Source organism: Labrus bergylta, chromosome 23, assembly GCF_963930695.1.
Source record: "Labrus bergylta chromosome 23, fLabBer1.1, whole genome shotgun sequence".
NCBI lineage: Eukaryota > Metazoa > Chordata > Actinopteri > Labriformes > Labridae > Labrus > Labrus bergylta.
Genome location: NC_089217.1, coordinates 7,033,399 through 7,105,487, shown reverse-complemented (window position 1 = coordinate 7,105,487; position 72,089 = coordinate 7,033,399). Strand labels below are relative to the sequence as shown.

At 40.2% G+C, this 72,089-nt stretch overlaps 3 protein-coding genes across 9 annotated transcripts in view; all 3 read left to right on the top strand.

Moving 5' to 3' along the window:
• Positions 1-8,153, top strand: part of wnt5b (wingless-type MMTV integration site family, member 5b) — a 74,697-nt gene extending 66,544 nt beyond the window's left edge. For all 5 annotated transcript variants that reach the window (XM_065951123.1, XM_020652724.3, XM_065951122.1 and 2 more), the window contains 3 exons: positions 169-461; positions 6,025-6,183; positions 6,277-8,153. In XM_065951123.1, the coding sequence (XP_065807195.1) occupies positions 169-461; positions 6,025-6,183; positions 6,277-6,576 (752 nt within the window). In that variant the 3' untranslated portion in view covers positions 6,577-8,153. The remainder of the gene's footprint in view (positions 1-168; positions 462-6,024; positions 6,184-6,276) is intronic.
• Positions 8,154-15,502: 7,349 nt separating this feature from the next.
• On the top strand, positions 15,503-43,545 carry adipor2 (adiponectin receptor 2). Its single transcript, XM_020653008.3, has 9 exons — positions 15,503-15,658; positions 28,251-28,319; positions 28,527-28,802; positions 37,559-37,732; positions 38,767-38,938; positions 39,641-39,827; positions 39,922-40,109; positions 40,836-41,029; positions 41,566-43,545. The coding sequence occupies exons 3-9, from the start codon at positions 28,716-28,718 to the stop codon at positions 41,692-41,694; spliced, it is 1,131 nt and encodes a 376-aa protein (XP_020508664.1). The 5' UTR covers positions 15,503-15,658; positions 28,251-28,319; positions 28,527-28,715; the 3' UTR covers positions 41,695-43,545.
• A 2,912-nt stretch (positions 43,546-46,457) lies between these two features.
• Positions 46,458-58,506, top strand: tspan11 (tetraspanin 11). 3 transcript variants are annotated; one of them, XM_065951078.1, is made up of 9 exons: positions 46,464-46,619; positions 46,913-46,961; positions 49,104-49,211; positions 50,504-50,695; positions 51,876-51,950; positions 52,932-53,036; positions 53,498-53,656; positions 54,177-54,263; positions 55,166-55,298. In XM_065951078.1, the coding sequence occupies exons 3-9, from the start codon at positions 49,125-49,127 to the stop codon at positions 55,241-55,243; spliced, it is 783 nt and encodes a 260-aa protein (XP_065807150.1). In that variant the 5' UTR covers positions 46,464-46,619; positions 46,913-46,961; positions 49,104-49,124; the 3' UTR covers positions 55,244-55,298. The 3 variants fall into 3 exon arrangements, with proteins under 3 accessions (XP_020509155.1, XP_065807149.1, XP_065807150.1); XM_020653499.3 differs by lacking the exons at positions 46,913-46,961; positions 55,166-55,298 and adding an exon at positions 56,688-58,506 and having other exon boundaries at positions 46,458-46,619; XM_065951077.1 differs by lacking the exon at positions 46,913-46,961 and having other exon boundaries at positions 46,458-46,619; positions 55,166-55,291.
• The last annotated feature ends 13,583 nt before the right edge of the window (positions 58,507-72,089 follow it).

Below are 72,089 nucleotides of genomic sequence, written 5' to 3'. Positions count from 1 at the left end.
ATGTTTCCTGTCAGTGAACACACATTTACTGCAGCCATTAATAAAATAAAAAAAAATACAATAATGACATAAAGCGTGTGCAGCAGTGCTCTATTCATGTTTAACTTTGCTGATTACCTGTTACAAGTTTGACCTGAAATAATCAAATGAAATCCCTCTCTCCTTCAGGCTCCAGGGAAACCGCCTTTACGTACTCCATCAGCGCCGCCGGGGTGGTCAACGCCATCAGCAGGGCGTGCCGCGAAGGAGAGCTCTCCACCTGCGGCTGCAGTCGGTCCGCTCGACCCCGCGACCTGCCGCGTGATTGGCTGTGGGGAGGCTGCGGTGACAACGTGCACTACGGCTACCGGTTCGCCCGAGAGTTTGTGGACGCCAGAGAGAGGGAGAAGAATTACCCGCGAGGCTCTGCTGAGCACGCTCGCACTCTGATGAACCTTCAGAACAACGAAGCAGGGAGACAGGTACAGTACACACAGACTGTGGTCTTAAACTTAGCCTTTAGAGTTAGAGTAATAAGAGTCAGTGTGTGTGTGTGTGTCTCCAGTCTTCTTAATATCTCAATGTGTGTGTATTTGTGCAAGCACTGCGTTTTCTATTTGAGGCGAGGTGGCCCCTGATTGCCCGGTCTGGCACTATTTGTGAGCGTGCGTGTAAGTTATTTATTGGGAGGTTCCAAATGGCATAACTGCTAACGCCCTTGGAGTCTGGCTAGGTTGCTAGGTCAGTGCACATTCCAGTGTTGTAACCCACACACACACACACATACACACACGCACATTGAAGGTCAAACACACATACACAATAGACAGTTGCATGCTTCACTAATTGATGAGATATCAGAATAAAAACAATGGATGGATGAATTATAGATGCATGGATCCAGTGTTCGAGGGTTTCTGAGATTTTTGGCCCTTCCTGTTTGCCATGAAGTCATTTTTAAGGTTACAAACATGAAATCTGAGCCAAAAGTGTGCAGAAATATTTTTTAATAGAACTGCACTTAAGAGTGCTTTGATAGACCTGCAGGTACAATGACACACAGAAGTAACCTGACACATGTACACACTGACACACATTACACACACGTGAGGTCATACACACATATAATTGAATGAATAATATGATTATATGACGAAATGCCCAAATGAGAACTTGCAAAATTGAGAGGGAAAAATACTGTTGGATACATTAATTACAGATTAATGATCGATATGTTGGTGTGCTGTTTGCTTTTTGTCCCTCTGCGGATGCCATACAGCCACAATAAGGAGCAGCCAGCTTGATAGTTGAGCTGAAGTTGTATGGAAATGCTATGTTCAAAATGCATTTCAAAGAAACTTTAAACTGGGCTGTATGTTATTTTACACACGCTCATATACACACTGACACACACACACACACACATGCATACACACCTTGCTTGTAAAAGGTCCATTTGCCCGTGCTGGTACACACTTGATTAGAAGAGTGTGTTTATCTTCAGAGGGGCTTTGTTCAAGCTGTTTGCGAGACAGAGACGCTGTGTGTGTGTGTCTGTGTGTGGATGTGTGTGTGTGTGTGTGTGTGTGTGTGTGTCCGTTTGATTTGTGTGAGAGACAGTGAGCCTGGTTCTGTGCATGTGTATCAGGGCTCAAAGGTCAGGGTCTGGAGAGGTTGTGTTTCTGCTGAGGGTCCCATTGGGGCTGTAGGAGAGAGTGTGAGAGAGGCAGATCTACAGCTTTTTTATTAACACACACACACACACACACACACACACACACACACACACACACACACACACACACACACACACACACACACACACACTGTCTTTCTGTAACTCACACTCTCTTTTGAATGACTTTTCCACCTCTCTCCTGTTTGATCCCGGCTTTTCTTTGTCGCCTGTCCATCCGAACGGAAGAGAGGAGAGGAGGGAGATGAAAAGGAGGAGAGCGAACTGGAGGAAGACGGTTCCTCTCGTCCTCTTTATCCCTTCTCCTCGCTTTCTCTCGCGGACACGCCGCTTCGTCCTAAGCAGGATTTGTCTCGCTTGGTTGCACGAGGCAAACCGCAGGGCTTTTGTGGAGGTGACAGGGGCGTGCCGCTCGCTGTTTGTGTGTGTGTGTGTGTGTGTGTGTGTGTGTGTGTGTGTGTGTGCTCAGCTTCATTTGACTTGTGTGTGAGGCAGATAATGTGGTCGTCTGTGTGTACAAGCGTCTGGAGACAGAGACGCAGGGTGAGGGATGGACCTCCGTCACAGTCCCGCAACTCTGAAAGACCTCCTCACACACACACACACACACACACACACACACACACACACACACACACACACACACACACACACACACACACACACACACACACACACAAACTTTTACACAAGAGTACACAGCCACCCAGGTTCAATGTCTCTGCCGAACACAAATCAAACGAGGCAGGGCTCATCACACAGACACCAACACATTCCCTCTTTAAAGACAGTAACAGGCCCCCTCTGCTCTGAACCGAGGGCAACTTTCACATTCATCACCGAGCGCTTTGTTAGTAAAAGCCAGAATCACCCATCTTCTTATATTACATGTAAATAGTGGTAGTTCTATTTGTTTTTATCGTGTTGTTGTTATTTCCACTCTTGAGTCCAATTCTGCAAGCATGAGGCTGTAGTCGTGTCCATTATCTGAGGATTTAAGCAATTTGCCTTAAAACCACAGCTCAGATACCTGCACAAAAAATGTTTCAGCTAAAAAAAAAAGGAAGAAACGTATGGTTAGAAAATAGAGCAGGGATATGCAGTAGATTTACAAGGGAAGACAAAAATAGTTTAGACAGTAAAGATGCAGTTTGAAATGATCGTCAAAGTTAGTTTCTCGACATCTGTAGGATCCACAGCTAAAAAACTGAAGCTGCTCTACCGGCCAAAAGTTAAACTAGGGTTGTATAAAGTAGGCAAACATCATATGAACTTTAAACAAGGGATATGTTAAAGTGTCAACACCAAGTTTTTAATTTTACCAGCAAGAACATCGAGCAGGAAAATGTGTCCCTTCACCTGGCTCTCTTTGGAAGGGACAAAGGGTGGGCTATTTTCTCTGTTTCTGCCTCATTCTACGACAAACCTCAATCAGACACACACACACACACACACACACACACACACACACACACACACACACACACACACACACACACACACACACACACACGGCTCCTAACCCCTAACCCTGACTGAGCAGCAGCTATTGTGCCTGACACAGAGACCGTGTCTCTGCCACGGATGACTAACCATGTGTGTATGTGTATGAGTGTGTAGTTTATTTGTGTGGGTTGTCACACACAGACCCACCAAATAGCTCGGTATGATGCTTGATGCACACACACACACACACACACACACACACACACACACACACACACACACACACACACACACACACACACACACACACACACACACATACCATTTGCAACACAATATAATGACAGGACTTTTTCACTCAAAATGTTCCCACATATTTTGACTCCCTCTTATACTTCAGCATGTTTGGGCCCATAATTAAAAACTGGTTGCGTGTCTTATGATCTGATAACCATGTTTCTTAACCTCCAATAAACCCCACAGTGGGTGATCTGTGTAAACACAGAGGCTCGTAAAACCACAAGGAGTCATAAAATTTAGCATTTCCTGCTGGTGTTGTCAAATGAAACTAATCCTTTAACTCCCATTAGTTCGTCGTCCGCTCTGAACAATTCAGAGTTGCAGAAAAATAATTGTTAAGAGTTTGACTTTTTTTGTCCTTTTAGTTTCAAACTTTTGTGAAATCAAGAAATGATTCTGAAACAAACCGCTCATAAAAAAAAAAGGCTTCTACCTTCACAAGATGTCATTGTCCCTGCTCTCCGTGTCTGTCGGAGGGGGTCACGGGGGTCGAGACACAGGATTGGAGGGTGCCGAGTGCTATGCCTGCTGGGTAGTAAAGGAGAGGATTGGGGAGCAGGAGGTGGGAGGTGGGGGGTCAGGGTTGTGTTTGGGATGCAGGGGTTAACAGAGGTGAGAAGGTAATTGAGATCAGGCCCGAGAGGAGACGGAGCGGTGGGTTTTTATTTATGTGAGGGGAACTTAGGAATCAGGGATAACTGACTCAGCGAGTACAGCGTGTTAATGTGAGGGAGTTTGTCTCAGTGGCTTTACAAACATATCACAATGCCCGATCAGTGACGTGAAATATAGTGTTCTTCATGTGTTTGTAGCTGAATGGGTGAAGTGCTCCCCCTAAAGGTCACCTCTGCAAGGACAATAAATCTTCTATCAACTGTTCTAATTTATCAAGCATACCCTTGTGATAAATAAGATGATGAAGTTTTGGACCAAGCCAGACATCCTGCAAACTCAAACTGCTCAGAAACATTGAAAATGTGTGAAGAGGCAGGGTCAGTTTGTCTTAATCAGCTTTTTGGGTATACTATCTTTAATGTTTTATCAGCTTTTGGACTGGAACAAGAAGTTCAGTTTTGAAACGATGGCAGGATTTCTCAGAGAAGTATTTTTTTGAATTCATGATTTAAAAAAAAAAACACCCATGCTCTCACCTACAATGCCTTAAATGGTGGCTCTTTTTCATTAAAACAAATCAAGATATGCTTGGAATATGGATTTATGCTGTGAAATCTATGAAAGGACACTTTTACTATTCCTACTGATTTTACAGCCTAAATAACCTGACGTCTTATTTAAACATATTCTTCAACATTAGTTCTTTTCTTTCTATATAGGAGATCTGTGGGAAACTGGATGTACAATATCTATAGCCATTTCCTCTGTTTATTAGAAACCCTTCCATTCTTAGTCTGTTTGTTTTAGTTTGGTGGAGTAGTACTAACAGCCGTGTCGTCATAAAAGAGCAAATGACTTTTCTTTGTTTTTCTTTGCTTTGTATTTTACCCTTTTGTTGGTCTATTTTACCGCATGTTTTAACTGGAGGGGGTCTTGCACCCGCACACATGGGTGACAGATAAAGTATAGAACTGGCACATGTGGATTGCTAGCCTACATGTGATGTCTCCTTCAGCAGTTATTCATTTGTTCTCGTTTTTTGTATCCGCAGTCTGAAAGAATTATGCTGAGTGTGACCGTTTCAATGCTAATCATTTGACGTGTTTTAATTCAGTTAAAGTGAAGCAGATCACATCAATACCACCAGTTTAAGGACACACTGCTTGGCGTGTTTTTTATCAATTAGAAAGAGACTTCATGAAAACAGTGCATCTAACTAAAGCTAGGGATAGCAGTTTCTAACTTGTAGCCTCGCAGTCTGCTTTGCTTGTTCTCTGTTGGCTTGTCAGTTTCTGTTGAAAATACTTTTTATGTGCCATAAAGTGTAAAAGTTCACTCATGTTGTAGTACAGATGTCAAAATAAGTCTGATTGTGTTACACACATTTGTGACCGAGTGTTTTATTGAATGTTTTAACATTTTGAAGCAGCATGAAGTGAAAGTATTAAAAATGTATGGATGTAAGAATTTCATCATCTGAATAACACTTTGTTTACCTAAAGGCAGTTTGCCTTTCACAATGACTCTTCAATACCTCCTGATACATTTAGTTGATGTGAGATGCGGTTACACATGTCTACCACGAGATGGCAGCAGAGTATTAATATAGTAGAGTTACAGCAAGAATTTGAAGTTTCTCACTGTAGAGTACTGCAGGGGTCTTGAATTGACAGCCTAGAGCTTAGATCCAATAAGCAAAACTATTTAATTAACTTGTTTTTTGTTTAACTAAAGTCTTATACTGAACATGATCATTTTTGAAGATGGAAAAAAATGATTTTTATTTAAAAATTGAGCGAGAACTAAAATGTCTCTTTATTATTATTTATTTGAAATTATACTGAAAGTGAAAAAGTAAGGGGAATTTATTGATAAAAACTGTGTTTCTCCCTCCAATGTTAGGAAAGCAATGAAAACCAGATAGTGAAATCCACCACATGTTTTTAAAACGTGGCTCTTTGCTCTCTCTCTCTCTCTCTCTCTTCCAGGCGGTGTACAACCTCGCAAATGTGGCGTGTAAGTGTCATGGTGTTTCAGGTTCCTGCAGTCTAAAGACCTGTTGGCTTCAGCTGGCTGACTTCAGACGTGTTGGAGAGTTCCTGAAGGAGAAGTATGACAGTGCGGCGGCCATGCGCATAGGACGCAAGGTATTATAGTCGTAGCATAGTGTCATAAACAGTGAGCACAATTATCTGAAATAATCCTGAATCTCACACTAAACAAACTCGCTCCACTTTCAGGGCAAGCTGGAGCAGTTGGACAAGCGCTTCAACACCCCGACCCCGGAGGACCTGGTGTACATCGACACCAGCCCGGACTACTGCCTCCGCAACGAGACCACCGGCTCGCTGGGCACGCTGGGTCGCCTCTGCAATAAAACTTCGGAGGGCATGGACGGCTGCGAGCTGATGTGCTGCGGCAGAGGATACGACCAGTTCAAGACCTACAAGCACGAGCGCTGCCACTGCAAGTTCCACTGGTGCTGCTACGTCAAGTGCAAGCGCTGCACAACGCTGGTGGACCAGTTTGTGTGTAAATAGCACGCTGACGGATGATGGACGGATGTAAGAGGATGAGAAAGACAGATTTGATGGATGATGGAGGAAGGAGCATTTTCAGCGGTTTGTTCAGGATAAGTTAAGACACATCAGCTTCATTTTCAGGCAGGTTTTCTTTTCTCCTCCATTGTTATTCAAATCTCCCGGCTTTTACTGATGAACGAGTCGATGGAAAACAATGAAGAGTGTCTATTCGCCCGTGCGTTTTGGACACCTCTGGGTCCAGATTCTCATCACTTCCTTTATTATAGCCTGATCAAAACCCTGAACGATGGATGGGATGGGAAAAAAAGAAAGGACAAAAAGATTGGACTTGGAAAAAAAGGAACAAATGGATCCTGAAAAAAGGACACATGCAATTAGTGTGAAAAAAAGATATGAGAGATGAAATAAATATATGAATAAATAATAAATAAACACACAGTGCTGATTGTAATTTAAAGAGACTCGAACAAACTGAAAGGCTCAGTTTGGACCCTTCAAAGTCATGTGCTGGGGGGGGGGGGGGGGGGGGAATCCTCACAAATCATCACAGTCCTTTTTGGAGATTGAAGCCATTCGAGCTCCAAGCGCTGAACTTTTGACCGCTTGACCCTGCAAGAGGAATCCTCGCATGTGTCAATAGTGCTGACGCTGCTCAAACATCGCGCAGAGACCACCAGAAATGCAGACTGGAACAGACGGATGAGCGCGAGCCGGGTGGGGAGGGGGGGGGAGATAGAAGAGAGAGGGAATCAAGATAAAAGGGAAACTGTAAAACAACCAAAATGAGACTGTGATTTTAAAATAAAATGCCAATTTCACAAATTACTGGAAAACTCAAGCATGGGGAAATTACAGCTGTGTAGAAATGTTAAAAAAAAAAAAAAAAAAATCCAGGATAAAACACTTAATCACTTAATGTTGGTGTGGGAATGGGCCAATACCCTACAGAACACTCTCTCCATTTGTCTCAGTGTAATTGCTCCTGTGATTTACAGCACCTGGGAGATGACAAGTGCGTCTGTTCCGCTTAATGAAGCTCGCCATTTTCAGGCCATCTTGACATTGTGCTGGCCGTTCAAACAAGCAGATCACATCAGTGGTCCAACTCCACGACCTTCATGTGACAGTGAAGTGAGCGAAGCCTGCATTAGTGAGATTAATGTGCCGTATCTGCCTTAATGAAGCCGCTCTGCAAGACACTGAGAGTGGACCTGCTCTTCTCATGTTACGCAACTTGTTAAGTCAACTCAAAGCCAGCATCTCAACATCTTATTAAACTGTCTTACCATGAATTTAGCAACTTGTATGCTCTTGGTTGAGGAATATCTCAAAGTGTATAATGTAGCACGACAAACATGAAGAGAACTGAGCATGCTGCGGTGAAGTCAGTATGAGAGTGTGGAGGGGGAAAAAAAGAACAGAAAGGACTGCAATTCATTTTGTGCTACTTTAAAAAAGGAAAAGTAGATCAAGAACAGAAGGTATATTTTATTATTGTTTTCATTCTCCTGTTTTTCTATGTTTTATACATGACTATTATTGTGTATTCTTTGATAAACTAGTCTACAACAACCGAGCTTTGTCCTGTTCTTGCTGCAGTGCTTTTGGAAAACCTGGACCAGGTCTTTGTCTTATAAAGAAGGTTTTGGAAAACGATGCTGCATTTGATGAAAAAGAAGTTTAATCGAATACGAGAAACTGAAGGAGAGCAGTCACAATCGCCGAAACAATCCCTTAAGTGCTTTATGAGTTAAGATATTTAGTCATAAATCAGAAGAAAAAAAACATGATAATAGTCATGTTGTTATTGTGACCATGCCTCAGACTTAACAAATCACCTGATACTAACACTGACCCACAGAAACTTCTACAAACAACAATTTCTTTATAGTTATTACCGGTTACATCAAAGAATGTTTCTGTTTTGATTAAGAGACAATCCAATGTAAATGCAAAATGGATTTGAGCTTGTAAAGTGCTTTTCTAGTCTTCTGACTACTCAAAGTTACCTTACACCGCAGGTCACACACTGATACCAGTGGTTTCTATGAAAGGTAACCTTCAGAGGTAACCAATCCATTTATACAACTTTGGGTGTCTTGCCCAAGTACACATCGGACATGTTGCTGCAGGAGCCTCCGACCTTCTGGTTGAGAGACGACCGAAAATTCTTCACCCCTTTACAGATGCTTGTAATTGAGGAAAAAAAATCAAATTTTGAGACACAATAGTTTGTGCACTGGTTTGTTAAAACTATTTGGCTTGTGTTGATTTTGGACAGAGCGGAACATTAATCTCCTTGTTTATGTTGTCCTGCCCACGTGAGGGGAGGATCTCACCCTTCTCTAATTAAAAGCCAAACGTAAAAAACTGTTTTGGCAACTTTCAGGTAAACACTTTTGTCTGTTACTGTACATGCCCGGTGGCAGCAGTGGCATCTATAAAATAACTTAGAGGAATGATCAGTATTCTTGCTGGTGGTCTGGCTTCCTCTTGGAGGTCACAGAGAGGCCCCAGTATTATTTTTCAGTCTGTTACATTACTAGCTAGAACTCCTCACAGGAGCTTCAAGAATATACAATGTATTTAATATAACAATAATATCCAAAGACTTAGCATTCATCCTGACATTTACATATAAATCCCCATCATTGCAGCACAGTTTATAACTTTATGCATTATAATAATTACAACAGTATCCAATTTGATTCATCTTGATCATAAAAGTATGAATGCACTAACAGGAGCGGATGATAAGAATGTTTTTCATGCTTAACAGAGCATTTTATACAGTTGAAGTATTGTTTTCTCACACAGAAAGTTATAATTACATAGCCTATATTAATGTTGTAAAGTGTGGTATTCATTCATCATTGTCATTTCCTCTTGTTGTCTTAAATCCTGTGTGCTCCCATGGACCAGCAGCTTTTAGCTCCTTCAGTTTGCATGTAAAACTACATCACCCACACTGGACTCTCTTGTGGGTTTCCCCCAATGGCACCAGCAGTCCAACGTCAGTTCTATAAAAAGATTCAGCAGCTTAACATCCTTTAACAACTTTTAGCACTTAAATGTTAAGCGGACAGTCACAGCCAAGCCCGTCGCTTCAGCGCCCTAACTAACAATCCTATTACTTTCAGCTCCTCAAAGCTAATTCAATTAGAACACTGACCAGAGCAGCAAGAACAGAATACAGCATGTACTGTGTATGTGTGTTTGTAAATCTTCCTCACCTGCTGATGCACGTCTGTGTGTCAGCGTCTCAAACTTTATTTCTCATCTGTGACGGCCCCTGCCTAGTGTGTATGTATGTGTTTCTGGACTGTATGTGCTCATGGACATATGCTTTCTTCAAGGTGCCAAGAAAGTGTCGTCATATCCTGCTGGATCTGGAGCACCAGGGCCCATTGCTCCACCCAGGATCCCAAGCCTCTCGCTCTCTCTCTCCCTCCCTCAGACAGACCGTCGCGTGCACATTTGTTGCTTTAGTTCTTTATGTCAGTGCACTCTTTAAAACCTCACACACACAAACAAACACACACACACACCACTGACTGATGACACAAATCAAACACACGTCAAAACTCTAATAATTGATCATTTATTTTCCTCATTTGCTCATAGATAATTATTTTATTTTGGTAACTTCTGAAGCCGGGTCTATGACACATTAAAAACGAAAACTGCTAATCATTCCTTTGAAGGTTATGTTTTTATTCCACACTGAAGGTTCATGAGTGTGTTACAGTGTGTGTGTGTGTGTATGTGTGTATTGCTGACAATTAGACAGCAATGCACAGTGTAACTGGTGGTTTCTTTAATCCTTATCACCTGACGTCCATCTGCTACTGTGATGCTCAAAAATTGGCTGAAAAAAAAAAAAAAAAGTCCAGGCTTTTTTCTTTTGTAAGCTAAACCTGCTTTTATGAAAATGTTTTGACTTTGTTTATCCTCAAAACAAGTTAACAAGTCAGTTTAATGCACTTTTTTCCAGTCCATGTTGTAGAAAAAGTGTAGATTTACTGTTTCAGAAGAAGCATTGGCTCTGATATTAGTGTTCTTTGCTGCCTGCACGTCAGTCTGTCTGCAGCTCTTGTGCCTTTAAGTCAATCTTGTACATTTTTCATCACTCCCAGGAACAAAAGCAATACCATTCAAGAATATTTCATTTTATTTATTTCTCTTTTTTTCTTAAAAGACTTAAAAAGACAAATTTAGAGGTTCTCTTTTCTTTTTCTTCATTTCACTCATGTCCCCGCAGGTGTTTGCCGACGTGGAGCTGTCCTGAAAGTTACACTTCATTATACGCTTTTCTCTTATCTTCCTCTCTACAGCTTTGACTCTGCACCTCCGTGGAGACGCCGCACATGTAGCTTCCAGGCTTTTTTAAAGGCCAAAAAGTATCCGTGAACATGCTTCTGCAGGTAAAGTCCCCTGGAACATCAGTACAGTGTTTTTAAAATATAGCTATAATGACACCTGAGCTGAGCCTCTGGTTTTTACCTGCAGGAACTTCAAGTGTTTGACTGTCAGCTGCCTAATTATGAAGTTAAACCTGCTGAGAGAGGCATACCTCCTCATTTTGCTGTCAGAATGCAATGTATCTTCTTTTTTTTTCATGTGTGTGATGTGTTTGGCACGGAGAAGGAAGATAATTCCTCCACAGCCTGTCCTCTTCATGTGTTGGTGCAGGACAGGAGGAATTGGAAGCTCTGGTTGTTGCTCCTTCTGTGTCCACTGGGGAAAAGAGCCAAGGCTGGAGGGCATTCTGGATGGAAAAACAGGCAACACTGAAGAAGAAAAAAAATATCTGCAAATAAATGAAGCCAAGATCTTTAGTTATTCAGAGAATGTTGTTACCCAATAAAGTTCGGTCTTAGTGTAAAAATCTGCAAAAAATAAATAAATAAAAATCTACTATAAAACAAACAGTATTTGTGTACTCTGCCTTAGACAAAGAAAGCTACTTTTGATCATTCTGCTAGCTGTAGCTTTAACTGCACACACAGCCAGAAGCAATGGGACAATGCACATGGTTTGATTATCCAGCAGCCGTTAAGACATCCGTAGGCGAACTCTCTGATCTGAATTAGCATAGGGGAAGCAAACATCCCTTTTTTCTCTGTCTCATACAAACACACACACAGCATACAGATGTACATTCATATTTTGACACTGTTTTCGAACGTTCTTTAAGTCTCTTTTTTGAGTCAAAAACAAACATTCAACCCCTGATGTGTTATCCCATTGATCCATGTGTTTCTACAAGCGAGATTTTTAAACAATGTACATTTTAAAGGGTGCAGTGCATTGACTTACACACAATGAATAGCATAATGTACAAGGTGCTCTGCCCTACTGATCACTAAATACACCTGTGATCCAGGTTTCCATGACCTGTGATTGAGGGAATGAGGTGTGCTGGGTGTGAAACATCTTGTAATCTTCTTTCTGTCACGCACCCTGTGTGTGCATGCATGTGTGTGTGGTTGTGCAGTGCGTGTGTGTGGTTGTGTATTCGATTGGGGGTGTTTGCGACCATATGTGAGGCCAGTTGTATTTATACTTTTATAGAAAACAAATACATTTGTAATATACAGTGTTTTTATTAGCTATTTTAATTCTGTGACCAAAAAGTGGCCGCAGTGGAAAGAACAAAACCTATTTACTTAGTTTAATGTAAGGTGTGGTTCACCTGTTGTGACATGTGGATGCCCAGCAACACACAATCTCTTCAACACACAACACAACACACAAACTAATGGAAATATGCTTTTAATTCGGACAAGAATATGTAAATTGATAATGACTTGAAATTACTTTTTTATTATTTTTTATTTCATATTTTATGGACTTTGTAATCAATTAAAAAACTTTTTTTAACTTTACTCATTTGGTGTATCTCTTTAGTAAGACGAGAATCAACGGTTAACAGGGTTGATTTGATCTTTAGCCAAGTCTTAAATAATCTCCACAGATCTTAAGAAGCCAAGTATGTTCTGTTGCTCCAGTTGGTACAGAGGCAAAAGATTATCTTTAAGGACATGTCGGCTAATTCAGGAGGGGCCCTCACAAAAGTTTTCACATGCTCTCAGACAGAGCAACAAAAGGAATATTAAGAGGCCGGATTAGAAATGAGAGCATGGTGCAATCAGAAATCAAGGTTATGCAAACAAACGGCCACCTGCAGTGCATGAGGCCACTGCTGTGATTTCACAGGAGGGCTGTCAACCATACATCTCTGATGAAATCAGGTCATCTGCTTAAACATGGAATGAGACCAAAAACACAGCCTCAGAGTCACTACACTTCCTAAATTAAAATAAAGATGAGAAAGCACATTTTATATCTGACAAATAAGAATGACAAAACATTGCTAAGCTGTTTCCTATGGCTACACTTTTATTTAGCGTGGGCTTTTTTTTCTAGTTAAAAAAATAAATCACATTATGTCCCTGTGAGTTCGCACAAAAGTCTAGAAACATATCATTTAAATTGAGAACTGAGATGTTGGACTTTGTCTTCTGACAGACGGGCAGAGGGAGACGAACTCTATGTCAGCAAACCGGTTCTCATGATTAGATGGGGGGGGGACTCGGCCCTAGAACAAAAAACTGAAACATCTCAGTAAAAGAAGACTTATATCAAGTACACCTTTAAGTTCAAAAGTTAGGCGAGCTGTTTCATGGAAAACTGAAAATACAGTTAACAGCTTTGTTTTGAAAATATGACTAATCCAACTTCCAGCCTCATCTTTGTGATAACATATCTAGTTTAGTTCAACTTAGTTCAAGATATCTCTTCATAAACTGGAGTACAGTTAAGCCAAACACTACACTTTTATTGTGAGAAATAAATATCACTCGTATCACTGGTATCAATCATGAAAGATATGGTTAGATGAACCATTTATCGTGGCGAACACACAATAGGTCAAAGTACAGAGGGATGTCATTCACATTAGCACAGCAATTGCATCAAGGTTTCAACATTTTTAGAGTCTTTCATGGTATTTCTCAGGTCCCTCTCTTGAAAACAAACAAAAAAAAAGGCTTCTGTTGAAAAAGTGGTTGAACTTGTTAACTTGGAAGTTTGTGAAACTCATCAGCCAGACCAGCATTAAAAAACTGCATGAACTGCAGTACTGTGTGTACTGTAACATACCCGCTGCCAGAGCCTTGCATCACAACAAATCCATTTGAACAGTCATGCAATCAGAGTCAGACACAATTGCAGCACAGCAGGGTGTATGTGTGTGTGTGTTTGTGTGAGCTGGTGATCCAATTGTGGGGTGGATCTCATTGTGAATTGTCATTTTCTGTTACCAACCTGCATGCTTCCAGCTCATAGTGGTGCTGTTCTGTCACACACCATCTGCATCTGTTTTAATTGTACTGGAGAGTTACTCCACGTGACTAAGATTAATGACCTGCCTGAACATTACACTATAAACCCTTTTCACACATATATTATATATACTGAGTTTATTCTTTTTTGGAAGGCATTGCATTTCTAAGTTAAAGTCTATAACCATGAGGAAACAAAGACATCAAGTGGGCTAATCAATCATCAGAAAATTAACATTTTTGTGTCTTTATTTTGTAATTCCCCCCCTGCCATTTTAGGATCAATCAAACTTTATTTATATAGCACCTTTCAGACAAATTAAATTGCAGTTCAAAGTGCTTAACAAGAGTGCAGAAAAGTTATTGACGAAAAGTAGTTTATAAAATCATTGATAAAAAGACAATACAGTAATGTTAAGATTTGAATTGATATAAAACACTATATAAAAGCCAGACTGAATAAATGAGTTTTAAGACTGCGTTTAAAAATCTTGATATTCTGGGCTCCTCAGAATAAAGATAAGATAAAGAACTGATCAATCTTAAAAAATACTCAATGGACTAATTGACAAGGAAAATAGTTGCAGCATAAAAATGTGTGTAGTGTTTATTATTTAAAGTGTTCTCCTAGTTTGTAAAGCATAGGACATGACGTAGGCTACTTGATCTTTAAATCTTTGAATGACCAAGCAGTTAAAAGTTGCTCAACTTCCACATGGCAGCGACCTGCTAAACACGTTTCTGTGTGGAAAAAAACACCCTGGCTATGCAACTAAGATTGGCAAAGCTCCTGTCATATTCACAACACATGAAATGCACTTGTTGCAGATCTGAAATGTTTCTTAAATCGCAACATTTATTACCATTTCGTTTGATTTTTGTTTTTAAGAATTTACAAAAGTACTCAAAAAACTACAACAACGTTGCTGAATCTCCAGAAACTGTATTCCAATTCCGGATCATCAGTGATTAGTCAACTTGAAAATTAACATTTTTAGCATGTAGGCTAGTAAACTATTAGTTTAAAGACAAAATTGTGTCTTTATTTTGTAATTCCCCCTCCTGCCATTTTAAGATAAATAACTGATCAATCTTAAAAAATACTCAATGGAGTCAATGACAAGGAAAATAGTTGCAGAATAAAAATGTGTGTAATGTTTATTATGTAGTGTTCTCCTAGTTTGTAGAGCATAAACTAGGCTACTTGATCTTTAAATGACCAAGAAGTTAAAAGTTGCTCAACTTCCACATGGCAGCGACCTGCTAAACACGTTTCTGTGTGGAAAAAAACACCTAACAGATTGGCAAAACTCCTTTCATATTCACAACACATTGAAATGTACTTGTTGCAGATCTGAAATGTTGCTTAAATCGCAACATTTATTACCATTTTTTTTTTTTTTTTAGAATTTCACAAAAGTACTTTGAAAACAAAAACTACAACAACGTCGCTGAATCCCGAGAAAACTGTACTACCAATTCCAGATCGTCAGCGATTGGTCGTTGTGTTCTTCATTGCGCATTCTGATTGGTTATAAGGCGCTCATGCGAGCTACGTCACGCACTTGCCTTGCCTCCACCTCCAGCGTCGCCTGGTTCCAGTCCAGTCTGGCGAAGCGACAGTCACAAAAACGGTCAGAGAACAAGGAGGGGAGCTGAGCTACGACTACAACTCTGTGTGAACAGTGTGACACCGCCAAGAGGACCGTTTTCTCTTCACACACTTAGACCAGGTGAGTTAACAAACCTACACTGGACACTGTTAAATGTTATTTTTGTTGTTTTGTCTTGTTTGAGACTGTTGAATTCAGCCACGACTTTTCTTCTCCTCTCTTGCCTGCTAGCATTTTGCTATCCAGCTAATTCTGGCTGTCAAAACAACAGGCAGAAGCGTAATCTGCTAGCCAGCCAGAAAAGGGACAGGGTAGCTCTCTCTTTACGAGGTTTTATCACCAATATGAAGACAGCGTTTGGCGTGTTTAAAGGCAGGTATGTTGAAGTGAAAAGCTGTCAAAATATAAGCATGCTCTGTTAAAGAGTTATGTTGCTTTTTTCCCCCCCGATGTAGCTCCTGGTAGTAGCGGAGTAGCCAGCTCGCTAGCGCGGTGTAAACAAACCCATCGTCACAGTCTATTTGGGGAGGGGGGGGAGCTGCAGTGTGTCTTCTGATTATTTTTTTTGACAACAAAGCTTGCCTCGAATATAAATTGAAACATCTGAATTGTCAAAAAAAAAAAAGAGGCTCATTTGTGTGTCTTTTTGTTGAAAGTGAAGGAATTGTCGCTGTCAACAAAAAAGGTAGTGAGGCTGGAGTTTGAGGTTTCTTTGTCTTGCCAGTGTTGTTTTGACTCCTCTGTTCACTATGAGGTTTCTGAGTTTGGAGCTTTGTTTTGTCGGTCTCCATTTGAGCTATTATTTTTCTCCTTTCAGTCAATATTTTTATGTGAATAATAAGTTAGATTAGTCAAGGGAAGAGGGAGTTTCTTTCTTCTTCCCCCCCCAAAAAAAAAACAGCTTCTTTCAAAGGCTTTATTTTATCACTTCACTCTGCTGCTTGGTTATTATTTTCTTTACACATGAATGCTTTGTGATGACTTTTCAGATCAAGACAATCCTGCGCCGAGAACTCTTATGGATCATGCAGTTATTATTTCATAAACAAATTGATTTCACAGTTGTGTTAATGCACGTCTGTGGGGACTTTATGCTTCTTATCCATTCAGCCATATTCATTATTATGTAGAGAACAGGTACAATACGTACAAGCTTATGCCATTATTATAATTCAGCCTTTTGTCAAATGTATTTGATGCTTTTCAGAAAAGCGAAGACTGCCCAGTTAGAATTAATTGGCTCTCCACATTGCTTTTAAGCCATACTGAATACACATAAAGCATTGCATGTACGCTCATCCCATTTCTGTGTTATTCTTATTCTTCAGTTTGCCAGAAGGCATGAGGTCATTTCATAAATATTTTATGGGCCGGGTAGCTGATAGCCTATTTGTCTTGAACCCAAACTTCATGTACAAAAACACTCCCAGCTGTCCCCTAGCTTGATATTAGTCCATGGATATTTCATGGAGCAGTGTCCTAGCTAGTGTTTATGTTGAACCCCAGTTTGCGTTTTTATCAGTGCAGTTTGATCCTTTAGTGTCATTATTTCCAGCTAAAGTTGAGCTTGAATGCAACTTAACATCACTGGAATACAAATTAAAACACCAATCTTTGCTCTTACACTCAAGATGCCTTTACATGTCTGTGTTTTTTGTTGTTGTTGTAAATCCCACATTCTGTAGGGATGCAAAGCAGATAGTTGCATCATGTATACAGACAACATCTTCTACAGAAAATCCAGTTCTGCACAAAGCACAGTAGCAACTATGCAGAAGTTCATTTATCTGACGTTCATCTTACGAGGAAATTTGTGGTCATTTCCTGTTCCAAGATATTAATTTTCAGTTATACAAAGAATGAATTCAGAACATCCATCACTTAAGCTGATGTGTGCACAGAGTCTCATCCTGTTAGGCATCACTATTCAGCAAGACGTCATATATTTTTTACTGGAAGTACAACTGTAGAGATTTTAATGTGTAATGAAGTCATTTTTTGACAGCGTGCCAGGCTGGAGAGCAGCTAAACATAGCTTCTAAGAATAGTAGCGATCTTGTCAGTGCAAAATGGATTGATCATAAGAAGAGAGTAGCTACCTCTCTCTCTCTTTAATATTTTCCTCAACTTGTGTCTGTGATTTCTTACCTTCCCTCACTAGCCTAAAAAAACAGGTTTGTGGTGTGCAAAACAAAGACAACAAAGTGTTCCTTTCTTTTAAATGCGATTGTCCTATTGAACATGTAGACACATAACAACACTAGCAATACGCCCAGCAAAGATGCTCCTAAAAGTCAATAGTTAATTACTTTGTCTATAGGAACACTATGCTTCGAACATCCCATACACTGAGCTTTAAACAGTATCAACAGGGTGAATCTGTTGATCTGTGCCTTACTGGGCGTTTGCTAGCTCCTCTAGGTTTTGCATATTGTTTGTATTTGTGTTTTTGTAGTAAATTATTTAGTGTCCTTCAAACACAATATGTGTACATTAGATTTTATTTCTGTCAAGATTAGGTACATCCCAATAGTACATATCTTGGCTAAGAAAACCCGACCAATAGGACTCAAAAAGATGTTGAAATAATAGAAAATCCATCTTTTTTTAAAGCACCAAACTAACAAACTTGTGTGAAAGGCTAAAATAAACATACATTTATGCAATTTGACCATCACACTGTTCCATTCAGCAGCAACAGAAGGGCACATGTCTTAATATAGTAAGACGTTTTAGGTTTCTGTTTCATCAGAACATTTAGGGGTCTATTTTTATCTACATGTGACCCACCTTTGGATTACCACCCAGGGCTTGAAAACCACGGCCTCTGGTTGATTCACCAGAGGAGCCAACAGCGCATTGACCTTGTTGTGGTCTGTGTCTGCTCTGCTTTCTGTTCAAACAAAAAAAAATGTCTTTAAATAAAGCCAGTAATGTGGACCAAATTACACAGTTTAAGTCCTTTTACTTAAACAACATTTCAAGAGAGAATGTGAAATGATCAGGAAGAGTTACTTTAGAAAGAAACAGACCCAGCAGATTGATTTTTCAGCCTTCACCGCCCACAAACTGTGAAGAGTTGAAAACTTGGTAGAACTAGTTGGCAGTGCCAGCCTGTTAAATGAATGTTTTATGTGGATTTTTCTGCTTTTGCACATTGATCTGATGGCATCGTCGTGTCTGTGTGGAAAGTTGGATAGTGGGAGTGAAATCAGGTCATCTTTTCATTTGTTTATTTACACTTAAGCGCCTTCTTTTCTCAATGAATTCCCTTTACTTTATCAGAAATACTCCTTTAAATAATACAGTTTTTTTTAAGGCTACAAAGGGCTATTCGTTTTGAGTTATTGATTAACTGTCCAGCTGTTTGTGTAGACATTAAGTTAGAGATTGTGACAGTCTTTAGTGATAAATAAAATGTGTGTCGGTGTGTGACAGTGTGTTGTGATGGAGGTTTTATTTTCATATCAATTGAAACAGCTGACGTGTGACAAATGTGACCATCTACTCCAGCAGAGGACACCTGAATGTCACCTAACATATGTTGAGTGTGAGTAATCTGTCATGGTATTTTTCTCCTGTCTCCTGATGATGAGGGATCTCTTTAGAGCTGGGTGTTCTAGGAGATGTGTTTGAGCCTCTAGCAGAGTAGTAGTGGTATATTGTTACTGTAAAATGTTTGAACCCTGTCAGTTAATCCTATGTGTATGCTTGGTGCTGACTTTGCTACGTGGCTGCCTGTTATGGTGCAAGTCTGTGAGTGTGTGTGTGTGTGTGTGTGCTTCCCTTCACACTGGCTCTCTTTGTATTTGTCTCTCCATCATAAGACTGCTGGCAGACACATCAGTAGCTCACTGCTGTACCAGGACTGAGCAGTCACCAGGGGACACACACTTACTCATACAACCAAGATATGAAGACTTATAGTAATACAACCCTTAATAATAACATTCTAGGGGAACTCAGTTGTTTACTTGGAGATGTTGTATATTTAAAGCTTCTGAAAATGGGTTAATTGGGAAACGGTGTTCTGTTTTGGTCCAAAAAAAAGGCTAAACTTAAAGCAAGTGCAAGCCCTCTAAAAACACAATTATATGCACACCATGGGAATATACAATCAAAGGTTTTCAGTAATATCAGGTTAGGGCGGGTGTGTATGTGTGTGGTTATGTTTAAGTGCAGGTCTAAGCAGGACCACAAAGTTCCAGTGAAGAGTAAAAGCAGTCATGTGGTCTCGAGCAGCAGGTTTACATCATTGTAAAGCGCTTCCAAATACAAAGGGAGGCCTATTCACCAACCCCATGCCACATGGACACACACAGCACTAAATTAAGACTCCAGGCTAATCGCATTTTTTGGAAAGAAAATGTGACATCAAACTCTTCTAAATAGTTCAGATGTGCTAGTTAATTGTTTCTAGTAAGACACAGAATTTTAAGAACCTGCTTTTCCCAACCAATATCAATAATACAAGTCAAAACTAAAGGTCAAAATCTTTCATACATGAAAGAAAATATATTATGGATGTGCTCCTTTCTTTCTACCTGTCCTGAGAAAGCAAGGTCAGGGGTTTAAGATATTGACGATTTAACAAGAAAAGATTTTTCTTTAGCCTCCCACGCTAACCCTGACTTTTCCAGGTATAGATTTTTATATTTGACTTGTGATAGTGAAACAAGGGACAGACGGGAGATCGGAAAAGTGCTCAAAGTTCAATGTACAAATTGTGCTGCAAAAGGAAATCTTAATCTCATGTAACATGGACTGTGCTTCGGTTTGACAAGCCAGTTGACGTGGCGTCTTTAGATTAGAGAGGGAATTCATTTACAGAATGAGTTGCTGCAAGAATTAAAAAATATCAGATCTTAGAGTCACAGTGCAACAAGTAAAAAAGTATTTTGGCAGCCTTTCAGGAAGTGATATCTCTAGATAGCAAAAAAAAAAACTTACAGAGGAAACAAAAGGTCTACGGAGAGGAGTTAACCTGTTTGACTGAGTTGAACTAACAGGCCTGGGTAACCTGTTTAAACATGCACTGTGCTGTCTAACCTGAAAAACAAGGACGTAAAACTGTCATGGGCATGTCCCAGTCAGATTAGTTGTGTTAGATGAGATTAGCTCTGAGTAACTCTTTGTAAACAACATGTAATGAGGATGGTTGACTTCCACTCATCACTTATGAATATGACACAAATATCAAATCTGAGGAAACAGCATAGATAATGAAAATATATATTGGCTGACTGTTAAATGGCTATAAAGGACATTGTTTTTTTTTTTATCAGAACTCACATCTGTCATAGACCTACTTTATACCCTCAGGGCAGCACCCATAGGCAGACAGAGAGTCCACAGCTAGGGCATTTAGCAAATATATTGTAGGGTTAGATATTTTGCTCTAATTTTTGTAGGGACCAAAAATGGAGCGAGAATAAAAGATTGACATTTATCAGAAAGCAAGAAACATGACTTCTTAGAAATGCTGTTGTTTTTCATTTTAATTCATGTCATTTCTACAATTACTGTGATTAAATGTGGACAGATGTATACCAAAAAGGAGAGGGATAAATGCATTGCTTGCTTCCCTATGTGACGCAATGTATTTTTTTTGTTGTAATTTGTGTGTGTGTCCGTGTGTGTCAGAGAGAGTATTGACAGCAGGTGACAGGCAACAGAGTGACTCAGACAATTGAGCACATTGTGGGGAAAAAGTCATGCTGCTTGTCAGACACTAACATTCACTGCACAAGAACAAGATGCGGATACCAAACAGGTTCCACAAAATACTGTAATAGCATGGCTGTGGAATAGGATAGACTTCTTATACTCAACATCGCATCACACAATAGGATAGATGACCAGAATGTGGGTCCAATTGTCCTCTTTCCGAAGCTTGGCAAGTGTTTCCTTTTTTTGTGAGAAGAGTCAGAACCAATTTTAGGGGGTTAGATAGAAAATCTCAGGCTAATCAACTTGTTTAGAGCCCCCTTGATTCTGAATTATAACATGAAATCATGTTGTTTTAAAGATCAGTGATGACATTTTCGGCAGAAACACAAAAGTCCCTACTCAATGTTGCCCTAAACAATGAATAATGCCATGCTGATACTATTACTACTTCTACTGTTCTGACCTAATGAGTCTTGGAAAACAGCAGCTGTAATTGGAGGCAAATATCAGTTAGGACAATGAAAGGTGGAGTATTTGTTTTAAACCAAAGCATTATTCTTACTAAACAATCAAAACAATTTTCAGGTCAGTCAAACAAAAACAGGGCTACTGTGGTTCTCCTAATAAAATGAAACAGATTTAACTTTGTAGCCTTGTTTTATGCTTAAAAATGAATCATCCAGCTCTTCATATTTATTTCTACTGTTTATGAAAGCATCATTTGGCACATCTACATGTGTGAAAATGGATTTAATTCTTTCCTTCATGTAGCAGTTAGTTTTATTTTGTTTGACCTTTGTCCTATATTTGCAGAGGTTAGCACTGCTTTTACACTCTGTGGCCTACAATTTAATGTTCTCAAACATTCATCCCAGAACATTTGCATGCCACACAACCACATGATGTTGCAGAGCAGGTTTAGTGAGTCAGATCTGCTGTCCTTTTTTTCTCCCAACTCCTCTTCGCTTCCTTCTTAAACAGAAGTTATACTTTCACCCACTTTGGTCTGCTGCCTTCGCGTGCCGTTAACTTTCCTCACAAAACACTTTTTCTCCCATGGCTCCTCATACTTCATGTATTTACCTCAAACTCTGGCGGCACTCTCTATTATTTAGTTCTCTTGCTGAATCCCACCTCCTCTATTACACATGATTTATACACAATGGGGATTTTATCGTACAGTCACAGCCATGACAAATCGGCCCCTTAGACTGGTGCGTGTCCCCAGTCCCTATTTAAGAACCAGAAGTGGGTACTTCCGCTTCTTTTTTTCTTCTCACTTCCACTTTTTACAGCCTCTGCCAACAGTCACCTCTCACTCATTTCCCTGAGGAGAAAAACGTGAAGAACAAATCAATTCCCATTGACATTTCTCTTCAGCTTTCAGAAATTATTTTCTTACTTTCCTCACAGTCTTTGTTTTTTTTCCCACCTGGGTTCCTGTTGGGGTTTTCTTCAGTTGACAGGATTGAAGCAGGCTTTGTGTGGTTCTTTAGTGACAATTACTACTTTGAAAGAATGTAAGCTGTCTTCTGCTAGTGTGTTTGTGTGTGTGTGCGTGCATGTGTTTGAGAGAGAGAGAGAGAGAGTGAGGAGAAGTGAAAACGAGACGAAGGGAAAGATGGTGGCAATAAGCACAGGGTAATGTTGTGCACCTGGACATCCCTCGGTGGACACAGTTCAATGTGTAGATTTTTAGCTTGGAAATCTAAGCATGATCTGCTAACATTAATCTAAGTGCTATGGGTTTTTATCTCTTTATAGTACAGCCTAGGCTGTCTCTGTCCAAAGAAACAACATTTTCCTACCAGTTCTTTAGGCTCATTGATTAACAAGTAGTATCTCATTTGATCAAATAAGAACATGTTAGGAAAATAAAACATGTCAAGACTTAGTGTAGCATAAGAAAGACCTGTTATGGATCATTCTTTAATCTGTCTTGGAAACATAAAGAAATTCAGAAATGATTTTAGCATTCAGACTTTTGTCAGTAGGAAACAGCTAGCCTGGCTCTGTCTGAAATAACAAAATCTGCCTTTAAGCACCTACAGCTTAATTTTGAACATGTTCTTTCCCAGTTGTTCTAACAAAACAAGAAGATATTAAACTGACATATTGAAGAGGAAGCCTTAATGCTAAAATAATCTAGTTGACTCCAGCTTCAAATGAACCAGATTGAGTATCATCAATCCTCTCTGGACACAATAAGAATGTGTTGTTGTGACAGCTTCTTAGGGGTGAGAAAGGTTATTCTTTGTATTGAAGGTCATTGGTTTGATCCCTCAAAAAACAATTACTGGCCTTAGATAACAGTAGCATCCAGATGCCACAAATCTGCAGGTACTGTAAGAAACACCTAAGTACAGACTATAATGTAGTGACTCAAGCCACCTCAACACCATCTCTTGCAGAGAATGTGTCGAGCTATGAAGTCAAAGACGGTGCATGACGTATAAATAAACGTTAGAGTAAAAAGTCAGAACTGAAGCATTTTTGTAAGCTTAGCTGCGTTGACTTCAACTCAAATGGGCACGACATATAGCCACTTTCTTTGTTGTTGTTCTTGTGAGGCTGAACTCTACATCCCTCCAACCTGAAGACATGTTGCCAGGATACAGAGTCACATCATTGACATCAATATTTAAAGATTGATAATGTCCCTTTTGTTGGGCCAAAGTCACAAAAGGGTTTAAAAACTACCAACACACACGCACTGCAGTTGGTACACACACCGGCTGTATTAGTGGAATTGACCTCTGGGTCAAATCAATATCATCACTATTAAAAGCTCAATAACATCCATAATTAAAAGGCAATAATGGTTATTGATGGTACGCCGTGGGAGCCCAAAGCTGGTTCATAATGTCAAAACAATAAAATATTAGAAATTAATATGGAACTCAGTAAGTGTGTAAAAGATTATGTATTGCAAACACACTGATTGTTTTGTTGGATTTATTCAGGGAAAGCTTGAAATCTGTTAAATTAGGAAACAGCTGTATGGCTCAAAGGCACAGCAGCAGAAAATGTCAAGAAGGAGCTTTGCCATAATCTATTTTTATCCCCACCTTTTTGCTTTTACTCTTGAGATTTACAACTTAGATATATCTATCATAAATTAATTTAAGCTTTAACACATACAAAACAGTTTTAAAGAATTAAAAAGAAAGAAGTAAGATGCAGTGTCAAAGGTCATGTGATAGCCTCAGTTGTTACAGTGTGAGCTACAGTTTATTATACTGCTAAAAAAAACAGCATTCACCATATAGCATCTGTGTCACAATGCTTCACTGATTTCATATAATGCGTGACATGACAACCTCGCTAACTGCCCGCACATGAGATACATGCAGTCAACTGTGTGGATTTTGACTCCACAAATACAACACAGCTTTTTTTTATGTTTTCTTGATGTTAGCTCAACTGTTTAGTTTTATATTATATACATGTAGAACTGAAACTTGATCGATTTAAGGCCCCTCCTTTTATACCCTCTGTCTTTTTCCGAGTTGAAGTGTCATTCTGGGGCAGTTTGATTGTTTTTTCCCGTTTCCTGAGATATTGTAGCTTGCAGGAAAACAGCAGATGGTTAAGTTGTATTTCTGATTGGTTTGGTCCGTGGAGTTTTAGTGTGGAGAGTAATTTAACCTCATACAGGGGCTGTAATTGAGGGGAAAATAGGGGTGTGGATGACAGTCTCAAGGCATTTATGTGCCAAGAAAATTGTGCTCATACAGTTACCCTGCACAAAACATTTTTTATGAGTCATTTTACATCCTGTTGTCGATTCACATAATGTGTCGGCTGTTCTCTCAGAACTCAAACTTCTACAGTAAGAGTGTTGGCTCAAACCCTGGGAAGCCCCATTTGGTTTGGCTGTTTGAATCAGATTCTTTCTTTGTTACTTTTCTTTTCTCAGCATTTTATGTTCAATCCATCATAATGAGTCTTTTATCTCAATATGGGGTCAGGCATACATTTCTGTGCAGTGTCCTCTGCTACTGTGGTCGTCAGGGCAGTGCTTGAAGACAGTGCCAATGAGTGTATGTGTTGGAGCTTTAGGTCTTTTACTGTGTTTCTTGATAATTCGACTGTAAAAAAAAAAATCAGCGACAGTCACGCATTTATGGCTTGAAAAATGAAAATAAAAAAAATACATGGGATGGGACACGACTTTTTCATCATCAGGGCAAAAACAGAAAATATAGACTTTTACAAAAGTAATGCTGCTCAATCATCCCTTTTGGGCCTCCACATGTGTGTTGGTGACTGTACCTGCAGAGACCCTGCCCTAGGAGTGGATACAATTCAGTGATTGACTGTGATTCAAACCGGAAAATATAATCATATTAAGGTGAAACGTCAAGCGGATAAAGCTGTTTTCAAAACAAGGGTGAAGCCTGGGTTGTCTTTCATCCGCAGACACTGAGTTGGTCTGCTTTCTGTTGTACAGGCAGGTCCCTAACACCGGCAGTTTATCTTAGGCTAGTGTGTTAAACTCCTGAGCTTCTCTATTACAACAAATGTAACAGGCCTATTCTCTGGTAACTTGCAGTGTAGCTACAGGCAGTAAACATACACTGTGCTGAGTTCTACAGTGGGTGTGCGATTCTGGTGGCATTGAGCCCAGGAAGAGGGGCCTCGTTTGAATGTTGTGATTACAAGCATTTCTACTGACTCTACCTTTAATTAGAGGGAGGGGAAGTGAAGAGAGGTCGCTGGAATGAAGCAAGACTTGTGTCAGATGTTTTCATTTTGTAGGACTTTTATTATCAGCCGCAGTTTTGACCTCTTAATGGGAATTTTTTTAAATGTAAAAAAATTAAGTAAAGCACTTTCCATATGCCAGGACTATACACTCTCTCTCTCTCTCTCTCTCGGGTTCCTCCACACAAGTTTCTTCAATGCATTTTTCTTTTTCTTCTCCTGCTACCAGACTCTTATCTGACCCAAACAGAAAACAAAGTTGTCAGGAGTGCTTTTTGTTCATGTTTGGCAATCAGGCCAGCAGACAGTTATCCTGGGAATCGACCACAGCTGCAAAATTACGCTCAAAAAACCTCAGAAGCGGCTTATTCCTTTTATTCCCAAGCTAATTTGGAGCCCGCATGACATCTCATGTTTCATCATGTTCAAAATTGAGGGCGCAGTTACTCAAAAAGCGTGGCGATATAATTTTCAAAAATGGTCGATTGGGGAGAAAGAGGAGGGAGGGAAAGCGGGGAGATTGATTGGACAATCTCTGAGAGTAAAAGTGTTTGATTTCGACGAGGGCTCGTGCCCACAGGCCAGTCGTCTCAGTTCAGCTCAGACCGTCTTCTTTCTTATCTTCACAGCACAGAATAGATCAACTGTCTGCTGGTCGATAGCATCGGGCTATGGAACTCTATGTTTTCCTTATTGCTCTCTCAATGATGGTCTCTGAGTGTAGTCTGTTACTTCTTGCTTCTTTGTTTCCCTCCCCTTCTCATCCTCTCACTTTTCTTTTGCACTGCAATTTTCTTACAACACCACCGGCTGTGGTGAGATGTTTCAGCTCTGGAAAAATTATAATTAGTAAAAAAAAAACAAAAAAAACAGCCTGCACATTCCCTCTAATTACAGCACATACCTCTCACTGTAATTAATAATAACTTCTGGTGAAAAAATGCATGACACGCTTACAGGAATGAGTGTTCCTGACGTCTGATACAGTAGAGGACTTATTTTGGTCATAACTGTGTTTTAATACAAAATATTATAAGAGTTTAACTGTTAAAATATATTGATATGTGATGATAAAGTGCTTCTGTGTGTCAGTTTGCCCTTTACTTTAGATCTATTGCAGCTCTTTTGTTCCATACATCGTTAACGATAACAGATGATGTTGTTCGCAGTCTTTGTGTACATGTTTACAAGTGCATGCTCAGGTACCTCTTTCCCCTTGAGTATTCAATTCCCTTATGTACATTTGTGGTAGGTGGTTTAAATGAAGTGGTCCAGTGCTCGGGGCCCCTCTTAAGTGCTGTGTGTGTGTGTTTGAGATGGTGACACACACACACACACACACACACACACACAGAAAACTGATCTCAGCAATGTAAGACATGCTGATACCAATGTGCAGCTGTAGTTCTCATCAATTACCGAACATTAAACGCTTCAGTTGCTGTGTGAGTTTCGAAACAAGCTGCTGTAAAAACAGATGGAAAGGTCCTCTGTGCATGTTTTTACCCATGATGCATTACTATCTCAACAGGATGGGAGTTTGTTACTTGTTTTTTTTGTCTTATTGTTCTATGTATGCTTTACCTTCAGTATGAGCAATGGTTTGCTTTTTACTTGTTTTTAATTGGAGTACAACACAAAGCTAAAGAGATAATTTTTGTGGTGTGAGAAAGATGACGATAAAAATCAGAGGTTGCATTTTAAGATCTCAACACAGAACAAATCTACTTCCCGTGTGTGATACTCCTGTTCCTGTCCTTGACAGCTCTTGTCGCTAAGCAACTCACCATGACAGAGAAATGGCAGCGCCTTATTGACTGCTGGTGTGGGTAGATCCAGTATGTTAAGGCCTTAATAACACCGTTAATTTTGTGAACTGGTGGAGATGAAATTTCGACAAGTTTGGTGTTTTAGCTCCAGTGCAGAGCTGCTTTGTCTGAATGAACATTAGCCGAGTAGTGATAGATCTGCAGGGCATTCTGCCTTGTATGGGGATTGAACTTGTGGCCTTTTAACTACTAGATAATGCCTCCACTGTTATGTATTTAGTTAGAATAGTCAGGCTTCCTAATGCTTCAGCTGTGATATATTGTATATACTATACTGCTGTAATTGCTTGTTCTGAAAGCAAAGTTCTGCACTTTATTTCTTGTTTGAGATGAAGTCTCACAGTATAGTCTTGTCTTTTGTTTTGTTTTGATTGCATTATGTAACTTTAATTTCAAATATGAGGATAAACAAAATCATAAAAATTGAAAACTAATTTACCCATGTCTCCCTATTCCCTGCCTTTCTCTCTTTTCCACCTTCTCCTCCTCTCTTTCTGTTTTCTCAGGGTTTGTCCCATTAAGTCCTGAAGATTTTAGACCAGTCCAAAGACTAGAGCCCCCTCAGTGGAGTCCAGGTTGGTCAAATATTTCATGTTGATATATTTCTTCACATCCTGATGTCATACCCCTCTTATTTATTAGTCCCTGTAGCATCTGATATCATCACACTAATCCTGAGCAAGCTTTGCAATGGAATTTACATTGATTATTTTTCACTGATATAGGCAAATATTAAATATTGAAAAAAAAATATTATAAATGGTTTTCTTAATCCCTCACAGTTTGACCAGGCTTGGTCTCATCTCTCTTCAGTCAGCTCCTTCCTCTCAGTCTTCTGTCCGTGGAGGCCGGTCCAGCGTTTCAAGCTGGACGGAGGGGAGACGAGCGGGGCCGAGGGCCCGGCCTTTGTGCTGCGACACAGAACTTCCAACCTCATTGACCACACCACAAATGACACGCCTACAGATCCCATGAGTCCTCGGGAGAAGGATGACACACCCACCTCAGGTTCTTCAACAAGTTACCTCAGCACCTCAGAGTGCCCGTCACACAATGGGGTGAGTTTCCAAAACACAGACGCACACATTCATGCTGTCATCTGGTTGGTTCAGAGCCATGTGGCGCGGCATGGGTCGACTGGTCACACTGTAAAACTGTACCGCCAAAACACTCACCCTCACATTAATAATGAAAACAGTGTTGAATACATAAGACCCTGGCTCAGTTAGTGTTTTCTTGTAAATTAGAATCTTACTTTAAGACTTACTTTTCAACATTTTCACCACTTAAAATGTTCAGATACAGATTCAGCATTTGCCTTTTTATATCAGCTTATTTTCAAAGCTGCCTGTCATTCACATGTGCACACAAAGCTTTGGAGATATGAGTCACACACTGCACACACATCAAGTTGTGTCCATTAAATACTGTAATTAGTATTGCAGATTAATTACTGGACCACAGTATGTGTATGCAAAGTTTCAGCACCAGCTTTTCTTTGAAGACTTAAGTTCCCACTGATCAACAAAGTAGAGAGTTAATTAATCATAAAAAGATACTCTGACCTCAGATGAACAGATTTCAATGTAAAGTTTGTTCAGAAAAGTTTTGGAGCAACAACAATGTGAGATTACCCGTGTGTGCCTTTTAAAAGAACTGCACAGTGTTGCTCAGTTCTACTTTAATTTTCTTAATCGGTTAGTTATCCTCACAGCCTTGAGCACAAAACATAATGGCACAATAAATACAAGCAAGTGAGACGCAGTGAAAGATGCAGGTGACACACTTTAAGGGGAACAACAGTGAAATTCAAAGAAGACAAGATGAACTCATGACTGCCAGAATGAGTGTGAAACAAGTGAACTCAGAACTTTCACACAGTTTAGGAGCTTCGGTCGTAAAGATCTCAGCCTACAAACACTGTGCAGAAATAAGTCAGAAATAAACACAAATTATGGTTTCTGTTAGTTTTTTGTGCTTTATGCAATCAGTTTTTTCGGCTTAAGAATAAGTTTGATCTTGGTCCCGTTTCCCGAGCTTTCTCACCATCCAACACCCCCATTCATTATTATTATCGACACCCTCAGCACCTTCAAGGCTGCTCTAACTCGATGATGAGTCATTCAGTGTTAGTAATTAATGGTGCATTATAATCAGGGTTGGCTTCACACTTAGATTCACTTTCCTGTCTATACAGACGTGGATATTGAATGTGTTCCCAAAAATAGACCTGCTCTGTCTATGTACAGACGTCTTCTTGGAAGGAGAGCAAACGCGTTGCCAAAACTCTGTGAGAAGATCATCCCCTGAAGACAGCCTATCTAACTGATCGAACAACACTTGTGTTACATTTGACCGTGCGTGTGTGTGTGTACAGACAAAGCTGCCACTATGTTGTTTGGTGTAAAAGGCAATCTGCTCAGAGCCATTGAGCTGCAACACAATAGCATTGGTGTGTGTGCATTGTTCCCGCTGTAACGCAACACTGATACCTGAGAGGGAGCTTTGGGGCCCCCCTAGCCCCAGTCACAGAGGCCAGGCTGTCTTGACACCCCAGAGGGCCCCCATTGAATTTTTTTCAGCATTTTGGATATGTGTTAGCGTGAGTCTTAAAATGTGTTTGTGAGTGTGTGTGTGTGGTTTAGCTTAGGGGGGTATCACACACCCTGTTTGATGTCAGACTGGATTGACTGTCTCTTATTCTGGCAGTTTTTTTTTCTATAACTTCTGTTTTCAAAGCTACAGGGAAGGTTTTTTTTTCCTGTTTTTTTTCCCTTTCTTGAACATCTTCCCAATGCAGTCCAGTTTTCCTGATCACACCCAAATGTTTCTTTTCAACAGCATAAAAAACCCCCTGGCTCTTAACCAGCCAACAATTTGAAATATTTGATATTTTGAAACATACATTTGTAGTTAAAACTTGTCGTAATGATGCTTCTAAAACTAACATACATTTTCAGCAACCCCTGCATTCACCTCTGTGTCTTCAAATTTTCACAGTGAGTGTTTTAGAGGTTTAGTTTTATTCAATGAAGTCATTAAAACGGTACAAATCTGAGCAAAACGACTGTTAGGCCAGTCAGGTTCAATTGGAAGTTGGTGCTAAGGCAACTAATGAAAATTAGATTTCAGGAGAGTGAATAAAAGAGCCTGCTCGGAACTAAAAATATCCCCAGAACCCAATAGCATCTGATTCAGTTACCCTGTTCTATAAAGTTGATCTTATAGAGTACAAATAGACTGCTTTGCTGTCGTAATTTGCCAAAACAAAAGAAACGTTACTGTCACCATGCACCTTAAACTCTGAAACAAGATCAACACATACTGTATAAACAGATGAATGAAAAGAGAGACACTGAGCCAAAACTGCAAGCTGTGGAATTTTATTACACACATCAACTTCAACCAACAACACAACAAAGGAAAAACCTCCGAACAATGCATGGGGTTTTGTTCCTATGACTCCACTGTACATCCTCTCTTTGTGCTGAGGGCTTTTTTTTATATATATAGCTTTCATGCATTCACGACAGCCCTCAGGTGCATCTTGCATCCAGTTTTGCTTCCTCTCATTGTACCTGTCACATACTTACTCTAGCATTGATATTATCATCAATGCGTTCAACCCTCAGACATTTTAGACGAGGAACATCTGAACTTCTAACGCTCTAATGCTGCCACAACTTGACAGCGAGAGGGAAAAAGGGAAATATGGACGCCGTTGAGGAATTAGCCTAAATATAAAGCTTTCTATCATGATATGGATGTAAGTTACATTTACTTCATCTTTATGGAATATTTATGACACTGTGGGAATATATGTAGAATTGCATGAATCAAGACAGGAAGACAGGGAAAGGACCATCCTGGCTTTTAAAATGAACATCATGGTCCCAGTCCTTCTCTGCTTTTTCCCAGCACACAGGTACTGCAGTGTCAAAATGATAGACACAAGGAAGGGTAGTTGTGTGTCAGATGTCAGACTATCCATATACTGAACCCAACCATTTTTCGAGCCAGTAAAAATTCAGGTACATTTTTTTTTTTTGGAATGTATAAAAAATACTTGCATATTTTTATAGGTTATGGTTGGTGGATTTGCTACCTTTTGGGATGAGGTAAACTAGCTTTTTATCCCTTTTATACACTTGACGCTAAGGTATGCTAGGTGTATATGCAAGATATTGGCTGCTTGCTAAAGATAGCCTTAATAACTGCTCAGACTCTAACTGGTATCGACCTTTTCATCAACGTTTTGAAAAAAAGAAAAGCTATATTCCAAAATGTATCTTCTTGTTTTAAAGACAGTCAGTGAGGAAAATATGAGGAGCAGATATATTTTGAGTTTGAGTTTGAAGTTACACTTGACGCAAACCAGCAAAATATTAAGACAAAATCTGTTTTTTTTTTGTTGCCAGACTACTAACAGATGTGTTGTGGTGTCTTCATGATCACGGTCTTGAACAGTTTGTCTCGTGGCAGCCTGAACACAGCGTCCACTTTATTTTAAAGGTCTGCCATGTGTGTGTTTGGAACATACTGTCTGTTTTTGAAGGCCTTGGCATCTTTTCCAAATTGTTATCATCCCAAGAGAGCATTGTGCATGTGTGAGTCACATGTCGAATCACTCCGTCTGTGCTGTGGTGGGGGTTACCGTGTACAAGGGTGAGCTGAGCTCATCCCTCTTTGGTCTGTAAGAATTCCAGACTCAGCTCCCATTGGTCTGCAGAGTTTCACTAAACTCCTATTGGCTGATGTGTGTATCCTGGATTCCGCCCCCTTCCAAACTGCCAGCATGTGACTCTGTTTACATTCAGACGAAAGTTCAGTGTTTTTCTGGAAGATAAGACTTGTTCCTCAAATTCCTCTCCTTTCAAAGTAATCTCCCAGCAAGTCTCTGTCCTCACATTCACACAGTGCTTCAGGTGTGCATGCAAACACTCATTAGTCAGGTGAAAGCCATTAGCCAGGTCTACATACTGAGTGGTTAATGAGTCTGAGGGGATGCATGTTTTTGTGTAAGTGTGTGGGACAGAGGGGGAGATTGGTCTTCAGGGGCTTTTATGAAAAACTGCCTCATTTAAACCGGAACAGACCAGGTTCTCCAGGGATTTCCTCGCCCCTCTGTTGTTCTTGTGTCTGTTTATCATTTACGAGTAGTTGCTAGGCGCGCACGTTTAAAAAGCGTTCCAAGTCTTGTGCTGTTTTTGTTATTCTTGACTTTGTCCTGAAAACACGCTTCTCCTGCAAGAGTTTCTTTAGAACTTCATCCACTTTTTGATGTAGTTGTGTTGCTGTCGACACATCTTGACCTGACCGAAGGTTAAATATACATTGCCTTTATTTTCTTTAATGATCTTTTATGTCGTCATTATAATCACTCCCAGCCTCATATGTTTAAACAACACCTACAAAAGGTTAGAATACATTTGAGATTTTCTGACCTGTCAGCAATTAAATTTACACATGGAATAACATATGATAATGGAGAGATCAGAATACATATTTCGGATAATCAATCTGGTCTTTTTTTTCAGACTTCTGAGTTTTCTCTCTTAAATAATCTCTGCATTAATCACTGTTATCACCCTATGTAAGCAATGATAAAAATAGATTCAGTGAACTACAGTAACCATGTTGTCTCATCGTGCTGTCATTTAGGGTGTGCCTGCAACACACTGATAAGGCTATTTACTCTTTTTATCAGACGTACACTCAACATACACCAAACACAAACTCTCTAGCATGTTCACAAACCTGGACACACATGCACACACATGCGTATATATATTTATACAGAAAACACTGGGCCTATTTTGTGTTTTTTTTTTTTTGTTTGAGTTTTTGAGTATAATATTCATGAGTCAAAATAATCATTGGTTGCAGATCTAGTTATTGTGCTGCAGTCAGTGCTAGATTTAAATGTGGAAAGCGGGGGTGTTTAATTCATAGCAAACATAACAGTTTTCAAGCCTAAAGTGGAAACTTATAAGATTCCTCAAACTCCCTGTGGAGCCAAATGTTTCGTTTGATTAATGACTAAATAAATAGAATGGGGTCGAAACAATTCCCTCAGGCGTTTCCCCAGGAATTCTTTTCTTAGAAAATTCCAAACAGACCTCGGGCGAAGAATGACAACATTCGAGATGATGATTTCACCAACGCACGTGACTGTTGCTGGGAGAGCAGATGAGCAGCCAACTGGACTGTGCTGACCTCCGGACTGTTTTAGTCATACATGATGAGCTGATAAACTCTGAGTTCTCTGAACCGAGGAGGGACACTTTCCAGAGGAATGGGATCATATCCGTTCTCTCATACACACGCACACACGCGCGCACACACACACACACGCACACACGCGCGCACACACACACACACACTGAGCGAAATTTGACTCTGCAACCTCTGCCATGACAAATTGTTGGAGACTGGATTGCTGGGGATGAGTCACGTGTTGCAGACAGGCCGCGTTCATCATGAAGCATTTGTACATGTGTGTGTGTGTGTGTGTAAGCACTGTAGTATGTAAGGGATCGCCCGTGTTTCCGAGAAGCTGCTTCCCTCCTTTTTTAGTTTTGATGTCAGCAACTTTAGCTCGACCATCAACAGCCAAACTGCTCAGCATCACTTACTGCTAAACAACAACGTCATAGTTTTCAGTCTGGATTGAGTCAAATGCAGCCAAACAGATGTTTTTTTTAGTTTCTTTTCCGTTTCTTGAGCTGCCAGCTGGTTGTTTTCAGAAGTATTTTTCTGCAAACACCATCAGCTTCCTCTTCACAGCTCAACCCTCTGTGTTTCATGTGGTAAAAAGATTTCAACGTACAGACACTCTACCAACTTATTAACCACAAACACTTCCATGACAACGAGGGAAATAACATTGTGGGAAATGTCACAAGTGTTTTTAATAACAATGTGTCTTTGTGCTCCTGTGAAAAATCAGGTTCTCTAAAACATCAGCTGTTGATCAACTGTTTGAAATAAGAAGTCAATGCAGAAGTGCAAAAACCCGCACTCAAAAAATGTTAAAATGCCAATGTGAAACTGTATGCGGTGTCATTTTTTAAAATTAAATCGTCCATTTAGAGTTTATGAATGCTACGAGTTTAGAATTCTGGGTCTGATATGATTGACAGATGGGCACTTTGAAGCCAGCAAAGAAGATTCATTCAGCCTTCCTCAGCAACGTCCTAAAGTTAGTTAGAGTCAGCATTTCCAACATGGCGACCACCATTGTCAGGCTTGATAATGCCCTTTTAGAAGCCAGCCACATCCAATACAGTCTTTAAAGAGGATGTTCACCTCTTTACAAGCATGATCTCTTTCTTACAATCCCGACCCAATAGCATAAAACGAAAAAAAGTGTAACTGTTGTTGTGGTTCAGTGCCCCACATTTATCATCGACTCTCTTCCTATTTCTGTTTATTTTTCACACTGAATGTGTGAGCTAGAGCGGAGTGTGTATGACACGATGTCCTTAATGTGTTTACTGCACCAGTGCACTAGCTGCCTGTATGTCGTGTGTGAAATAGATGTGGATGCAGTTCACCTTAGTCTCATCTATGCAGGTATGAATGTGCTGCATTTCAAGGTAACACCTATTCAGTGAATGTACACTTAGAGGACACCCTGTTTATCCCCCTCCACACACACACACACACACACACACACACACACACACACACACACACAAAGGGGTATTCACAACCTTCAAGAATAACCTTACAATCCACAGCGAGTTCGGCCACAGCTGTATCAGAGCTTACACCTCATTACATGCATGCATGGACACACATGAGAGGCTATTACTGACACACACACACACACACACACACACACACACACACACTCACATACACACACAAAGCCTGCATAGCACACGTGACTACTTGGCAGTCACCCACATACCCTATGCTCAAATAGTACACTCCATCACTGACGCTTAACCTCACAAACTACCACACACACACACACACACACACACACACACACACACACACACAACAATCGATGCCAGGTGTCGCCTTTATCACAGCTTTGAAAGTGTGATTGAAATAGTGCCCCTATCTACCCAGCAGCAGACTGAGATTTACATGCATGAAGAAGAGCATTCTACAAACTAGTAAAAAGACACACACAGGCGGGTTTCAGACCAACGAAATCTGACTTCATAAAGGCTGAAAGTGTGGACTGTATCTTGACTCTGTGAGACATGTCAATACGTCCACATAACAGACGGTACAATTACACAAGCGAAAACCATGCCTGCAGTTGGAGTGTATGTTGCTGTTGGGTTTTTAAAAAATGGGTTAGTCATGCATTATACATACAACAGGACTCCTCTCTCTGTTTTTCTGCTGTTCTTTTGTTTGTCAGCGTCTTGCTGCTTTCTTTTCATTTCCTCACACTTGTCCCTCTTTTGCTCCTCATCCTCCTCTTCCCATCTTTGTTAATCACTTCCTTAAGATTTTTTCTTTGTTTTCTGTGTTAACCTCCTGAATAATATATTTTTTTCTTCCCCCTGACTCCACACACAACGATCAATACTTTCTAAGTGTGTCTGTGCACTTGTCTCTGTGTGTAGGTCTGTTTGTTTGCGTGTCACTTATGATAAATGACTGTGTTTTTATCACAGAGCACTAGTCATATTAATTCTGCGCCTGGCTCCCCAGCTGTGACAGCTATTGTGGTAGATTGAATTCACACAGTCTGTCCGATCTTCCATTTATAAACTCAAGATTTGACAGTCTGTGTCGACATCTGTTCAACTTAATATTTGCTCCCTGTTCCTGAAATATACTCTGGATTTAGAAGTTTTGCTTTGTATGACAATGACCTGATCTCATCAAGTTGAACACAGTTTGACAAGAAACCTTGATTTATATCAATCAGTGTACACCTGCACTGATCATTCAAAGTTTAAATGTTGAAACAGAGGGGTTCCAAGATGATTCTTATTATAGAAAACACTCAGTGGGTCGATCGTCGGCCTACTTATTAGGTTTGTCTTGAGGAGGGGAAGTCAACAATGTAATCAGAGTAGACTCATTTACAAGAACTGTTGATTCTTTTTGTGTGTTGTTGGATCAGGTTTAACCATAAAATGTGATGAGGTGTTGTACCTCATCTTTGCTCCTCAGTGAAAGTTGAAGAAACCAGATGGTTAGTTGTGGTAACACGGTTCTTTATTGTCAGGACATGGCAAACTATACTTGAATAGAGGAACATTTCACAATCATAAGCTCAGTGCACGGTGCTGGAAAACGCTGATATGACAGTTTACTGCTAGGGAGTCACTCGTTGCTTGCTGAGGGCACAATAGCGCCCCCCTTTTCCAGTGTTTGGCTGGCGTAATTACAGATTTAAATCAATCAAAATGTTCTATCTTAAAAGAAGAGCAGAAAAGTCTGGCTGTTTGCTACTCACGGAAATACAGGCTGTTGTGTTTTCTTAGGATCATAGAGTCAAACCTGTGTCAGTGGGGAACATCTACATCACTGGTCATCAGCAGGTTACACAGAGGGGATCAAATGATGGACCTGAAAGGAAGTTCTCCTGTCAAGTTGAATTTTATTTGCATGTGAGAGCAGGGTGATGCAATCTGGGATCAATGGGGTCACACACATTTCTGCAGTAAGCATCATGTGATTGAAGCAGGTTGAGACTTAAGGTCATCCTCCTAATCTCTCAGTCACAATTCATTCTTTTTATACAACTAAACATGTATTTGTTTTAGGCCCGTGGTCTTGCAGAGTTTTTAAATTCCCTGAGTTCTAACAACAGGTCCGTTTTTGTTTCCCTCTGCAGAAAGTCCCAGAGTGTGAAGGGGACAGAAGACAAAGTGACGAGGATGACAGAGGAGCTGAAGGCGAGGACAAGGAGGAGGAGAATGAGAGGAGCGGCGATGAAGGTTTCATGGGGATGAAGCCGCTTCTGCAAGCTCACCACGCCATGGAGAGGATGGAGGAGTTTGTACACAAGGTAATAAACACAAACTCTCACTAGCTGTTGTGTCAGGTTATATATTTATTTCTCCTTTTCATAAGAAATATTTCCCCTCTCATCTACAAGCACATATTAAATTCCTCCAGACACTTCATTAGTTAATCTTCCCCTAAAGCCATGTTTGTTTTACTGAGGTGGTTTTGTAACAAAAACACGTAGTAAAACCACATCATAAAAGAAGCCTATAACATATAAAACCATAAAAACTGAATGAAAACAGAGTGTTGTGTACTGAGCAGACCTTATATGCTCTACTCTATTGTTTAGATTTATTTGAGCTCTCCTTGTGTGTCATGAATCTGGGGAAACTAGAAATAGTTTACCGTTTTTTTTCTTCTGCCACTTGCTTTGCCAGAAGCTCTCAGAACAAAGTCATGGTTTTAAAGGATTTCAGAATCAATTCCAAGAAGCCAATGCATGCCCTTGAAGGCTCTTCTGTAGCCACTACATGTCATTATTATTTCACTTTTGAAATACAAATAAAAAAGCAAGCTAACATTAGAGTCTTTGGAAGATAACACTGCTGCAACTTGGCCTCAAGAGCACTGCAGCTTAGACTAATATTCACTCACATACACACACACACACACACTGAGAGTCTGCTGAAATTGCAACCAGCAGGTAGTACATTAGGGAAATTAATCACTGGAGAGAAACTGTCTCTCTGTCCTTCCCATCAAGCGTGTTTACCATATGAGACTTCAAGGTATTTGCTTCCTTCACTTGGCCCAGATACTGACCTAACTACACTACACACACTCGAGATGGCATACTGTAGGTCCCTTAATACACTCACAGACACAAGGGTCAAAGGTCACAGACATACAGTAAATGACAAGCTTCTTCCCTTCAAGGATGTTTTGATTACGTTAGGATTGTGTTTTTAATTACTTCCTCTGATCAAATTAGCCTTTAGGTTGTTTCTGTAAACTTATATATGATAATAATAATAATAATGCATCTAAAACTGTAATAACATTTCTGTCTTGGTTCTTTCATTAACCGATCAGGTGTGGGAGGGCAGGTGGCGAGTAATACCTCATGACGTGCTCCCCGATTGGCTGAAGGACAACGACTTCCTGCTTCATGGACACAGGCCGCCCATGCCTTCTTTTCGCGCCTGCTTTAAGAGCATCTTCAGAATCCACACAGAGACGGGGAACATCTGGACACATCTGCTAGGTAGCACACACACTCCCTTTACTGTAATCTCTAAAAGATGTGAACTGGTTTACAGACTTAATCAATAGATAAATGAGAGCTCACATACAATGTCACAGCTAGGCCTGAGATAATACATGACTATGAAAGAAAGAATAAATAAGTTATCATTATTACCTGTTTTGTTTTTTTTTGTTTTGTGGATGTGACTTATCTCCAAGTTAATCCTAATGAAAGTAGATTGGTAACAGAAACTTATGTGAAATTTCACAACATAAACCCTAAAGTCCACCCTCCTTGACCTTAATAAACACTGAAACAAGTCAAAGTTCTCAAATCCCTAAAATTCCTTCTTGATTTGTTTGTTATTTATTTGGACTGAGCTCTTTAATTTGAATTAGCTGGATTTGTATTCACACCAAATAAAATCTGCTTGTTGTTTCTATACTTTGCTAAAGCCAAAGTGTCTTATTTTTGTTCTGAAACTTCCTGAAAGCCAGTTCAGCTGTGTTTCTGCTGCCACCTAGTGGTTGAATATAGGCATTGCATCTAAATTCCTTAATTTCAAGGCAAGTTTGTTTATTTCAGTAAGATTTGATACTATTAATCCAAGGTGATGCTGCAGCCGTTCACCTCAGTGGGTGCAACACTTTAAAAAAAAAAAATATATATATATTTATGATTTCATCTTTTGTTCTTCCCTCTCATTCTCTGTTTCTGCAGGCTGCTTGGTTTTCCTCTTTCTGGGCCTGATGTACATGTTCAGACCCAACATGTCCTTCGTTGCTCCGGTCCAGGAAAAGGTGGTGATCGGGTTGTTTTTCCTGGGAGCCATCCTCTGCCTCTCCTTCTCCTGGCTTTTCCACACAGTCTACTGCCACTCTGAGGGCGTCTCCAGAGTCTTCTCCAAGTACGACGCGTACAGATTTTTTACTGTTGAAGGTTCAGCAGACGAAAGATATCCTTAAAATTAACAAAAAAAACCTCTGTTCTGCTGTTTTCAGGTTGGACTACAGTGGGATCGCCTTCCTGATCATGGGTTCCTTCGTCCCCTGGTTGTACTACGCGTTTTACTGCTCGCCTCAGCCCTGCTTCATTTACCTGATAGTGGTGTGTACACTGGGACTGGCTGCCATCACCGTCTCCCAGTGTGACTTCTTTGCCACACCACAATACAGAGGAGTCCGAGCCGGTAAGTGGGCAATTTTGAAATCACACAAGTGTGTATTTTTTTAGGTGCATGAAGCAGCTGCGGTCAATAATTTTGTAAGCAATGGATCACATAAAAAAAGTGTACAGAGATACTTATTAACCTAAAAATAATTTACCTTCTGCTCATTCCCTCAACTTCTGTATCGATTCAGCTGAGTGGTTTTCAGAAGGCAGCCATTTTCAAAATGTAGAAAAAGGTGATAGATACCTGTGGCTATTGTCAAATGGAAACATTCAGTGAAAAGTTATTTTGTTCTTGTTTGACAAGATACTCTTAAGCCTTGTATCTTAAACAAATAACATCGGGAGCACTCTGCTGAACAAATGACACAATGACATTTCTTTATCACAACGAGCATTGTATTCTGTGTTATTTGTTCCTTCATAAAGTTGTCATGTCACTAAAGCACATCATGTTAACAGGCCTATACTTACTCCCTGATATTTACCAAGCTCTCAAATCCAACGTTACTCTCCCTGCCCTGCAGCAAACATCAAATAAACACAGTGAACATAGAGAAGCATTTAGCATCTATAGAGGCCCATATTTTAGGCCCTGGAGTTTGATGGTGATGAGAAGCAGAGCTAAAATATGAGTTAATATTGGACCATCATTCACCTGTAATGCTTGAACATCTGTTGGTAGACTGATATCAGTAATGCAGGTTTAAGTCCTTACAGTGCCCCTCTTCTGCTCTGTGTCTAGGAGTGTTTGTGGGTCTCGGTCTGAGCGGCGTGGTTCCCACCCTGCATTTTGTCATCAGCGAGGGTCCGATCAGAGCATCCACCATGGGTCAGATGGGCTGGCTGCTCCTCATGGCGACGCTTTACATCACAGGGGCCTGTTTGTACGCCGCTCGCATCCCTGAGAGGTTCTTCCCTGGCAAGTGTGACATCTGGGTAAGTGACTAACAAACACACAGGACAATTTAATGTTCACAATAAAATGCTGCATGCACCTACAGAATACCAAACTCAACACACATATACACTGACAAATATGAGGGCTTCAATCCTCTCAGTACAAACACACAAACTCTTCTTTTTTTAATGTGCACTGACAAATATTATGAAATTTACTCTCATAGTCCAGTTACACTGATTGAGTTACAGGTTTTTGTTTAACACACAGATGTACTGTACATTTTTTTTTGGTTGAATTCTCAAAGTAAAAATATTCTTTCAGTTACTAAATCTCTCAGTGTTTAATTACCAATGTTCAAAAACACTTTGACTGACAAAATACTTCACAGTTTAACTCTCAATGTGCACCTACACATGCACAGGCAGGATATTTCGGGATTAAATCCTGGCAGTACAAACACACACATACTGACAGAATATTTAAAGTAACCTCAAAGTAGCTGAACTTTCTCCTTCTGATGTTCTCTGTTTAACTCTCTCTGTCTCTCTCTCTCTCTCTCTCTGTTTCTTAGTTCCACTCCCACCAGCTATTCCACATCTTGGTGGTCGCGGGGGCTTTCGTTCATTTCCACGGCGTTTCCAACCTGCAGGAGTTTCGCTACACAGTGGGAGCGGGCTGCGCTGAGGACGGCGCTCTCTAACCCGTACACACACACACACACACTCTTGCAAAGGCAGAGACAAATATACACACACACACCCTCGCAATGGCACACACCCATACTGACTCACTCATCCTGTTGCACACATTTTACAGGGAGGCACTGGTTCTGATAATATGCACAGAATTTGAGACACACACACATAAAAACGCTCTCCCCACAGACTGAAAACCCAAGTGGCTTGTCTGGTGTGTGTCAGTGTGCGTAATACACCGGATGGCCTCCCAGTGGATGCTGTTCAAACTGACTGACGAGGGTTTGGTTCTATTTCTGACCCCCCTGTCTTGTCTGTCCACTCCCACCTCCTCTGGCTCTGTCACTTTGAATCTTAAACCACTTCAAAGTTAAAAAAAAAACTGTTTCTGAGACTCTACTCTTTCCAAGAAGTGACCCTAAATTTCTCCTGTGTTGGGCTCTGACACTGAAGAGTTGAATGGTTTGATTTTAAAGGATGATTGTGGCTTTAAGAAAAGAAACGAGGGTGTTTTTTTTTGCTGTTTTTCCAGTCTGAGAATATTCAGTAATAAATAATGAAAAAAGATTATTTGGATTTCTTCATTGACGGTGAAGGTAGCAGAGGGAGAGGTCACTTTTAAAAGTAAAAAAAAAACAAAAAAAAAACAATGTTTTTTTTTCTCCATGTAAATAAGATTTCTAAATTTTGGGTTATAGATTTGTATGAAATATATTGAAAAAAAGAACAAAAACATAAAATGATGGCAAGCATAAGTAAATATGTTAGAAGATAAATCAACGAAAGAGGAGGATGACGAGATGTGTTATCTACAATGGCGTCTCGCAGGAGGTGCAGTGATACAGTTAGGCTGTGGTTGGAGGGATGTGCTTCAAACAACTTCATGTCGTCCATTTTTATGCACCCATGAGAGGTGAAGGTGAGGAGGAAAAAATAAGGCACAACATCTTGACCTTATCAAACAAACAGCGACCTTAAGACTCACTCGTATTTAGTCTCTAGTGACTTCCATTGAGTCACTTTGTTGACCTCAATACATCAGCACTGATCTCAAACCAGAACATGCTAACATTTGTGCTTCAAACCAAAAGTCCAGACCTTGTTTCAAAGACACGGGTTTGTTTCTTTCCTTTGACATACCCTCCATTAACTTGTTTGAACACATCAAGAAGAACAGTCATCTTGTTGCTAAAACTGCATCATTGCTGCAGTAAACGATGCAGTTCACTGTGGTCTTCCTCCTCTCTAACACTTTTTAAGATTCAACTCCACACAGAACAACAATACTGTCTAAAAACATGTTTTTCTTTTTTGATTGGCTTGTATTGTATTTTATCCACTGCTATTTCTTTCGATAGTAATATTATAATAGCAAGCTTTAATTTCACTTTTTCTTGTCTATTCGTTCTGGCTATTCTCTGGTTTCCTTTTTTTCGATCATCAAAATAGCAAAACAACAAAGATCTGCTGAAATTGAACACTATGACTTCTTTGAGATGAAAACCTTTGAAGTGTTTCATGGCAATACCAAAATCTCAACCCTGCACAATGGGAAAACCCTTCTGTTCATGAACGGATCATTTGTAATGTACAAGTTTCCATTTGCTGGCAGCTTTTTACCTGATCAGGAAGTTGATCTGCTACAGGAGTGCTCAGCATCTCTTCTTTGCATTTGGGTTGTCTTTTTTTTTTCTTTTCTGTATTTCATTTTCTGTTCATATTTTATCTAATTTATTTCTCTTGGGGAGTGTGTACCGTCTGTTGAAGCACACGTTTTGTTCTGATGGGAGTGTTTGATTGCAATAGACCTTTATATCTGCTGTATTGTTCTAATAAAAAATGTTTTTTGAATCTGAGCTCATTTCTTATTTGTGGTTTATTTACATCACCATCGTGTCTGCCAGTGTCCTGACGCTGTTTCTCTTTCTCTCCAATAGACGGATCATTCCTCTTCATTTCACCAACTTTTGTTTTCACAGCAATAATGCATACAATGCTTGGGAGGTCAACAACAGTGAGTACTGTCAGATGGGAGGTTTCTTACTGTCATTGCAAGATTTTCCCATTTTGGGCCACTGATTTAGATTTGAAGTTTGTCAGCCCTCAGGGGCCTCTTCTGGCCTGGGGCCCAAAGCAGTTGCCTGCCTTGCCTGTTGACCAGCAGCACCTTGGTTTAACTATTTTTCTTAAGGCGGTTGTAACAACACCCCAATCTTGACTTTCTTTTAAAACTTGAGTCTAGAGTAAAATTTTAATTAATATCTTAATGAGTTTTGTCCTTAGTAAAAAATGGTACAAAGAGATGTCAAACAATCATTCTGAATGTATATGTATAAATATTTATCGTAGCCTAATTGTTAAGTGATGGGAAAACCTTTTAAATGCACAATTGCTTGTGGATATGAAAGGTGTCTGAATTCTGTATAGAAAGGAAACACAAGTGGTAATAGAAATAAGTACTTTAATTTGAAAAAGACAACGTCATACAGAGGGGAAATTAAAGACGAACGCTATACACGCAGTCCAAATAAAATGGGCAATAAATCTTGTACACTTTAATCCACTTCATTTGTGTGGAAATGCAAACGTAATCTCTAATTTAAATATCGACAGTAGTAAAGCGCAATTTCCAGAATGATCACGTTATATAACTATCAATCCAAACACTGTAAAGTGCAAATCAAATAATACTAAAAGTAAAACAGGCCAGTGATGACTTTTTTCTCTGCTATCCATGATTTACTCTTTGTTAAAGCTGTCTTTCCTGAGCTGACCACTGGGTGGCACTGTGAGCTACATTTTATTTGAAGATGCAGATTAGCAGCAGGTGTTGCTCACAGAGGTGGTGGGTGGACCGAAAGAAAAGCGTTGATCCCTAGGAGGGGCTGCACCTCCGAGGTCGTCCATGCGGCGGTGCTACGAGCTGACATTATTTGCAAAAAAAACAACAAAAACAGCCTTGAAATTACTTTTCACAATCCATGGGATGTTAAATCACAGCGCGTTTTGTGTTTGGTTTGTCCGTGTCTTTCGCTCTCACACAGGAAGTGACGATTATTTGGACCAATCCATGATCTGTAGTCTTCTTCTCCATCTTGTGGCAACAATAGACAGTAAATATTGTCAACCTTAATATGTAGTCTGTGGTGGCAACTTTCATATTTAGTCTATGGTGTCAATCTCAATACTGTATTTACAGTCTATGGTGGCAACTTGCGCTTTCAAAGGTGCATTACCTGGGACAAATATACACACACACACCCTCGCAATGGCACACACCCATACTGACTCACTCATCCTGTTGCGCACATTTTACAGGGAGGCACTGGTTCTGATAATATGCACAGAATTTGAGACACACACACATAAAAACGCTCTCCCCACAGACTGAAAACCCAAGTGGCTTGTCTGGTGATTTAGACCCCCCTGTCTGTCTGTCCACTCCCACCTCCTCTGGCTCTGTCACTTTGAATCTTAAACCACTTAAAAGTAAAAAAAAAAACAGTTTCTGAGACTCTACTCTTTCCAAGAAGTGACCCTAAATTTCTCCTGTGTTGAGCTCTGACATTGAAGAGTTGAATGGTTTGATTTTAAAGTATGATTGTGGCTTTAAGAAAAGAATATACCATGCTGGAGTGTGGGCCAGAATACCTATTACTATAGGCTACTATTAGAAAAGGAAAAAACAACCATGATAATGATAACAATACAATCAATTAAATTATCTTCACTAGTCCAGCTTTTCTCTCTGCGTTTTATATTGCTGGCAATAATAACACACTCAAAAGTTTCTACTTTTTCTTGATCGTGTCCACAACCACACAAACCTTATTGATTTGTCTATTAAGTGCATTGTTTTATTGTTAAGGACCACTGTGTGTCATAGATCCATAGATTTTAGAGTTGGATTGGTAAGCTTGGAACCCCAACAGAAGGGTAGCACAACAGTAGGACGGTAGGGATCAGTAATTTTGGTACCATTCTCAACTTTTGATAGTGAAAACAGTAATAAATGCATACCATACTGAACTGAACTGAACCACTTGTTGGAAACGGGGCTATACAAAACTGAAAAGATCTCCTAGGCCTACTCAACTGAAACGATTTCATACACACCACTGAAAAGCTCTCATGAACACAACAAAATAATGTTCTCATACACACACAATATTTGTTTTTCTCTCTTTCACTCAATAGATAGATAGATAGATACTTTATTGATCCCGAGGGAAATTCAAAGCATCCAGTAGCAGGTTACAAAGACGTACATGACATGAAACATTTGTAACATGCATATATATTAACCCGAAAAAAGATTTAAAGAATACCCCTAGATGAATCAAACTTAAACTGTGCAATTAAAAATAGATTTATACAAGAAATGTACATAACCCGTGCAGGAATAAAAAAAAAAAAAAGTGTAGTTTAAAGCAGTTACTCTCTGTGATCAAACTATGAAACTTTCCTTTACAATAAATTCCTAATTTGTGGCTACATCCTTTCGTCTTATGCTGCCTTCAAGGATAGTCAGAAGAAAAGTTAAAAACAAATAAATAAACTGAATTCTTTGTATAACCCTATAAGTCTTGTATCTTACCGATTTAATATAGGCTAATGAAAGTCAAATATTAGCAAAAATAGATTTTTACATTCAGTTTTACCAACTCTCGAACATAGGCCTACTGTGTGTTAAGTTATTTTTTTTACAGTCTATGGTTTTAGTTCTGTAAAGCTAATCATCTCCAGAAATACGAGCCGCACCTGAAGGCAGCGCCTACACAAACCTCGGCTGTCGGACACTGAAAGCAACAAGCTTGACTGGACAGGACGTCGCCCACTGCTGCATTGCTGAGAAATCATTAATTGAGAGAGCACAGTTCCGGGAATAACAACACAAGAGGTTGACTTTGTCGTGCTAAACGTTGGTCTGGTGAGTAATTTCTCTGTTGTGAGACGAAAACATTACCTTGTGGATGTAGGCAAGATTATTCGGTTAAACTTTTATCCTGCACATCAACGACGCAGGTGGAGTGGCGTTTTTTTTTTTTTTTTCCAGGATGCTCGAGTGCTTGTTGTTACAAAAAGTTGTTACACTGTCTTAAAAAAAAGAGGAAGTTCGTTTTAAAACCCTTAAGGAGGAACAACTTTGTCGCTGGTTAGCGGAAGCACACCTGCAGTGGTCAAAGTCCAAAACCTTTTTTTTTTTTTCATTTTCATCCCCAGGAAAAACAGGTGACGTTTCCAGTAAATTCAGGGCAACTACCCAGAACTGGTAACTTCAACAATATTATAAAAAAAATGCCTATTTTGACACTAGAGCACTTAAATAATATGAGGTAGGTAACAGGACTTAATGTCAGCCAGCAGGTATATTGATAAAGTATCTTTAACAAATGTTGTGTGGTGACTTTTGCCCTGCGCAATGATATTAAATGTCGTTGAAGTGCAGCCAGGTGAGTTAATTATTCATAATTCATAATTGATTAGCATAATTAACTCAACACCTGTGGCCGCCCTCCCAGGATATGGCGGGAAACATAACGGTAGTGTTGTAGTCGAAGTAGTCTGTGCATTTATGGGAGGTCTTGTATGCTATAATATTTTTTGTTTTAATTTATAATGACAGATTCAGTCAACATACTTTATTAATTTAGTCTAGTTTTTTTAAATCAGCTTGTCTTTATTCTTAGCCTAATAAGAAGTTAGTTATTTCTCGGACTTACCTGTGTTTGGATACTGTTTTTAGCTTTCATGGTCTGTGATAGTGTTGGGTCAAATGGACTGGAAGAATCATATCTCGATATTATTTTTTTTTTTAGCTGAATGTTGATACATGATGTATATCTATTTTTTTTCTGTAAATAATTAACTAAAACATAGTTCAGTTCTAAGTCAAATCCACATGGGTCAAACAAATGTCACACAGCCAATTTTATTAACAGCCAGCTGCACAATGTCAACATGTTACTACCCCCCCATTGTGAAATCATAAAGCACATAGCTGTGTTCATTATTATGCAGCCGACGGTCTGTTGAAGGACGGAGAAGGGCGAGGCAGGGTGAAGAGGGACAAGAGGGCGAGAGGAGAAAGTAAACAATAATGTCTTACCTATCTATCACTTTAAAACTCAATATATTTTACAGCCCTAGTCTAGGGGCATGCGTGAGGATAGCATCAGATTTATACTCCTTTAAAACTATTACAATACTTTTTTTTTTTTTTTAATAAAATGTTTAAGTGATCACAGAATCAGAAGGACCTTGAAAAATATCAAAAGCACAGTGTCTCCTAGAAACAACATACTTTCATAATCAACAGAAAGCCTCTAACAGTATAATTTAATCTACATTAGGGCACAAGGCTGCGTCTGCTCTGAGGATGTCAAAATTAGATTTGCAATGATTAACCAAAATCACGACTACAAACTTACTGGACAGTTTTTATGAAGGGCTCAGCTCTTCTTGGATAGAAGAATGGGTCTCCAATAGGAAAATAAAGAATGGGAACCCCTGCACTAAAGGATACTGTACAGATCAATTGTAGGAGTCTAAGTGCTTCTCAGCCCATGGCCTTTTATTTAAAGAACTGGAACTGTGATTAATCATTCAAAGGTTTATGGTGTGTTCAGTTCATATGAATAATTGAAGCCTGTGGTTAATAGGTATTATAAGAGGAGATGATATTGTAATGTTGGATTCTGCCTCAGTGTCAGATTCAAGGTTTTTTCTTACTCTCAGGCCTTTAGGGACAGTCACTTGATACTACAGTGTGATCAGCTGGGAGTTACGAGCTGTCAGGAGAAATACAATGTTGAGAACAATATAGGAGTGAGGCAATTTTGAAACATAATCGACCTGCGTGCAAAAATGCTCCAAAGGGGCGACGTGATGTTGCTGCTTAGATGTGTCTTCTGTTGCAACATTTGATAGCCAGCTTTTATGTCTTGTGCAAACACAAACGCTCTGACAACCCTCACCTGCAGTGGCACACAGTTCAGACAGAGCTGTCAACTGACAATAAGCTGAGCGTTGATACAAGAGGGTTTGTGATGCCTAACTAATTTGGACCCGGTTCAGTTACCTGTCAGCGATACTGAGTGCAATTTCTTTTCAATTTTAGTTTGCTTGTCCTCATATCAAGACTTGAACTTGGGTTGCTGGAGCAAACCTTGAGTGTAAGCAAGAGGAAACTATCTCAGTCTCTCTCTGACCCTATTTACGGTGTTTTATATGCAATATAAACTCAGAGTATGCGCCAGTTTTTTGTCACCTGATATATGTCTGTAGAAACAATACATTTCTTTTTGCTGTTGTGTTAATGTGAACACTTAAGCATGCAGTCCATATTGTATGATGTCATTTGTTTGACTTTCCATCATCCTCTTCTTACTTGAGAAATCCTCTGTACTTTCAGAGCTGAATTGGAGGAAGGAAGATGACGGCGGGGTATAAAGATGACAAGGAGGACTGGCAGGCCGTGTGTCTCAAGTACCTGCTCTTTGTATTCAACTTTCTCTTCTGGGTAAGTGAGAGCTGTTAATGTTCTCCTTTTAGTAATTGCCCTCATGAAAACCGACCAGAAAGGACCAGGACAAAGGATACACTTCATCATCTGTCACCAATCGTCAGTGATACTCACGCAGTATTAAAAAGGCTTTGCATTTACCCTTTTATGGTACCATATGAATTGTAGATCTCACAATGACTTTAGGTATAAATAAGATATGTTTTTGTTTAGTCTAGAGATAAAAAAGTGAATTGGTAATCATAACTCTTTCATAAATGATACAGTTACAAGTAAGACACAGTAAATGATTAATGTTCCTTTAACGCTGCCGGCACAGAGACAGAGGATGGAGACAAGCAGAAAAAGAGGGCGAGGGCGAGAGAGAGAGTTTTGATTTTGAAAACCGTGGCTCAGCTGTGGACTCGGCCCAAAGTGAGTCGTAAATTATCCGGGGCTTGTCAGTGGAAGATGGCAGCGCACTTTATGATACTGCAGTATATGGCCTAAAGTGTATGCTGTGAAAGCTGCTGAGCAGATTGTCTTGGCTCACTTTTGGGGTTCAAAAGGGTTCAAGCTTTATAATCAGACTTGGGTTAATAATCTGTCACCACCTAACTCCTCCTTAGACTACTGACTCTCCTCAGCATTTCTCAAGTCTTCTATTTTTATCCTCTACTGCACCATGATAATAGAACACTATACAAAGCATTTTTACCCAAATATCAAATCAACCTACTGGTACTTTGATACCGATTCAGCAGAGGGATTTTAAGAAATGTGTATTCTTAAGTAGTCCTAACTATGCTCTAGTTTTAGAATAGTCCTCTCTCCCAGGCCCTGTGTGTGTCTAAGTGCTTCCCCCCTTGCCTGGCATGTGTTGTTGTGATTATGTGGATCTTGCTTTTGACGGAAATGGAATGGGAGGATGAAGGGTTGACGCTCTCCGAGGCATTTCCTGTCCGTCCGCCTGATGAGAGGAACACATCTGGAAACCACCCTGTGTCTGTTATCCCGGTCTGTTTGTAAGGAAGTGGTCATTATGCCCCGACTTGACCTCTGATGTCCCGAGTGCCTGGCCTCTTTTCCCTGCGTTTCTGTCTTGGTTCTATCTTCACTTTGTACCAAATCTTATTCCCACATTTCTCATGTTCTTTCTTTTTTTTGTCTTATCTAAAAGCATTGAACTTGCTTGCCACTTCCTGCCTAGTAAATAGCTTTTTTGCAGTTTCTCTTTTTCTACCTCTGTACAGGTAGTCTGATTTCTCTCTTAACCACCCTCCCCCCCCTCCTCTCTCCTTCTCTTCCAGATGGGTGGAGCAGCTGTCTTGGGTGTTGGAGTCTGGACACTGGTGGAGAAAAGTGACTACTTGAGTCTGCTGGCATCCAGCACTTTTGCTGTCTCAGCGTATATCCTCATCCTGGCTGGAAGCTTGGTGGTGGTTACAGGCTTTCTGGGCTGTTGTGCTGTCATCCGGGAGCAGAAGAGCTGTCTGTCCACGGTGAGACAGGGGACTCAGGGGAGGGAGTTTCTAATGAGGTACCAGCCTTAAGGTTATTCCAGATACAGACATTTTTCACAATAATCTCAAGCATGCTAACATTACAAGATATAAAAAATCTTGGCAAATCACGTACTACAGGAGTTTACTGAGATTAGTTTTTGTGAGGGGGTGCGGAGGAATGCACCACCTCATGTGACCTCATAAAAACAATGGAGCTGAGTTAAATATGGGTTGTGTGTTCTTCAGAGGGAGCTGGAGGTAAGATTGTAAGTGTCAGATGCATTTTTACAGTTGTCCACCGCTACTGTCCACTTAATGTCTCTCACACTTATTGTAGTCACACACAAATGTGGAACCCCTGCATTCTCTGCCTGGTCTAAAGTCTATTACCTGATGCTGACAAATGACTGTGACTGGACCCTCGGTGTCCTCATTATTTCACAGAGCCGAGGCCCGGTGGGAGAAAAGCAAGCAGGAGGTGAATGTTCACGGCTGCACGACTATTTTAAGCCCATCCTTCTGTGGTTGATGGAATGAGAAAAAGTAGAGAAGAATGGCCTTTTAGAGGTGACGAGGTAGATGTGTTAACAATTTGATGTGGTGCATTTTGGTTGATTACTGCCATTTATAGATCTGTTATCAGGGATTACACTTGATGCTAGCATGAGAGAGTGAGTTTTCTTTTAAGGATTGTGTAGTTAGCACTTTGTGTGGGCACAAACAAGGTATGGAGTGTTTTTAACCAATAAACTTGTAACTAAGAGAAACAGAGCTGACTGGTGTTTGTCTGTGACACAATTAATGTAAAAACTACAAAACAATGGAAACATTTGATTAGATTACCACTCTGTTAATACATTAACACAACTGCATTGAAGTACATACAATAGTGCTTATCATAATACCGTTGTTAACTGTTCTTTGACGATGATGTTTTTTCTTTTTGAATGGTAGCTTTAGTGGATGATGTCTGATTCATGGAATTCTTTGTTTTCCTGAGGAGTACAAATGAATGTTCCTCCTCCTGTGGTGGTTGTATTATTTTTCGATGGTCTGCTTTCTGCATTTGATGTGACAGCTGATGTTTTATTGAGTCATCAAGAGAGTGAGCTACTTTCTCAAATTTGTGACCAAAATACTTCTCTTAATGCTTCTCTGTCTTCTTTGTAATCCTCAGTACTTCCTCTGTCTGTTGCTGATCTTCCTGATTGAACTGGTTGCCGGAGTATTGGCTTACGTCTATTACCAAAAGGTAAGTAACTTATTATTGTGTACTTAATAATAATTAAGTTAATTTACTGTCCGTTAGACCTCTCCTGTGCTCCATCAAACTGCACTGAAAGAGAAGGCAATGAGAGTTTTGTGAATAGAACGTGTTAATTACTGTTAGAGTGTAGTGTTACATATTGTGTTGGGCCTCTGGGTGTGTGTTGATATTTGATGACTGAGGTCTAAAACTACAGAGGTGCTCTGCAGGAACACTGACTTGTGGGTATCATTATGTATATGTTAGATATGATATGTACCTACTAATGGATCAAAATGGATACCCACAGCTATTTGCTGCGTTGTTTTGACATCTGCTACCACCTAGAGATTTTGTTTTTTCTTCCAAATTTGCCCTTTTTCCTGGGTTCAAAGTTTTTCAGGTGGTCTCTATTCCTTATAATTTGATAAAGATAATGATGAACCACTGGAGATTTTACAAATCTTGAGCTCTTTTTTTGTGTTGTTTTTCCTTTTTTATATATGAATGTGAGTTGTCAGTTTTCACCTCCTTCACTGCACGCAGTGTTCTGTTTCTTGAGTTTAACTTACACACTGTTCTTAAGATCCTGTTATCACACAAACATCAGTCAGCTAGGACTGCAAAGAGCAACAAGCTATCTGCAGCAAGCTGAGGTTTACTGAAATGGAAGATGGTTCAGCACAGGATAGAATCACTTTAAAGATAAGGGCTCTCATCCTCCATCTCTATTCTGTCTCTAGCATGTGTGTGTGTGTGTGTGTGTGCACCAACATATACACACAACAAACACTATATCTTCAGTCTATTTTTTGCAATGTGCTGTTCATCCGTCTGTTACTGATGCGTGGGAGTTGCTATCTGTCTATCTTGCCCTAATCCTCCCACTTTCTCACTTCTGCCAAGCCTTATCCTTTTTAACTCTCTTACCTTTATAGTCATTGCTTTCTAACAGAGTGTGTCTGCTTTCTCTCTCTGAATTTCCAGCTGAGTGAAGAGCTGAAGCACCATCTCAACCAGACTATGACTGAGAACTACGCCCAGCCAGGGAAGGGGGACATCACTTTAGCAGTGGACAAACTACAACAAGACGTATGGATTTATTTACTAAAGCTTTGAGGTTTTGTTTGATTTAGATCAAGTGCTGCATTTTTCTCCAGTGTGGCCAGAATTAGTCATATTGGCTATACAGTGATTTTCCATGACTTAGGCTTAAAAACCCCATCTGAAGAAGTTTTATTGTGATGAAATTTAGTAAGAGGAATCTCTTATAACTCAGTGCTCTCCGTTGATGTTTCCTCTAAGTGTTCTTGATAAATAATGAAATATCCTGAGCTAAAGAGAGGAAGTAATGCCACTCCCTCCAGTTTCAAATATACTAAAAGTTTACAGAATATTGATTTGTTGAAGTCGCTCCAGCCAAACTAATGAATGTGATTTAACTTCAGATACTGGCTGCTTTGTTAGCAAAGGCAGAAGGCGTTGTCATTTGCTAACTGGTTGTGACATATCAAAACCAAACCCTTCACTATACTCCTTTTTTTCATCTCCAGTTCAAGTGCTGTGGCAGCAACAACTCCCGTGATTGGTTGATGAGTGTTTACATATCATCAAAGCCGGCAGAGAGCAGGGTGGTGCCTGACAGCTGTTGTAAAACCATCATCCCTCTGTGTGGCAAGAGAGACCACCCCTCCAACATCTACAAGGTCGAGGTCAGTGGACTACACACTTCTGGAAAATGGATTTGCATTAAATAAAAACCCCATTTACATTTAAGTTTTCCTGCTATTTTGCCACAGGGATTCAAAAAAGTGACCGTAGCAGAGAAATCCTGCAGTTTGAGACTTCTTTTTCTGATTAAAGGAGCTCACTTCACATGAATTAAACATGATGTTTTTAGCCGTGCTGTTTTGGTGAACTTTTCAACTTTTATGTGTCTAAGCCTTCAGCTCCCTCTAACTGCTCACCATGTACAAAGGTTTGACTGTGAACATACTCTCTCAAAAGAACCAAAAATGTACATTACAACACATAAAGGATGATAACATCCATGATGTTTATTTTAAATGAAGACAAAAGACAAGTTAGTTTTTGTTGGTATCATATGGGAGCATACAATCCTCAATAAACCTGCATCTGTCTGCACAATGTTGTCTTGTCTTCTGCAATAATTAGGAATCTGTACAATGTGTTGTCTTTCATCAACTTAAAGTGAAGCTGTTTGCTCTGCAGGGAGGATGCATCACCAAGCTGGAGCAGTTTCTGGCCGACCACCTGCTGATCATTGGTGCTGTGGGAATAGGCGTGGCTTGTCTGCAGGTAGGTAAAAAAACACCACACAGGGGTTTTGACAGAGTAGAATATTATTCAAAACTGTGCTCTATATAAGTCCAGTAACACAGAAAAATGAGATAATGCTTTTTACCTTTGGGAGTGAAATGCTGCCTGCCTTGAATAATACCTTACAAAAGCAGATGGGTTTTTATATTACTCAAAATGTTCCGCCAAAGGTCAACAACCTCTACATGGGCATGTCTATTCAACTTGCCCTAGTCTCTTAATCATTGTAATCCAATTTTTGTCAACCCTGTTATTAGATTTGTCCCGGTCTAAGAGTGACTTGAGCTTTTAAGCCTCACTGAGACGAGGAGGATGCCTTTTTTTTCCCACAATTCATCTTTCAGCTTTACATCAAATCTTTGTAAATCAACTCGAGGGAAACCTGAGACCAAACCTACATCGTTTATCCCCAGTGATATACAAAAGACTCATTTGCTCTTTTAATACACACCATATTACATACTGTTCAGGTGAAACAGCTTTCATCAGGCACCAGGGAGCTGAAAACAAGTACACTTTAATTTCACAATAAGACCAGACACCCTGCCGAAGTAAGGCCAGAAGGTGTGCACTGCAATGATTTAATGCTTGCAACCTCTGTGAGCCTGTTCAGTGTGTTAACTCTTTTCCAATCTAATCAAATGTAGTCTGTATGTCTCGTACTTGTCAACTGTTCAGCGTATCCTAATGTCAACGTTCTGTTTGTCATAGCTATAAAGTTGGCTTAATTGACATGGTTTGAATTAATTCCAATCAGACTAGCTGTAGTTTTCATCTTTGATTACAGAATAAACCCCACATATGTCTTGTTTACTTCACTAATCTGTCTGTGGAGAATTGTATTGTTTGTCTTTATGTCCTCGTGCTGTGTGTCACTGTAGCTGGCTGGGGCAGTACTGACCGCCTGCTTTATCTATCTGCTCTATAAAGAAGAGGAGGAGGACCTCGGTACATTGTGATTAAGCTCTAGAGCACCTTTTTGGTTCAATCAAGTGGCGAGACGAGGTTTGAAGGCATTGTGGACATTTGACATCTGCATGTTTGTCCTTGTGTGGCCGTCTGCTCTGTGTCAAATGCTAAATCTACGCTTCAAGTGTTTTTCAACGAAGCATGCAGCTGCCTTTCTTTGGTTTATATTGTTGCTCTGCTTGTTGTGATAATGGGCTGTTCTGGCTGATAAGCATGTGATAAAGGTCAGACATCATGAGAATAGCTTGATTAGGCAGGACTTGACTTCTACAGCACTACAATACCTTTTCTACAGCATTGACCGTCAAGTACCTGCGTGCACAAGGATAAAGAAACAAAAGCACATAATGAAGTATGTGTTCACAGTATAGAACGAGCTGTCAGTGGTGGTGGAGAGTGGAGGGCTGAAAGAAAATCAAAAAGAGTCTATAAATAATGCTGACCTGCACTGTAAGGCTTTCACTGAGGGCTTTAAGAGACTGGGCGTTTGCCTGTGTATCCATCAAACCAGGCAGGCCCAGCAGCTTATATCACACTGTTTCTTCTGCTCTTAATTTATTTTAGACCTGTTCCATAAAAGTGTGCAGGATTGGGCTATTGGGATTTTTTTAGGTTTGGCATACATTATCGTGTTCACACTGGTTGCAAAACAAGACTGCATAGATAATGCGCAAAGATAATTCTACTGGTGTAGATAAAGACAAGTTGAAAGCACGTCTCAGATGTAATTAATTTGATTGATATAATGTTTTAACACCTAAATGGTACATAAACCTTTCTGACTTTAAATTGATAACACTTGTCATTACAGCAACACTGTATTTGAAAGAGACATTGACGAGTACTTACTTTATAGAGGTAAAGCTACAAAATGATTTTACAAATACAGTTTGTAGCATGCACCTATAGGTCAGTAGCTCATGTGTATCTGCTGTGTCTCGTCAATTTAATGCTGGATATCTAACTGCTTATTCAAAGAAGAGTTTTTTTATTGGGCAGAAGAAGTCACCTGTTGGACAAACAGTGTGAGAGTATTAAACTGTCTCTGAGAAAGATCAGCGATACACGGGTTTAAGACATGTTCCAGTGACATTTTAGAAAGCTATCAGAATCAACAGTCTGCTAAGTTGTTATTTTAAATATCCGTTTGGTGTCAGCTCTAGTTTTCATATGCAGTGCAGCTCTAAGAAAGATGATTATCTGTGCATAAATCTTCTTTCTGACCCCACACCCAGCGCTTCATATTGCCAGTGTACACTCCTGTTGCTGCAATCAAGGCTGCTTGACTCCTGACATGCACACAGTAACCAATGACTACTACTCCTCCCTAACCCCCTCACCTTTAACCCCTCTCTATCCCCCCACACTCAATGGCTTCCTGCAGACTTCCATGGTGACTGAGCAACTATTTGACCTAACACGTCCTGTTTTCAGATCTGTGGCATGGTGTTCACCAGCTGCTTGTACAGAAGGATCAAGACGGACCCTTACTGAGCACACCAGACATCCCCGACACACCAACTACGACAGGCAGACGGACCAATGACCTGCTGACATCTTCAATTCAACCTTCTGGATCTTGAGCTCTGATCTGGTGACCAGAGTGGAGTGCACATACAAGGGTCTATTTTAAACAGAAACATGATGCGTTATTGACCAACAGGCTAATTTTCTACCTTCCACTTGTACAGTATTGACACCTGACTGTTGCTTTGGTCAAGATGCATGCCTTATTTTTTTACCCAGACAAAGAAAGGATAATGCATACTCACAATGCATTCTACTTTTTTCACTTAATGAAGGTCTAGATTGACTCATCATGTTTTCATTGTTTAGACTTACCTTTGATTTTTTGGGGGGCTATACCACTACTAAAGTAAGACAAGGTGTTCACTAGTGTAACTGCTTTAGAGAAAATAATTTATGGATGTAACTTTAGTGAACATGATGTGCCTCTGCCACTGTTTTTTCTGGTAAATAACTGTATTAATTCTTTGACTGAAATCCTTCAAAGGAAAGTGACAATGTACTGCGGCCATTTGCAACATATAACACCAAAATGTATATTTGTAGTTTTATGTACATTTCTTAATATAAGAGCGGTAAATGGTAAACATATGATAGTTATCTTAAAGTTAACTCCATGGTTACAGTCAAATGTAAGGCTACAACCTTTTAATATGATCATCTGATATGTTAAGTAATTTGCTCTAACTTTCCCTGGAATGACAACTCCCCCTAGTGGTCAGCACTGGTCATATCATTTCCTATGACTTGTAAACAACACTGATAAACTCGGTTCTGGTATCCTATACTATAGGATTTTAAACGTTGTCAAAAATCAGCTATATATGTTAATTTGCGTTGTACACCACTCAGCCATGATATAAAGACCAGCCATGTAATCATGTGACGATACCTTACATGAGGTGAACGAAATATGATCACCTTTCATGTAATCCACTCCAGTACACCACCACCAACACAAACTACGACTTCAGTGATAAATGTAATCAAAGTATGAGCATTGTCCCGTCTATTTCAGCAATAACTGAAATGCAACAACAATTTGAGAAGCACCAATCTAAACTCTCATTTTTAAACCCTGTTTCTTAAGATTTACGTATAATTACCTTTATACCTGTACTACTGTAAGCTGAGTGAGGGTAATGTGTAAACGGCTGTCACTTGATAAAGACTGGTGAATGATTTATTTTATAATTTGTGAACACAATGTGCCTTTTTTAATTGTTACCATGTTAATACTAATTTTCTGTATTATTTCTGTGCCCTTAATCTTTAAAAAAACAAAAGAAGCTGACCATGTACTGGGAACACTATGGTATTTGAAACATATTGAATACATACATTGATGATGTTTGTATAGTAATGTATGTACTGTGTTATCTGACTGCAGAACTATAGATTGTAATGTAATAAACTGGAAAACATTCACTTGTGCTTTTATCAGCTGAAGTAGGACACCACTAGAGGGAGACATTTTCCATTTACAGAGGTACACTCTGCAGTTCATTGTGTTGAATAATCCTGACCTACTGATGCTGCCCCAAGCTTATACTTGTACTATACAATTTTTGCTCCAAAAAGTTGTTCTCTCTATTCTCAGTGTTACAGCAAAAGTTTCATGTAAATCTTTTTAAAAATCAGTCTCTTTGTTTTTCCTGTTTTTTTGCGGTTGTGTACGCATTAAGAATTAACATCCTCCAATAAATCAGATACATGTTGGGTGAGATCTGTGGGTGAAATTGGTCTCTTTTATAATGAAGTACGGGGACTTCAGTTGGGGGAATTGTGAAACCACTTCCGTGTGGGGTCTTTCACAATTTCCACATTGGAAAAAACTTGTACAGTTCCCAGCTTGAACGGCCTTTATTCATGATGCAGCAAAAGTCTCGTTGAGGCAGAGTCTCCATACATCAAATACCACGCTGTGCACAGAGATTGTTTGTGCTTTATTGTTGCCATATGACCAAACTATTTATCTTTGAAGCAATATTCTTCCCCTCTTCTTTGTTTCCCAGACTTCTTACAAGATACTGTCGGTTCACAGCAATTTATCATTGTCACCCATTTAGGGAAAAGGGCACAAAGTTTCAAAGGAGTCTGGATATTCTCCAACATTTTGGCTGCAGCGAGCCTATAGAGTCTGTCAGTCCCTTTGTCATCATCAGCTATAGGCGGATGGCTCTCATTTCCTACAGATGTCACACATACAACAACACCGAAAAGGGGCACACTGATTTTGACAAGATAGAAACACACACACACACACAACTCTGAGGTTGTGCACATTAGCATGCGGTTTGCACCCTTTGCCAGAAGAAACCCACGATGGGAGAATTAGGAGCAGCTGGAGATTCACTACTCCCATGTGTTGAGGCCTCTTTGCGTCACATACACACTACCTACACCCTCCATCCTCATCACATTGTAGCCGTAGGGGCGATGTTTCACTGGGACAGCTTCAGAAGTTGCCAACGAACACATGTTGCAATATTTTATGTCAATCCACCGTGTTTGCATGTGCAGAGATAACGTTTAATACCTGCAGACTTAGAAAAATGGATTACACAAAGCATTCCAGGGCCGAATGAAAACAAAACGAGCCGAAACCTAAATACTAAACAAATGTATTTAATTCTGCACAGGTCTGTGTTTTGTCCCCTTGCATGTCAGCATGCAATCACAAACTTGAGATCTGGCTTTTTTTTGTGTGTCTATAAGGCATTTGTTGAATTCTCATAAAGACTTTTTCTGGCATCTCTAGCTATTGTCTCAGTGCATGCACCTGTGTTTAATATGTGCAGGAACTGAAAAGGCCTCAGTCGTGGTGATTGAATAGTGCATAGCCTAAAGCATAATGGCTGTGTGGGAAAAGGCTTGTGTAACATGTTTTGGCCTGAATGTAACACGCCTGAAGGTGGTTCCTTGTGAGTATTAAACTGCATTGAGATCAGGAAGACGGTGTAATCAGTGTAATCACGGTTGGGCCTTTGTGACTAATCCATGTAATATACAGACTAAATAATGTAAATACTTTGTAGCAGTAAAGGGGATGATCTTGACGTCAAACGTGGGCAAGATTACAAAAACAAATCAGTTGAATGACATCTTAGCTGAATATGAACTAGCCTTCACTCTAACACTATGAAACAGAGTACACTGTGTAGTAGCTCTGTGTTAATCAGAATCATTAGTGACTATTTCTTATAAAACATGTAAAACTCAAATACCCTGAGTTTAAATCTGGTCTAAATCTATGCTACCTTGCACCCTCAGCATCTTTACTCCTGGCCTGCAACACATTAGCTGTGGCCGTAAATGTGTTTGACAGATTTCTACAAGGAACAAAGGCGCAGGGAAGGAGATGGCGTGTCGAGATAACTTTAAGACTGGACGTCAAAGCTTAGCAGCCTGCAGAGCAGCACGCCAACAAAAATCCAAGCCTAATATCTGTCCTTTATTAAGTAAAGAATACTTACATTTGGCATTCAGAAATGAGTGTAGGTTCCAACATAGATAAACACTATTCCCAGGAATTTACATTTGTTCATATTTTATTTCTTATTTGTCTACCTCTTCTAAAGTATTTGATGTATTTTGTGACCCTTCATGTTTGATTTGGCTCTTTTGACAGTCTTATTTCCCTCTCTAACCGTCCTTCTGTGCAGTTGCATAATGCTGAAAACTTTTCAAAAGTTCATAATGCAATAAATCAAAAGGACATTCTTTAAGCCTCATTGGAAATACAAAGTTAACATGTCTTAGAGTTAGTTAGGGTTGTGGTAGTTGATCTTTTTGATGTGGTTTTGTGGAGATTGAAGGTTTATTAGCATTGGTCTCTAAACCTTGGGAAACTGAACCTGATGTTGAAAGATAAATCTTACGACTAGTGAGGGAAAAAAACGTAATTACAACAAAAAGACATTGCTGGTGACTTATTGTGAATAACACTTATCCTTTATAAAATCAAAACAGATGAGATATCAACCCCCCCCCTCCCCTGTCTTTAGGATAACAACTACATAGAGATGCTAACATGCTAAATGATGCCAACAAACATGGTAAACAATATTCTTTCTAATTCAAAACGTAAGCATTTCCACTTCCTGCATTTTACATGCCGACATTCACTTTCAGAACATATTGTACTTAATTCTTAACATAATTTTATAATATAAAAAACATCCCACTGATTTAAAATGAGAGCTATAAATGCATCCTCAAGACGTTTCTTTTCTTGCCTCTCTGTACCTCCAGAGTTGAGGAGATTGCGGTTTCTGAGCTATGTGTATGTGTATTTCACAGTGTGTGTGGGAAGGTCTTTGTCCATGGGAGAATGAGTTTAGATGGAAACAAACTTCAGAAAGTGTTTCAAGACGGCATTTCAAAAGCCTGCTGTCCGATAATGATGATGAGCGCTGTGTTGATGAGGCTGTTGATTGATACCAAACAGATGGTGGGGCGTGATGCATTACACCTCCAGAGTAGATACCATAGTGATACCTGGTGAAATTGAAATGAAATGGGAAACACAGAAATGGGAGAATGATGCTTCAGTGAGAGTGATGTCCTCCATTGTGTGCCTGACAAGCGTCTACCACTTTGGTAAATTCTGACAGTTAAATTAGCATGCTTCCTTAATCTCCGTTTGTGTAGCAGTGTGTTTGTCCTTTGTGCTGGATAGATTATGATCTGCGGTGCGCGATCAGACTTGCTTACATTACTCTTGTCCTCGTTTTCCCATCGTGAGTCAAAGAGAAGTGTCTGTTGGGTCGAAAGAATGTGTTTCATAGTGATTCATGTGGTGTTGCTTATATGTGGTAAAGTGGGCCAACAAGGCTATGGAGTTTCATGCGTCGAATGTGTCAGGAGCTCTGGACTTTAACATGACTTCTCTGGTGTCGTTACACTGTAATTTATACTGGCTGAATGGTGTTTCCGTTTAAAGCGACGGTTGGAGTCTGTAAACTTTTACAAGCTGTCTGTCTCTACACCCCGTGGATTGTTGTGGCAGTTGGTTTGCGTCCACAAAGAACAACTACTCAGCTTTGTAGTGTTTTTGTGTTTAAAAAAAAAACCTCAAACTAAAAAAAAGAAGACCGAATGAACTGCGACACATGTCTGCAAAAATACAATTTATAGCGCCTGTGAGGAGTTATGAAACAGACTGGAACAAATACCGACGCATCTATCTGACCTGCAAAAAGGAAACAAGACCATCACCAACTAGATTGATTATTTCTATATCGTTATTTTATTTTTGGGCTTTTTTTTGCCTTTATTTGAGAGGTAGGACAGTGGATAGAGTTGGAAAATCAGGGAGACAGAGAGTGGGGATTGACATGCAGGAAAGGAGCCACAGGTTGGATTTGAACCTGGGCCGCTGGCTTGGAAGACTACAGCTTCCATACATGGGGCGCGCGCACTAACCACTGCTCCACTGCTCCACCAGCGCCACCAGTGCCCCTCTATATAGTTATTTTTAATGCCTGTAAACAGCTGCTAACGGGTAGGTGTCACATGTGGCGATTGTCGCAACAGACACATTTTTTTACAACACAGATTCAAAGCAAGTGAGAAAATTGACAGTTAAAAGAAAGTTTAAGACAAGGACAAGATCAGCAAAGAGATACGATGTACCATTTTGTCCACAGGGGGCGCCAAAACCAACACAAACTGAAAGTTCTCCACAGGCGCTTTAATAAGAAACAGCAGTTTTCTGTAGTTTTTGAAGGTTGTTTGTGAATAGGACTGATGCACTTGTGTGGGATTGTGTTTCTGTGTGAAATGTTCACATGTATTAATAATATCCACCTTTCCTGTCACAAACACAAACATGACAGATTTTTCAAAACACAAAGCAGCTTAAAGACGAAGCTTTGAGCTGGAGAGGATAAGACTTGTATAAAAAACAAATGAGTCTGTCAACCAGTGTTTGTTTATTCTCCATGATGAATAGAAGAGGATAGAGCGGATGTCATATTTGGAGATAATGTATCATGAAAAAAAAAAAAGGGGGTGGGGGCACAGGAACAGAATAGCATGAGAGGAAGTTTTCCCCTTTGAGATTGATGGCATGGACGAGAGCATGGGAGTGACCTTGACCTGACCGTGAGAGTGAAGAGGATGGTTTGTAATCAGGCTGTCGAGTGCCCTTTAGGAAGTAAACACTTAAACATGCAGCGCTGTGCCATTACTGCTCACGGCCTTGACAGAGGAGGCAGTGAAGGCAGATGGCAAATTGGTTGAAAGGGAGGAGAAGGATGTTTGAAAATGCACAAAATGCATCAGAATATTTAGACTAAATGAGCACAGGCATCAAACTGTGATGCACAGGCTGTTTCAGGAAGCAGGCTCATTTGTTGAATGGTGTTTTTGCAAAACTGCAGGCAGCCTGTAAAACCATTTCCCAAAGATTCCTGCGTAGATGATCGACTTTATTGTATACAGCACTTTAAAACTTTACTTTTCTACTGAGAAAGCACTTTTTTGGTTTGGTCTCTTTTTTTAAACTCGTCTTTGTAAAGGAAAAGTTTGCTGGATCTCTCTTGACCCTTGAAAGTTTAGTCTGGGGATAGAGATATACTGTATAATAATACTGAATACCTCACTTAGAAATACTCTGCACATATACTCGACCTATTGTTCATATTCTTGTTTATGTCTTATAAGAGCAACTGTGTGTGATCATACTTTCTCCTTTGGGATGAAAGAAGTATTTCAGATTTTTATAAAACCGTGGTACGAATAACCTTTAGGGATTAGAATGCTTTCTCTGTCAGATTTAGTTATGATTTATGACTATAACGTTGTAAAATTGTTGCTTATTGTGAATTGCAGCAATTCATAATTTTGTAACATTCCTCCCAAAATATTTTCCTCAAGCTTCTCCAGCATCTGTCATCACTCATATGAGTCATTACAGCCTGAAATATCCTGAATCCCTTTGCTTTAAATAACTCTCATAAATACCTCTTACACAGTCAGATCAATGTAAACAAACGAATGGATTTCCTTTTGCCGTGGATAGCCAGGAAATTGTGTTCATCATTTTTTTCTAATTTACAGCAGTGCACATGATGTATTTAACTTCATCATAGATCTGATCGAAGTTTAATTTCCACTTTCATGAGCTGTAGTGCAGATTGGAAATATAAACACTGTCTTTGTAGTGTGATACTGTTTATGAATGTGGGTTTTGAAGTGTCAACCTTAATTTGGTTCTCTGTGGAAGGAAGAGTACACGTCGGGCCTTAAGGTGTGCAGCTGTGGGAGCTTTTCACTCCCTCCATCTGGAGATCCTTTACAACATGGGCCTGGATGAAACCTGTGTGAATAAATCAGGATTTATCCAGTGAACATGATTTCCAGTGTTGTAGTTGTCGGTCCTGGCTGCTGCGTCCCATCTGTGATACTTGAGTGCAAATCAAATGATTACCAGTTGAAGTCATTGATAAACAAAGAGCCTCACGTTCAGGGTCTCATGTAAAGAAGCACTCTCACAGGGTGAGACTCCTCTGTGTTTCTGTATTAAGACACTCAGCGCTGTGTAGCTTTTATACACTGAAGTCATGAGCTGTGAGTTCTCCCATCTGGCAGTTTGGAACAAAGAACTATGTGGGGCTTACCTTGAGCTTCATGCACTATTAAGTCTTGCAAATGTGACTGAAATCAGCTCTGCAAAAACTCCACCAGTGATCCTAAAACAACATTTTTGGTACTGGAAGGGATTCCATTCTGCAAAATTAGTGATCACTCTGTGTTAATATATTGAAAAAAAAACTTGATTTGTTCATAGAGAAGACATTTAGTTCTTGTTATTTACACACTCTCACATAAAGGTAAAAAAAAAATGTATGAATTGCTGTCCAACATGATCCTGCTGTCGGACAATCCTGCACAGTACAGGGCAACTGGGCCTAGTGTGAGTGTTCCCATTGTCTCAGTTTTTATGCCGAAATGCAGATGACTCTTTAAAAAGTAAAAACTTTTTTTTTTTTGCATATCAACCTCAGGTGATTTAAAATCTAAACTACGATAAAATGTAAGATTTATTGGCGACAGTTTGAAATTTGTGTGTGGTTTGCTGTTCCCACAGTTCAGCATATGTTGGTAAGCTACTTCGTCTGTGTGGCAGGGGAAGTCTCACCAATACTCTGACCACAACTGTGTGTGTGTTAGAGAAACTCTGGACGACTCTCAAACCAGCACACCACCATACAGACCCTCATAGACACACACTTGTTTTCCTCTGCCAGAATACGATCCATGCTGTTCATAACATAGAGTTAAGTCTCTGACACACATGCCTTACATTACTCCTGGCGTCTTCCTTGCTTTTCATAGTGAGATGTATATGTTTGTGTGTCTGTGTGAGTGTGTCCTCAGGCTTATCTGTTTACATGAGGGATGTAGCCCTACAGAATCCAATTTACTGCAGTAGTACTTACACAAAATTGTTGGCTAGATCCAGCATTAACCATGAACATAACAGGATTAGACTAAAGTAAAATGACACAGGCAAGATTGAAAAAAAAACCTACATGTGATTCTCATTCTATCCACCAGATGGACTCGGCGCTCTAAATGGCCATTTAGGCTTTGAACAGGCAGACGTCCATCCTTGAAAGAAGTGTAAACCTACAACTTGGACTGTGTGTTGCTAGCTGTGATGGTGGTGTGCATCAAAGACAAACATGTGAATTATTTCTGCAGCAATCCTTCAGCTTTACCAAAACACTGCATTCCTCTAAAAGAAACGTGGAACTGTTTGTTCCCCCGCAATTCTCTCTGATTGTTGTTTTCTGGCCGTGGTATTTATTGCGCTCTTTTATTGTGCTCCGAGAGCTCTGTGTAGAAAATGAAAATAGTCATGTGGTTATGAATAAGTAATTATGCTTTTTTTTAACACACGGAACAAGCAGAAACAGATGCAGGGGGTGGGGTGGGGTGGGGTAGGGTGGATGGGGGGGGGGGGCAAGTTCACATGGGCATTAAAACAATCACCATGGAGACCAGGATTTAAGTGTCCTTTGTGTGCTGAGAACATGCGTGTGTCGGCTCATGTGTGATGTTTCACAAAAGCTGACCTGACGTCCATTGCAGAAGTGTCTCTCTGTGCAAGGATGAGCACGCCTCCATTTGGCGAGCTAAACTGCCCGTGCTCGTCTCTGTCCAACTGGTGTTGTGTGATGATAGAGGAAGGCTCGCGAGGAGAAAAAAAAAAACAGGGGAGGTGTTAGTGATCATCATGCAAGTAGAGAAGCAGGATCTGAAAGCAGGGTTGTCTTTATGAATAGAAACAGCCTTGAATGAATCCCTTAATCTTGCCGTATTACCACTATCAGACTTGATCTTTCTAGCGACATCTTTAGTTCATTGTCATTACAAAATAAGATAAAATGGGGATATCCTTCCCGAGCAACACTTAATGACACTTTTCCTTTTGAATTCAATACAACCAAAGTGTGCCTCTTGAGACAGAGTGTCACAGCCTGCCACAGAGTTCTGCCAGTGCTCATTATGCAATCCTAAGCTTTGATAATTCCTCCAGTGCACCGTTTAATTATAAACACATGGCCCTGAGATCGCAGAGGAGTACAGAGCTTCTAATGTCTATACAGCCTGCGCCATGAGTAATTGTTTCTCCCTTGCTAGTGCTGAGCCATTTTTTAACCTGCTGACAGCCGGCGAGCAGGAGCAGCAGGAGGAGAGATGAGCAAATCCATACTTCGAGTTTTAACTGTTGTCTTTTGGCTAAAGCGCAAACTAAGGGAAGGATGTGAGGAGAGGTAAAACGCAGACGCAAAAAGCTGCAGATAAAGAGGCCGGTTATGTCCTCCTTTTCTATACCTTTCTCTGAGCCAGGGGTTGTTGGGAGTGAGGGAGGTCCCAGGTGAGCTGGAGAGCAATGGAGGCTGACATCATGACAGGACACTTCATCAAAGCCTGCAGAGGCTGTTTGGACACCTGCCCGGGCCCGAGGAAGAACTGTTACAGCTTCTCTTATATACTTCCAGGCAGTGGAGGAACTTTCTCCACCTCACAGGATATAGAGATCATGATCGGTCGTATATTTGTGTGTCCAAAAGGATGACTTGTAGACATTTATTCTTTTGTTTCCGTTACATGTCAGCCTGTTCACTCTTCTTCTGTGATAATGCGATTTCCTTTAAATCCTATATTTTTCTTCCATCTCTAAGTTTTTTCCTGGAAGCTCAGAGTCACAAATCCATCATTTAAATGCAAATCCACACATGGTCGCACTCTTATAGAAAGAATGTTACAGGATTTAGTTTCTTCATTAACCTGTTGTTGCACTTTTGACGTCTGATAACAGCCTCTCCACATGGTTGTCCCAGTAATACAGTTATTCCAGGTAATATTTTCAAGACCTCTAGGACAAGAACAATAGATAGTTTCAGTTTCACTCAGGAAAGGTCTCTGAGTGCAACTGCACTGTCATAAAAAACACATTGTATAATGACAGAGCCGTCAGACTTGCAGCCTACTCTTTCTTAGCTTAATACTTCACAGTCCTCCATAGTCTCTCGTGCAAACTAGTTCCGTAAAGCTATATTTACTTCTCCCGAGAACTGTGGCCTGCTGCCATAGTTACATAGGTAGTGCTTTGTTGTGATAACTCAATGAACTCTGGGGAAAACAAGGATTTAGCATTTTTATTATTTGGCTGATTTTAAAATTTCCTTTGGGGCGTTAATGGGCAAAACAGAGGATCCAAATTTCTATTCTTGGTTAGGGAATTTCTACTCGTCATTCATCCTGGCATTGAACTTTGCCACACTGTGTTCCATGTCTTTCTCCTCTCTGTCACATGTCAGTTACTCCTGGCCCCTGCTGGGTGGTGTGTAAGCCCGACTTGAAAGTCCACAGCTGTTCACAGTTGTTTAAGTTGGAAAGATGGAGGGAGAGTGGAACTTGAGCTTTGTGTCGTGGATCAGCTCCACAGCAAACTCAGTTTCTCTCGGGTGTCTTCCTGAGTCCCCAGCTCACATGACTCAAATCCTCCTCTGTGGGAGCTTACTGTTTGGCACCTTTCACTTGCGGGTTTGTTGATGTCATGGGTCTGTCATCGGGAGCCGGACTCCGGACTGATGTCACCAAACCGGCTTGGTCGTGAGCTAGAGCCGCTGATGGACAGCTTGGTGTGTTTGTGTGGCACAGATGGTTGGGGACGGGTGGGGAGAGAAGGACTCGGTTGCCAGCATGGAAGGTGGCAAAGACGCGTCTTATAAAGTGGTGCCACATGCGGACTCTGATGTGCCACTGTGACAGGACGCTTTTCTCTCTTTCATCTAATTTTGTCTCATGTTGTCTATTTTTCCCAATTGTTCCTCTTTCTCATTTTGTCATTCATTCATTTCTCTTTGTTTTTTGCTCACTCGTGCTCATTCTTTGTCTTTCTGTCATTGTCTTCTTCTCCCTCTGGCTCACTATCTTCTCTTCATCACTTTCAATTTTCCACTGTGTTTGTCGAGGTTTATCTAAGTCTCTCATCAGTGCTCTCTTTAGCTCTTTCCTTCCATTTCTAATTGGAATGCTTTTTAATCTGTCTCTTTGTCCTCTTCTCGCTTGTGTTGTTTCCCTCTCCCTCTCCCCCTCTCTCTTCTCCTCTTCCCTCCATCCCTCCCGTTATTCTTTGTCTTGGATTGTGTCTTTCTCCCCTTTGTGTTCTCTGACAGGCCTCTTCCTCTCATTGATAGTGATGGCAGGCTCAACCCCACTCCATAATGCTGCTGATTTTTTTTCCCACTGGAGACCCCACTGTTGCCGCTGCTTCTGCATCCATAAAAAAAATAGACAGAGACACCCCTTCTCCCCCTCCCAATCCATACTTCCCTGTTTCCTCGAACTCTGCCAAGCTTCTGCTGTTCAGCAGGGGAGCAGTTCAACAAGACTGGTTTGTTTTGGAGAGTCACTGGGCCCCAGCCTCATAGAGATTAATGCTAGGACAGACTGGGATGACATTTATGAGGCATGGACTGGAGGAAAGGACAGAAGAAGGGGAAATAGTGAGGGGTGGTTGTTTTGGATCGAATATAATCCTCCGCTGACACATGCTACCACTTCAGAGACATATTAGGCACTACAGTGTGTTTAGGGGATGGAGAAAGTGGTCATATCTATGCATAAAAACAAGCCCTTGTCCAAGATGAAGTCATCTTACCTGGCCATGGGCCTTATAATCCGTCCACTTCACAAAGTTGACTGACTTGGTTGCCATCGTTTCATGAAGCAGCAGTTCGACAGTCAAAGAAATGCTAATACACAATGTCCAATGGGTGCAAATTGGAAGTGAAACTCAACAGACTTGAAGTTTGTTTTTACCTTTGGCAATAAAGTGATCTCAAAAGAACCTTGATTATCTGATATGGACGTTTGTGGAAGGTGGTTGAGGAGCCCCCTCACTTGACATCCTTTGCATCATGAAGAGTGTTGGAGAGAAACTGACCTGGTGTAAATGACCAGGTCCATTTGATTTTAATAAAGAAGACTTAGCATATAACTGACAAACAATAAAACATCTGGTATCGTCAGTCCTTTGTTGAATTATATACCATTATAAAGAAAATCCACATTTTACACGCCTCTCTGTAATTAAAACACCCCTTTGTTAACATGGCAATGGATTAGATTCGACTTAAATGATTTGTGATTCAAAAAATAAATCTGAAGAGGAAAAAAGGAATCCATCTTTAAATCTGTTGCACTGCAGCCATTTTGAGACGAAGAAGGAGACTGAATCCAAAAGTTGACAGCTCTATTTGATATCAGGCAAAAGAAATCACCATCACTCTGAGGCATACGTGTGTTTGCCACCTCAGCGTTATTCAGTGATATGTGATGGTCATCGAGATTGATGGCGACAAACTCGGAGCCAGCCGAGTGTTAAAGTAACTTAATCGAATAATTCAATTGTCAGCTTTGTGCCCATGGTAACCATTAATACATGTATTGACAAAGCCTTCTGTTAGAAACGATCACTGTAGTTGAACATACACACATGGACACAAAACAATCACAACTGCATCCATAAATGTCTCCAATTGTATCAGCCCTGTGCAGAATGATGAATACTGCCCTCTGACATCCACAAAACAATGCTACAAAGGGTTCCAGGGGAGAAGTTATCAATATAAGGCCAAATTAGAATGGATCCTAGGAGTATTAGAACACACACACTACTCTCTCCATGCGCCGAGCTCCATCACTCTTCACAGCCATGTGATCAATGAAGCCAAGGCTGTGTAGCCGAGCTGCTATCCATTCTCATTACTGACACCGCCGCCAATGCTGCTGCAGCTTTCTCCATGTTGTCCGCCAGAGGCTGAGAGAGAGAAAGAGAGAGAAAGAGAGAGAGAGAGGGAGGCTGTCAGAAGCATTGTCAGTGTGGATTTGTAATAGTGTTGAGGGAAGGCTTAAAGTTGCCATGTTCTTCACTGAGGAATTGGTGTTTTTACTGGCAGCCTTTGGCTGAACTTAAGATGAAGGTATGAACCTTCGCTGTTGTGTTTGCAGGAACCTTTTGAAAACATTGTTTTGCCACACTAGGACACTCACATATTCTGTCCAAAATACATTGACCCCCCAGTTTCTGTTTCTATTTATTGTCTGTTCTATAAGAAAGTCTGCTTGTTTTGTATCTACAACACTTAATGTACATAAAAAAGAGTGCAGGAAAATTAGAGAAACCAGGAAGGAAGAGACATGTAATTCTATCCCAAACATGCAAACAGCATGGATGGCATGACTTCAGTGGCCTTTTGTGCTCCCCCAGTGAAGTCCTGTGGAGTGAAGATTATCATCAGCCTCTTTATGATAAACATTCCTGCTTCTTTTTTGAAGCTTCTTTGCAGAGCTCAACTGATTATATTCAGTTTGAAATGAATTTCATGAAGTCATCTGTGTCACATACAGAGTAACTGCTTATCATGTATACGTGAATCCACAATCACATACATACATCTCTCTGTATGTATGTAAAAACAACCAATCACATAAGATTGAATGTGCTCATATGTATAGTTAAGCTTCATATATCAACATGCATAAAACATACATGCTCACAGTCATGCAGCTGGTTTACAATAACTGCAGCATCTGTAACATGCCAGAAAACAAGATTCATCTTGTCATGTTTAATGACATAATTCAATTATTGTGGAATTTTAAATATCCATGCTTGTTTGTCTTGCTTGAGTTACATATTCATCACAATTATGTCAGCTAAAATCCCTGCTCAGCTCTCTTCAAACAGCGCCATTGTGAGTTGTAAACCTTTTGGGGCTGAAGGGATCAGAGTAATTAGATTGAGAGGGTAAATAATTTTTTCTACATCAGAGTACTGTTGTCATGTCTGAAGCTAATTGTTTTGGGGGCGAGGGACGAACTACTTGAGGGTACAAGGAGCCTTTTGTTTTACTGTGTTGTCTGGCGTAGTCATAGACAGAGCCACTTAAACAGCCAGGGACATTTGATTGGAGTTTAAGAGTACTAGTATGACATATGGCTTGGTCCACCGGGCCTTGTGGGTAATCAAACATGCCAGAGGCCATGGGAATTGACAATTTGGAATGTTAAACATTGACGTATCTTTTCTGTGTAGAACTTCTTGTTGTTGGCAGGGTCAGCAGACTCTTGTGAAGCAGGAATATATATGCAAGTGTGACCTTTGAAGCACCACTTGTGAGGTGATTCATATCGTATCCATGTTGCACCTGTGAATAAGGCCAATATTACTCACCCAGTGGAAAAGGGAAGTAATAAAACCTTGCATCTGGACCATTCTAGCAAAACAGAGCACCAAGCCTGCAGCTCCTACATAATATCGTATTGTGTTGTCATGTAAATATAATCAAGTAATCCAACAGTATTCCCCTTTTATTAATCTCACATGAGTTGTTATGCCTGAGAACTGGCCACAGAGGCAACAACGACCATGAAAGGTGATATGGGTTTTGATGAATGCCAAATGCGTGCTCCTGGAAATGGGAGAAATTTCACAAGAGCTGAGGGCTGCATTAAAGCATAGTGTGTATCTGGTTTCCTCCAGTGTACATTTGGGAAGTCCTGCATTCGATTCATTTGTCCCTGTTTGTCGTTTCATAGACCGGGCAGGTTACTGATGGCTGTGGTGGCGGGGCAGTCCTCCATCACAGCTGATGGTTGTGACAGTAATGCAGACTGTAGCCGCTAATGGGACCGCAGGGACTGTGCGCTGCGAGTGACATCAATCAGGGTCCTCAGCACGCTCACTCAAATGGCCCTCCTCACTCACTCAACACATAGCAG

What these genes read in the sequence shown, in the direction of transcription:
- tspan11 (XM_065951078.1), top strand. Translation starts at nt 49,125, where the DNA reads ATGACGGCGGGGTATAAAGATGACAAGGAGGACTGGCAGGCCGTGTGT. An exon ending in TATTCAACTTTCTCTTCTGG is followed by an intron (nt 49,212 to 50,503) that starts GTAAGTGAGAGC and finishes CTTCTCTTCCAG; the next exon opens with ATGGGTGGAGCAGCTGTCTT. An exon ending in TAGGCGTGGCTTGTCTGCAG is followed by an intron (nt 54,264 to 55,165) that starts GTAGGTAAAAAA and finishes GTGTCACTGTAG; the next exon opens with CTGGCTGGGGCAGTACTGAC.
- adipor2 (XM_020653008.3), top strand. Translation starts at nt 28,716, where the DNA reads ATGAGTCCTCGGGAGAAGGATGACACACCCACCTCAGGTTCTTCAACA. An exon ending in GTCTCCAGAGTCTTCTCCAA is followed by an intron (nt 39,828 to 39,921) that starts GTACGACGCGTA and finishes TGCTGTTTTCAG; the next exon opens with GTTGGACTACAGTGGGATCG. An exon ending in ATACAGAGGAGTCCGAGCCG is followed by an intron (nt 40,110 to 40,835) that starts GTAAGTGGGCAA and finishes CTCTGTGTCTAG; the next exon opens with GAGTGTTTGTGGGTCTCGGT.